Here is a 72,089-nt window from a genome sequence, read left to right as displayed (position 1 = left end):
CAAAATCACAGCAGAGAACATGGCGTTGATGAAAGAGGATCTCCTGGCTTCATTACGCAACTTTAAGACAGAACTACGTGAAGAGCTTATGGGGTATATCAAGGCCAATCTTGAATCATTCAAATTGGAAATTAATACCTGTTTGACCTCCCTCCAATCTGATGTGGAATCGGTGGGGAGCCGCACTCTAGACCTCAAGGTGAAGATCAAGGAGATGGAACACCAAATGCCCCCTATAGAAGGCGGTATTGCCCAGCTACAGACACAACTCCATCTAATGCTCCTCAAGTGTGAGGATTTATAAAACCGCTCATGTAGGAACAACATTTGGCTGAAGGGGCTGGAAAAGGGAAGTAAAGGCCAGGGTCTTGAAGCATTTGTAACAGGTCTCTTTTCCAAAATTCTAGGCAACGAACACCGGGAGGTTCAACTGGAACATGTGCATAGAGTGGGAGTCCGCACTGCTGGTGAAGAGAGGAGACCCAGAGAGGTCCTAGCAAGGGTAATCTCATTTAAGTTGAAGGAGCTGATCCTCCAGAGGGCAAGGAAACAAGACACTTCTCACACTACAATTCAGCCCAAACACAGATGCCTTGAGGGCTAAAAGTGGCAGGTACAGATAGACCTATCCCTTTGGCATAGTCTTTGAGCTCAACAAGAAACAGCACCACTTCACAGATCGTGAGGAGACAGCTGTTCTACTGGGTCTACATGAGGGGGGCACCAATGTAGCTGCCAAGAACACAGACATTCCACAAAGGAGGCGGGAGGCTCGACATCCACAGACACTTGAAAACAGGGAAAAGGATTCACAAGAAACAGAGAGCTGCAGCCAGTGTAACGAATGAGAGCAGAACACATGAGGCATATCTACTTCCATGACTGTCCCCCTAGGAGGTCTCACCTATTCTAGTGCTGGTTTGGGGAACTAGGGGGGATCCTCTGGCGAGTTTTGATGGGGGTCTAGGAGATTCCACTGGATTCTGTTACAGACTGGAGCCATGAGCAACAAGGCATTAACAATCTCATAGATACATCCATAGAAGGTTAATATGCAGTCTCTTTGGGGTACCAGGGTGGATGCATGTCCATTGCCCACCATGATAACCTCAACACGGATTAGATTGAAGTTACAAAGTTTTTGCTTGTTATTAGTTATTGTGTTTTTTAAACTTTCGTGGTTTTTTTCCCATCTTTAGCAAACTTTAGCATAGATGAGACTGTGAGACAGCATGTGGAGAATGGAAAGAAGGACGGGGCGAGATGGGATCACCTCCATCCGCATTAATGGTTACTCACCGAGAGAGGGGAAGCCAACAATAGCACAAACTACCAGAGAGGCAAGGTGCTTGAAATCTTATTGTGGAATGTTAAGGGGTTGAACTCTCCCAGTAAAAGGTCACAAATTTGGAAATACCTTCGGAACCACCACTTTGATATAATTGCCCTGCAGGAAACTCATCTTAGGAGGGAGGATGGACATTGGTTGCACCACAAACACTATCCACATGCATACAGAGCTTCATCGACCACAAAACATTGTGGGGTAGCCCTGATGTTTCACACCTCCACCTATTTTTTGCCGCAGGGCACAAAATAGGACAATGAGGGTAGATATTCAATAGCAATGGTTGTATCAGAGTGAAATTGTGCACTGTAGTTACTTTATGTGCACCCAGCAGTGGACAAACTCAATTCCTTCTATCCTTTTTATCTATATTTGAGGGGTATGCAGAGGGTGACATGCTCCTGCTAGGCAGTTTTAACTTAATATACGATAGCACCCAGGACACAACCTACTCCCAAAAAGCCCAAATGAGCGCCTTTGCGAAGTCTGTCACGGCGGCCCCTTACAGGCTGGGCCTTTTTGATGCATGGAGAATGCTCAACCCCATGGTAAAAGACTTCACTTTCTTCTCGCACTTACATAAGTCGTACTTGAGGACTGATTATGCCTTCCTGAGCCAACCCCTACAACAGGTACTCAGATCGCCGACTATTCGCCCTATCATCATTTCCGACCATACCCTGGAGATTGGACTCGATTGGCCCTCGTTACGCTCCAAGTTTCATAGATGGGTTTTCCCCAATATCTTAACCTGCGACCGCTTATTTCAAGATGAACTGCGGAAAGCAATCAGGGACTATTTTCACCATAACAACACCTCTGACACTTCGCACCTCACAACCTGGGATGCATTCATAGTGGTTCTATTGTGTAAATGCATCTCTTTAGCAGCCACTCTGCACAAACTAAAGACTAAGGAAAGACAAGACTTAGAAAGAGAATTGGTAGCAGCAGAACAAGATCATAAAGACTCCCCCATCTGGGTCTTGCAGAAGAAGGTGACTTCTTTGAAAGGTAAACAGCAATCCATATACGCAAATAGAGCAGAAATCTCACTACTGCACCTGAAGAAAACTTCTTATGAAAAGGGGAACAGAATAGACCCATTTATAGCATGACAGTTGCGTGCCAGACAGGCGAGAGAATACGTAGCCCAAATCTGAGATGAGTCAGGCAACCATAATGAAGAGGAGGAAAAGGCTCAAGTTTTGCTGGAATTCTACACCCAACCACACATGTTGGACCAACCTGATGCCCATGCATAGGAAGCTTACCAAAAGCAAGCAAACCTCCCACAGGTTCCCCAATGGGCCAAGGAAACCTTAACAGCCCCCTTCACAAGGGAGAAGGTACAGGCAGCTATTGACTCTTTCCCTCTACACAAATCTCCGGGTCCGGATGGGTTTAATGCCCAAAACCTTTAGCACGGACCTGACCCCATCTCACTGAGCTTTTTAATCAGGTAATGACGGGCCATACTATGTCCCCTACTTTGGGTGAAGCCCTGCTTACGCTTATTCCTAAAACTGGAAAGGACCCTCTGTCCTGTCCATCATATCGACCTATTGCCCTCCTAAAACTCAACGTGAAGCTGTATTTCAAGATTTTGGCCAAAAGACTAGAAGAGGTAATGCCCAATTTGTTTCCCCGATCATTCGAGATTCATTAAAGGTCGCCAAACACATGACAATCTGCGAAGAGTAGTCCACCTGATGGAGAAGGTGACTAAGAAAACGTTTCCTGCCATATTGTTGGCACTCAGTACACAGCACAACACAGAAAAGGCTTTTGACCGAGTGGAGTGGTCTTTCTTAATGGCAACCTCAAGGCGGTTTGCTTTTAGTCACTAAATTTATAGATATGTTAATGAGCAAATATACCTGTCCTCTCTCACGAATTATGGTCAATGCGGTGGCATCTGATTTCTTTTTGCTGACAAGGGGGACAAGGCAGGGCTGCCCCCTCTCACCTCTGCTTTTTGATCTTCGTGTTGAGCCCTTGGGGGTCAACATTCGTGCTCAACCGAGAATCTAGGGTATTCAGTTCGGCCTCAACAAGCATAAAATTTCACTATTCACAGATGATATCCTACTCTTTGTCACCAAACCCCAAGCTACTCTCCCTGGTATCCAGGAAGAGCTTGCTTTATACAAGCGGGTATCGGGGTTTAAGGTTATTTTGGGTAAATCATACATGTTTAATTTGACAGTTTCCCCAACCGAGATGGGAGAGATAGCTTTGGAAACTACCTTTCTGTGGGGTAAGAATTACTTATTTAGGCATTAATATTACTCTTAAAGTCACTGATCTCTACAAGGCAAACTCCCCCCTTCTTAGAAGCTTGCAAATGGATTTTAAGCAATGGAAACCCCTATTCCTCACCTGGTTGGGAAGTATCAACATTATTAAAATGACGCTGCTTCCCCGTATATTGTATCTGTTCCAAGGCTTGCCTATCGATGTACATAAAGAATTGTTCACAGAATCCCGCTGAAGACTGTCTAACAAACTACTCACACAGCCGAAGGAATCGGGAGGCCTGGCACTCCCAGATCTTTAGCTCTACTGTAGAGCGTCCCAACTTCACATTATCGCCGAATGGTCCCTTCAGACATTGGATAAACTGTGGCTGCATATGGACCGTGCATTAGCGAGCCGAAGAATATGGGATATACTCTGGAAACCTGGAAAGGACCGACCATGAAATGCTTATCTGAGCACTCCCACGGCTACCACGCTCAAAGTCTGGGACACAGTATTGAAAGCTTACAGGGTGACGGCGTTCCCCTCCCCATTCATTACAATGTGGCTTTCACCCCAGCAAAGACACCAGGGCCATTTGATAGATGGTGGGAGGGAGGGTGTTTGAAGAGCTCAGATTTGTGTTGGGACAACATTCTTACGTTTGAGAACTGCTGCAGGGACTTTCATTTGCCCCCATCAGAACTCTTCCACTACATTCAACTAAAGCATTGGGTCACACTCCCACATATGCTCTCAGTGGCTACCAGGAAACTGCTCCCAATTGAACGGTTTGTACGACATGCAGAGGTGATGCATGGAAGTATCTCCACTCTCTATAAGCTACTGATGTCTGCACATTGCATTTACACCCAACAGTGTGGCACATTTTGGAAGCGGGTCCTTGATTCAACAATAGAGGAGAAACAGTGGAATGTAATTTTTTTGAGATATCATCAAATATAACCACTCCATGGGGGTAAGAGAGGCACATTATAAATTACAACTTGTACCTGTATCCAGAAAAACTTAAAACAATCTTCCCAGCACATCCAATAGGTGTTGGAGGGGCTGTGGCATGCTGGTGGAATTTCAAAATATTTGGTGGCACTGCCCAACTATTTGTCCCTACTGGGAGGAAATCTTATCTCAAATCAAGGAGATTTTGGGCTACTCTACCCCCAATACTCTAGCACACGTACTGTTAGGTATATGTGTGCCAGCCCTGAAGCATCAAACAGTGGGAGACCGCTCTATCATGTGGTTAGCACTGGGAGCTGCCAAGATGACCTTGGCATCATTTTGGAAAAGGTCAGAACCTATAGCACTGTGGCACACCAGGTTGTGGCAGTTCCTCTCCACTGAGCAGTTGGCGGACATTTTGGCAGGCTCAAAAAGGGGCTTTGAGTATATTTGGGACCCTCTCGTGCAGTTCCTCTCCAGGGGTCTTCCTCTTATGTCCTGCCACCCGTGTCTTAGGGCATTACATCTCTGCCATATATAAAGGGGCTGCTTGCCAGGGTGAGGGAGTTCCATACAACTGTTCTCATTCCCGATGGGAACCAGTAAGCATTAGCTACCCATGCCACTACTGTCTCACCCATTATTTTACTTTAGTCTCGTTATATTATTTTGGTGTTATGTTCTCATAAATTATTAATGTGGTACTTAATTCAGCAATATGCAATATGAGCTGGGCATGGAAAGATTTAGCACCAAGTTTATATTTTCTTCAGTGTATGCCATTTGTTGATGATGATGAATCCATTTGTAGCTTACAGTTGGATATGGTCACCAATAAGATTTGTTGTTTTCTATCTGTACCACTAAAACATTAATAAAGAAAGGTTAACAAAAAAAAACAGTATTGAGCTTTTTCTCAATTCATCAGTATTAAACTATTCACCTCTGATGAGACAGTTTGTGATCAAACTTTGCTCACATAGAAGGCCCAGTTCAAGCAATGAGGTTACCCTGATCAAGTCTTATCCACAGCTTTAAAAAAAGTAGCCACAATGGATCAGGCAGCATTACTCAACATACCCCAGTGGCCAAACCTCCAAGAGAACTCTTTGTAATGAAGTTTTCTACCAAATCATTTGCAATCAACAATGCATTCCCAAACGTTGGTCTCTATTGCTGACGAAACCTGATTTCAAAGACCTTTTCAGACACAAACCTATTTTTGCACACTTGAGGACCAAAAACTGCAAGGAAATTCTGTATTTCACTAAGGACTTCTATCCCAACAACCACAAGGGCATACAGAAATGCTACAGCTGCATCCATTGCATTAAAGTGATTCCTTGTGACACAGTTTCTCATCCACAAACTAGCAAACCTTTTAAACTTCATCATTCTTCAGATTGTAACTTTCAAAATGTGATATATATGATCAAATGTTCATGCGGTTTTCCATGTGTGGGCAAGCCAGAAAGAAAGTGAAAATCTGCACGACAGACCACAAAAGTATGATTAGTAACAAAATCTGAAATTTGAGACTGGTTGACAATTGGATGGACCTTCATTGTAACATAGCTCAATTGCTATTTAATATTGTGGAGAAAAGCATGAACAATTCACAAACCAATGTGTATAATGTTTTTTCTCAAAGGGAAACTTTTTGGACCAAATTCCTCAACACCCTTTCCCCTCATGTGTTGAATAAAAAGCTAGTTTATTTATATATCATGCTTATAGAGTTAGCCAGTTTCGCAGTTATGAATGTTGACCTGTTGTAACTGAACCGGGTTCACACCTTTATTTATACGATTTCCAAATATTGGCTAATGTGCACACTCTGATTACAGTGTTGATTAAGCCATACCTATGTACTGATAGCTGAACATTCTGCTCATGCAGCTACTCTTGTCATGGCCATGGGTATTTTGAAGTATGAATCTGTTTTGCATGTCTACTTAGGAAACATGACCTGCACTCCAATTATCTTTTTAAGTTGCACATGCCGTGCACCTTGTTTCTATTGTTTTTGCACTGATGGGGCAGAATTTATTATCACGTGGACCGCATATCATTCAGGTAATGTAAAATGCTAATGCACACAGATTTCATTGGTTTACGGCATTTTTAGCTCCTACTTTTCCATATGTTAGGTTGCTCCCAGTTTCCCATGTGGACATAACAGATGAGCTTGAACACATCGGGTCCAATGCAACCCTTAAAGGTATGTGTAGACGGATCACGGGCACAGTTTTTACCGCATGCATGGCTTCCTCCAAGGACTAGCACTTATCGTGCCATATCTGTTACATTTTGTTACCATTTCCTTTGGTTTGTGATCACATGGTATTGGCAACGTGTTGTTGATATACAGACATGCAGCACATGAGGTGTAAGTTTCTTGCTCCCATTGATGGACTTTGGGTGCATGTTTAGGAATATGTTCCCCTTCAACCACTTGCAGTCTTTGAGTTTTAACTGTGTGATATAAGCATGTGGGCACTTTGTTTGAACTGTTTGGTGAATATTCTGTACAATTGGTTCCTTCTCATTTTTGTTGTCTTTTAGGTCATTAGTAATGAATGCAGAGGTACTCCCACCGGTTGCATCCTCTGAGTTTTTGGGGTCACTGTGGTGATGCAATTTTTCATTTGCTCAAAGGAATGGACTGGCAGAGCAGCTATTGCCATTTATTGTACTTCCTGCATTAAGAATATTCAATTGACACACTGACCTAAATGTGTTGATTAGCTTCATCAGTTATGTTCTTTCATGATACTTTGTTCATTTATAAATGCTCTTGATGGAGGGTGAACTCACCCAAAATGCATTTGTGTCACATTGGCAATATTGCCCTAAAAGCAGTAATTTCCCTTGCCACAGACCGTTGGTGCATTAATACATGATTTAGCATCTGTTGGCTGTTATCAGATGAATTGAACCAGTTAGAAAATGCTCATCATCTCATGAATAAACTGTGCATGTGAACAGTTTTCTATTTGTTGGTTCTATAATTTGCATTAATTTTGGAATAACTTTTTGTTTATCCATCATAATTTTAGAAATTTGTGTACAATTGCTGCCTTTGGGCTCTTCTGTAGTGCAAGATGGTTTTAGTCAACCTTTGCGGTTGTCTAGATTGTTTCTCAATTGCACAAAAGCAGGGGCAGGTTTGGATAATAATGGAACTATCTTATTACATTTTATAAGTCTAGTCGTCTAAATGGGAACATCCCTCATCAACATCAGGCTTTATGACAATGCAGCCTTGCAGATCTTCCGAAACTGAGCCATTGCCCGACTGCACAGCGTGTCTTCGATGCCGGACTTTGCATCGCAAGCCTCATGATGCCTTCATCGATGACGATGCAGGCTATTGCATCACAACATCTCAGAACCAAAACATTGCCTCCCTTGCCTGACACATGTTCAACACTGATCCCTACAATGCTCCACATATCAAGATTTATGGTACTTTTTCAGCAGGCCTAACTGGGTCATTGTAGTTGCTCTCGGATTGAACTTGTGACTTTGGGCAGGTCAAGCACAACTAGATAGCCACAGTTGGCACTTTGTGCTTTTTTGCACTATTTTTACCAACATTTCTTCAAATGAATATCCCCCTAACATGATGTGGCATCCTTTTTGTGTTGTGTTTTCACTTTATTACTGTTTGAAGTGTTGCACAAATACTTTACACAGTGCCTCTGAGTTAAGACTGACTCCACTGTGCCAAAGGAGATTGAGAATTGAACACAGGTTAATTTAGGGTTGGCTTGTGCCTCACTCTGACAGGTACTGTGACTGACTGCTGTTTGTGCAGGACTCAAACCCCAATTAACCAACAACCTACTTTCTCCTAAGAGGCTCCCAGAAATTGCTTGTAACCATAGCCATAATAGCTCCAAAGATGGAACTGCCATCGAAATAGACTAAGAGGATGTGGACAAGTTGATTTTCAAAGTTATTCTGAAAGGGGCCCCCACAGTATATCTGGCCCAGGGTCCCTAAAATCCCTAAGATGTCCCTGAAGGCAAATAGGATCTACTGCAAAAGTAGGAAGGTTTGCCTTGGGAAACCTTTTTCTCATTGGTTAAGGAGCGCCCATGAGTTACCCCTACCCACTGGTTAGTAAATCCTAAAAAAGCGGCACCGCAATCTCTGCTCAGTGGAACATTTTCTGGACCTGCAGAAAAACAGATGAGGACTGGATCCGCTGTTTGAGATCTATGTAGAGAACTGAACAGCTGGGCCTCCTCCCACTTATATCCTTAACAAAGAGGTAGACTTCCAGGGTCAGTTGGCTGACTTCCTGGGCAGCTACAGGGACACAACAAGCTTCTAAAGGTCTTTTTCCTGAAGTGCTCCACTGACCAGTAGCAAATGGTCTGAATTGGACCCTGCCGGTGGGATCTGTTCATCTGAGTCCTGGCCCCTAAGTTATGTCAGAGTGGTCCAGGTAGCCATAGAAATGACCAATCGGAGCTGCTCTCAAAACTCTGAAAATTGGGACTTCCAAGACCTCTGAACTTTCAGCAGAAACTCATTGTGAGAGTTGCTGATTTAAAGAGAACTTTACTGAATACAGTTCCAGGTTTACGTGGTGTAGGATTTTGCACTCATAAAAAATACTAAGTCCACAGGTGGAAATCTTGACCTGGTAAAGGCGCAAAAGTATCCTTCCAAAACAAAGGTATTGGGAGCTCCAAAATTTTAATTTTTCCTGCAAAACCAACAACTTGAGCTGGACCTCGTCCAGTAGTTATACAGCAGCATGAGGATTTCGGTGGATGCAACCTGCAATCTTGCCCCACTGGAGGATTTCAAACTGTCAACATCAGGGCAGTGCGCGCTCTACAGGCGACTAGAATGCAAAAACCCAGCACTCTCAAGATAACATAATTTATGAATTGTGCTGATATGCTGTTGTTTAACCTTTTGATTTGCAGAGTTTAATCCTGGAGACTTATGTTCAAGGTGCATATAAATACTGTTCATTTGCAATGTACTGCTGCAGGCTTTCAGAGTGTGTCAGGGTGTGGTCCCTTTCCAGGGCCTTCTAGAAGCTTTCCCTGCAGCATGCCTGGGTGTGGTTTGTGGGCTGGGCAAAGACTCTGTATAAGCGAGCCAGCCCAGCTCCACGTGCTCCCTATTCAGAGGTCCCGGTGCAGAGCAGCAGCAACTTCCTGAGCTCCTGTTCCGGAGGCCTACTTTGATCTTCCAGGCCTTGCCCTTTCACTTTGTCAGTGATTCTTGATCAGGGCGGTAAGACGGAGGTCGGGCTGGGCCCCCGATCCCATTCTCGAAGGTTTTCGAGTTATTGGGCCTAATTAGCATGATAAAACAATTTTGCTCTTGTGCGTGTGAATTTGCGCTTGATGTTTTATGGCATATACATGCTGACACTCGAATCGGCAAGACGCGCAATTCTTTACTCGTGTATAAATCTTGATATTCATTGTGCGCTACCGTTTTATGGCATTCATGAGGTAGCATTTGAATCAGCAAGACTTGCGATTCATTTCCTATGCTTAATTCATGTTATTCATTGGATGCTACTATTTCTTGGCATTCATATGGTGGTATTTGAATCGGCAAGACGCGCAATTAATTTCCTGTGCTTAATTTATGTTATTCATTGTACGCTACCATTTCTTGGCATTCACATGGTGGCCTTTGAATCGGCAAGACGCGCGATCAATTTCTTGTGCTAAGTTCGTGATATTCAGTGTGCGCTACCATTCCTTGGCATTCACATGGTGGCCTTCGAATCGGCAAGACGCGCGATTCATTTCTTGTGTTTAATTCATGATATTCATTGTGTGTTACCATTTCATCGCATTTACGTGGTGACATTCAAATTGGCAGAACGCGCAATTCATTTCTTGTGCTAAACTCATGTTACTCATCGTGCCCTACCATTGCATGGCATTCATTTGGTGGTATTCGAATCAGCAAGACGCGCGATTCGTTTCTTGTGCTTAAATCACAATGTTCATTGGGCGCTACCACTTCATGGCATTTACTTGGTGGCCTTCTAATCGGCAAGACGCACAATTCCTTTCGCGTGTCTAACTCATGTTATTTATTGTGCACAATCATTTCATGGCATGCAATGTGCGCAATTCATGTTCCTGCATTTTAAGAAAACTAAAGTGTCTGAATTCTAGATGTTATATTGTATGTGCATAATAAGTCCCTCAAGTATAATTCAGATGGTGTTATAGAAAATCATTCAGATTATTTCCTGGTCCTCATGCAAAAGACTATGCTTGAATTTGAAAGTGTAATTCTAGAAGGTTCTGATGTTTCTAATCCATGTGTAACATTTAATTGAGTGGTTCATTGGAAAGTTGTATTAATCTTTCTTGATTCCCTCATAGGTATCCAGACATCTTGAGGCCTAGTTATTTAAGTCCATGCTTAAGTTATCCATGTTTCCAGTATGGCAATGCTTAGAGCCATAGCCTAGTAATGATTAATATGATATAATCTTGATATTGTGTGTTTTAATCTTTTTGCTTCCTACTGGTCTCCTTCCCAGCTGTTCCCTATCTAATCCCCTTTTCCCCACTTGGACTCTCTTAGACTCTGTGACATTCAGTATTGGAGCTGTCTGGTGGTGGATATGTTGGGAAAGTGCACAGACCCCGAGGATCTGGTGACTATGACACAAACTAAATTTTAGAGGCATTGGACCTGATTTAGAATTTAGCGGATGGGTTACTCATCACCACAGAAATAGTACATCTGCCTTATGACAAATGCACTATATGCTTTGTCCTTTGCATTAATGCAGACAGGATATCTGTCACATTTGTAAAGAAGTACCCATCTTCCAAATCCTAAATCAAGCGCCAGATTGGAATACAAAGGGCCTCATTATGAGTTTGGTGGGTTGAAAAGTCTGTCTGCGAAACTCTTGACAGGGTGGCCACCCCCTATGCTGCAACCTCCTCACCGGAGTCATTAGGAGTTTCCGGGTGGAAACCTAAGTTTACTTCCGCTGGAACCGCACTGGAAAGTCTACCTCAAGAAACGCGCTCTCCTCAGACACCTCCGAATCCCTGTCAAAACACAGTTGAAGTGTGCGGTGCCTGAGCTGCATGAGCGCATTATTAACTCAATCTCAAAGAATGAAAACACTAGACCTGCAAACTAGTGGTTGGATTGCCTGGTGGCCATCTAGGATTTCTCTCACAGTTCTTTCTTTGTAATGTCTGCAAAACAACTGGAAGAATAATCTGCCGACAAGGACATCGTCTTTTCCACTGCGGATATTTCTTGACCTGTAGGCCTTTTGCTTTTCTATCATACCCCACAGGGGTCAGGGCATAACAACTTTGAGGGTTCTTGACAGTACTCCCCCTCAAAGAACAGTCCAAGTTTGGGTTTGTCTGGATACATCTTGTGGAAATTATTGATTAATCTTGAGGCATGCAAATTGTTATGAGGTTCCCAAGATCTTTCTTCCAGTCTAATAAATAGTATAGTTTGCCCTTTCTTATTTTGGAATCCAATATCTAATGTACCTCAAAGTCATCTGTAGAGATAATCTGAATTGAAGTTGGAGGACTATTTACTTGTAAACCCGGAGGACTGTTCTTTAACAACGAAGCATGAAAACCTGGATGTATTTTCAACTGTGAGGGTGACTGCAATTTAACTGCCACTGGATTGATCATTTTGTCCACTTTGAATGGACCAATGAGTCCAGGCTGAAACTTGCGATTTCCTTTGAGGTGTAAATGACGTGTGGCTAACCAAACCTTGTCACCTTTTGTAAAAATAGGACTCTCTCTTCTTTTTTTATCTGCCTGAGTTTTATATGAAATTTTTGCTTCGGTTATGTTTTTCTGGGCTCTCAATAAGGTGGTCTTTGCACATATTGTCTTATCTGAGTTTTCATTTTAGGCCACCAAAAATTTCTCTGTATCAATTCTTGAGTCTTTTGTACCCCTTTGTGACCAGCCAATTGATCATCGTGACAAGCTTTAAGGACCTGTTCTTGCAGTTCTAAAGTTGGTATGTACAATGCAGCTTTGTAATAAAGCAATCCTTCCTTAATTGATCTTTCTGGTGCTTTGTTGGTCCACTTCAATATCTCCTTTTCAGTTAAAGCTTCTCGGATTGCATGGGCTAAGTCAGCATAATGTACAGTTAATACAAACATCTCCTTTGGAATGATTAATCTCTTTTCTGGAATTTCTTTAGAAGGATTGACTTTTATCTTGGACAAGGCATCTGCCTTCCTATTGGCTGTTACTGGTCGAAACGTGATGACAAAATCAAAGTCTGCAAAATATAGGGACCAATGCAATTGCCTTGCTGTTAAGGTGTGGGCTAATTTCAGACATTGTAAGTTCAGATGGTCAGTATAAACAGTTACCTTATGCTGAGCTCCCAACAAGTATTATCTCCATTCGCAAAAAGTCTCTTTGACTGACAAACGTTCCTTATCTGCAATGGAATAATTTATTTCAGGCAAAGTCATTCTCGGGGAAAGAAGGGTACTAGATGCAATTGTCCTGTATTTTTATGACGCTGAGAAAGAATACCCCCAATGGCTGTTTTTGAAGCATCTGCTTCAACATAACAAGGCTCACTTGGATTTGGGTTTAACAGAATTGGGGTTGTGGTGAAGGAGTCTTTCAGAAAATTAAAAGCTTAACCTCCATCTGTAGATCATTCGAATTTCACTCCTTTTTTTAATAAATGTGTGATGGGGCTGACTGTTTGCGAGAAGTTGGAAATTAATCTTCAATAGAAGTTGGTAAACCCCAAGAAACCTTGTATTTCCTTAACACTGCAAGGAGGGGGCCAATCTTGAACTGCTTTTACCTTCGCTAACCCCTTCAGGTGACAAAATGAATCCAAGGAATTCCACACATTCCACATGAAAAGCACACTCCTCCAATTTTAAGTAGAGTTTGTGTTCTAGTAATCTTGCAAGGATTGATCGAACATGTTCTTTGTGGATTCTCAGAGTAGATTAGGATATCATCAATTTATACCACTGTGAACCGGTCAAGATATTCTTGTAAGATATAATTGACAAAATGTTGAAAAGCCGCGGGGCGTTACAAAATCCATATGGCATCACTTGGTATTTCAATAATCCATATCGAGTTCGGAAGGCTGTTTTCCATTCATTACCAGATGCCATTCATATTAAATGGTATGCTCCTCATAAATCTAATTTGGTGTATATTTTAGCATTCTTTACTTGATCAAGAAGAACTGACAGTAGAGGTAGTAGATATCTGTTCTTGATAGTAACGGGACTGAGTGCTCGATAATCGATTCAAGCCCAAAGAACCCCATCTTTCTTGGGAATGAAAAACAGTGGGGAAGAGACTGGCGATTGAGAGGGGCGGATAAAGCCATTGGCTAAGTATTGATCCAAATATTCTTTCAAATGATGATTCTCAGCTTCCATCAAGGCATATATTCGACTGCATGGTAGTATGGCTCCCGGCTCCAATTAAATTTTACAATCATATGGTCAAAGTGATGGTAGCTTCTCAGCCTCTTTTCTATCAAGGACTGTAGCTAGATCTTCATAGTCTTTCGGAATTTCAATAGTTTCAAGAATGCAAATCTTGGGAAAATGCGATGCTCAACAAGCCACCTGTGATCTTTTGGATGTTTCCATTTGATCATGAAAACAATTCTCCTTAAAGTATGGAGAGTCCATTTCAGTTGTTCTTTTACTGCAGTCAATTCAAGGGTTATGGTCGGTAAGCCAAGGCAAACCTAAAATTAATTGAAACTGCAGTGCATCAATTAAATAAAAAATATCTGTTCCTGATGACCACCAAACCCTTGTAGCTGAATTGGTTCAGTTTCATGAGTGATTGAGGTCGAGGAGAGATTGGTACCATTTACTGCTCTCACAGCTTCCAAGGCAATCTTCTTGACAAATCGAATTCCTATCTTTCATGTGTATTTAATGTCACAAAAATTGCCTGTCACCCCAGAATCAATCATGACAGAAATACCTTGAATTTTGGTATCTCAAAATTCAGCTGAAAAAGATTGTACCAAATGTGGTGCTGCTACTTGCAATGTATTCACTACTTGCTGTACTGATGGAGTTGTCTTGACATCTGCTTTCATCAGGGCAACTCCTACTGGTGAAGCTTGCCTATTCCCGACTGCCCTAGTTTAGGTTTCTTAGGACATTCCTTGACAAAATGTCAGGATGCACCACAATATAAACACAATTGATTTGCTCACCGCTTTTCTTTTTCTTCTTTTGACAATGGTCCTCGTATTGCACCAATCTGCATTGGTTCCTCCACAGCCATACAATCTCCAACCTTAGTATGGTCATTTCTTACTCGATCGAATCTTGGCAGGAGAGGTTGATAATCCCTTTTCTTCTCAGCTCTTCTATCGGATAATCAATGGCAATTTGCAATACTAAATCTATTAATTCCGAAATTTCAATGGATCTATTTGGAATTTGCGCCAATGCGTCCTTCAATTAAACTTTAAGACCTCTATAAAATATGGTAGCTCGTTTTGATTCTGGCCAGTTGGTTTCCACAATCAGTTTATAAAAGTGAGCGAGCTAAGCTATTAAATCCTTGTGTCCTTGTTTCAATTCCAAAAGTTCACTATCCATAGCCTGAGCTGCGGTTTGACGATCAAATATTCGTAAAAAACTCTTCCTTGAAATTCTGAAAATTGTACAAATTTGATCATTTCTGGAAACAATTGGCATTGACCAAACTGCTGCATCACCTGTAAGATAAGAAAATATAAATGCCACCTTGGACTGGTTTTCCGAAACAAATTATTGATCTACACAAAAAAATGCAATGAACACTGTGTTAAAAAAATGTGCGCTCTATTCGGTCCCACCAAAACGCTCGGGCTGTGCCAGGGAAATTATGGGAGAAAAAGCATGAATCACTTGAGTGGGTATACCTGTAGTCTGTGAAGTACTAGGGGTCTCTGATAACACTGGGTCACTGGACTTGGGGGTGGCTTCTAACTCATCCATCCTTTGTTTAATCTGCACTGTCTCTTCTGTTGTGTTGTTTAACTGTTTTTGCAACCCTTCTAGGATGGTAGCTAAAGCCTTTACATCTATCCCCTTGGCCATTCTACTCAGGAGGTAATCTAGCTTCCCTATAAATGCTGGGAGGGCACTTCAAACTGTCACGGTTCTTTGATTTGATTTCCTCAGGAGCAGAAGATAGATCCCCAGTCGCTATTCAGGTTACTGATAATGAACAAAGTTCTCCATTCTGACCACCCTAGACGGGGAAAGGGGAATGAGACAAAGAGAGACTGCCTCAGAGGTCTGCTTCTTCTTCAATTGAGTCAGTCAAACTCTTCCTTCTATTTTTCTAGGAAGCAACACCTGAAAGATTACAATCCCAATTACTAGGGACACTTTTCTATATATAATATTACAGAATTTGATTAGTAATCAATCATATTTACTTCAGAACTCTTTACCTGAATCTTCTGAGGAATTTGCTTCTCTCATATATATAGTAGTTGTTATTTTATATACACTTATACCAAAGGTGTTCTTGGAATTTCAGTTAAGTTAACTAGATATTTTCTTCGTGAACAATTCTGTATCTTTTCAAGTATGTCTCATAAATTGGTTTTTCTTCACTCTTTTCTGATCAAATTTACACTGTGTGTATATATAAGAAGCTGGCTCTGTATATACTATCTCAAAGTGAGAGATAGTGTGCGCAGAGTCCAGGGGTTCCCCTTAGAGGTTGATAGTGGCAATAATAGATAATACTAATGCTCTATTTGTGGTAGTGTGGTCGAGCAGTTAGGCTTCTCAGAGGGTAGTGTTAAGCATTTGTTGTACACACACAGGCAATAAATGAGAACACACACTCAAAGCTTCAGGCCAATAGGTTTTTATATAGAAAAATATTATTTTCTTAATTTATTTTAGAACCACAAGATTCAGAATTCAAGTAAGTACATAAATTGTAAGGTACTTGGCATAGGTAACTATAGAACTTTGAATAAAAACAGTAATATACACAGTTTGGCATAAAATGGCAATAAGCTATTTTAAAAGTGGACACTGCAAAATTCAACAGTTCCTGCCTGTGGGGCATAGGCAGCCCAACGTTGGGGGTTCAAGTTAACCCCAAACACCCAGCACCAGCAAAACAGGGTGGTCAGGTACAGAGGCCAAAGAGGGGCCCAAATATCATAGGTGCCTATGGAGACTAGGGGTGCTCCGGTTCCGGTCTGCTAGCAGGTAAGTACCTGCGTCCTCGGGAAGCAGACCAGGGGGGTTTTGTAAAGCACTGGGGGGGTCCCAAACAGGCACACAAAATACACCCTCAGCGGCACATGGGCGGCCGGGTGCAGTGTGCAAACAAAGCGTTGGGTTTGTGATTGAAATCAATGGAGGGACCCGGGGGTCACTAAGCGATTCAGGCAGGGCAAAGGGGGCTTCTCACCAACTGGGCAAAGATGAGGGCCGCCTGTTGGTCACTCCTGCACTGGTAGTTGGTTCCTCTCAGGCCTGGGGGCTGCTGGTGCAGTGCTTCTTCCAGGCGTCGGGTTCTTTCTCATCGGGCAGTCGCAGTCAGGGGGATCCTCTGGATTCTCTCTGCAGGTGTTATTGTGTGGGTGCAGGGTGGTCGTCTCAGGGTGGACACGTCGTGGGAGTCACCTGGGGGTCCTCTCTGCGGTGTTGGTTTCTCTGGGCACGGGCCGGGGGCGTCAGGTGCAGAGTGTTGGGGACTTACACTTCAGGACTGAGGTGGGAGTCCCTTTAAAGATGGTTTCTTCTTTGTTGCTTTGGACAGAGCCACTGTCCACAGGAGTTTCATGGTCTTTTCGGTTTGCATGGCAGTCCTCTGAATTGGCAGAGACCGCTGGGCCCGCTGGATGCGTCACTGTTGCAGGTTCTCTGAATCTGGAGACAGCCCGGTAGGGCTGGGGCAAAGCAGTTGTCGTCTCCTTCTTCTCTGGGGAGTTTTCAGGTCAGCAGTCCTTCTTCTTGTTAGGTCATCAGGAATCAGATTTCCTGGGTTCAAGGTCGCCCCTAAATACTAGATTTAGGGGTGTGTTTAGGGCTGGAGGGCAGTAGCCAATGTGTTCTTCTCATTAACTCTTCCGGACTTGCCGCCAAAAGTGGGGGCTGTGTCCGGGGGGGCGGGCATCTCCACTAGCTGGAGTGCCCTGGGGCATTATAATACCAGGCTTGAGCCTTTGAGGCTCACTACCAGGTGTTACAGTTTATGCAGGGGGAGGTGTGAAGCACCTCCACCCAAGATAGGCTTTGTTCCTGGTCACAGAGTGCACAAAGGTACCCATGTGGCCAGAAACTAGTCTGTAAGTGGCAGGCTGGCAGAGACCGGTCAGTCTAGCACTAGCAGTTGGGCTGGCATTAGTCTTTTTCTCCACATCAGCACAAGCTGTGAGGCAGTGTGCATGTGCTGAGTGAGGGGTCCCCAGGGTGGCATAATACATGCTGCCGACCTTAGAGACCGTCCCTGGCCACAGGACCTTGGTACCAGGGATACCATTTACAAGGGACTTATCTGTGTGCCAGGGCTGTGACAATTTTGGAGACAAAGGTAAAACAGTGGACCTGCAAACTAGTGGTTGGATTGCCTGGCGGCCATCTTGGATTTCTCTCACAGTTACTTCTTTGTAATGTCTGAAAAACTACTCGAAGAATAATCTGCCAACAAGGACATCATCTTTTCCACTGCGGATATTTCTGGACCTGTAGGCCTTTCGCTTTTCTACCATACCTCACAGGGGTCAGGGCATAACAACTTTGAGGGTTCTTGACAGCCCAGAAATGTAGCGTGGACTCTGAGGGCTAGTTGGCTAGCCTCTAGTTAAACTGCATGGATGCAACAGCTGCATGAACCCCACCTTTCTGTTAAGCCCAGCTGACCAGTTGCAACTGGAGTTGCCCTGAACCCTGGTGGTGGCTTCTCCTGGAGTGAGTCTTGACCCACAAGTGGTGATCCTAAGGTTCTGGTGCCTTTGGATATGTGTCAGAGTGAACTCATTCTGCCTAACTATAAAAGCTGGAACTTAGAAATATTTTCAAGGGTTTTTGCCAAAACAACCAAAGGGTATCACCTGACTGTCACCAAGCTGCAGTCGCCAATGCTGCACTGACGACTGGACGAAACTTGCTGGTTTGGCCTGCTGAAAGGATCATGACTGCCAAAAACATTTCTAAGTACAAATGTAGAAATCTTCAACAGCTGAAGGCAACAAAAGTATCCAGCCAAGGAGGGACCTTCCTTAGGTGAAAAATTCAAATTTCTCCCACTCAGAGCTTTCCTGCCAAAAGTCAACAAGTACACCAGAACTTCAGGTGATGGCTATCTTATCTCAGTCACAAACTGTTGCTTTGCCCCAAAGAAGATTTTCAACTTCCCATCCAGAGCTTCAGTCAGAATGTATAACTTTCCACTGGACTGAACTAGGTTCCAGCGGTAATCTGGCAGTGTGACACTGGGACAAGAGTATGATTTAAGGCTGACCATTATAGAGTGTTTGGCCAGGTCAAAAAGTTACTTTAACACACAGAGACTTTCTGGGGTTCCAAAACCATCAGCGGAGTCAGGCAGTATGCTGGAGTTAGAAGAAGGGGTTTGACATTGACAGATTCCTGCATCTGGTCAGAGTCTCCCTGAATCCTTTTGTTTAAGTGGGAAAAACGTAGGACGAAAAAGTTCATGTTTCTTGCTCATGAAGTCTTCAGCATCTTTCTAGTCTCCTTTGGCGGTGGCACCAGTAAAGCTTCCTGCAATTCACCCTCATCAGGATGACTGAGCAGCTGGCCCTGGTCTCCATAGGGTTCACCTGGAAAAAAGCTAGAAAAAAGTTCCCAAGTCCCATGTTTTCAGGTTACACATGGATGGGTACACTTTGGGTACACTTTGACCACAGTCAAGGGTCTAGGACCATAGGGCTAAGACTTGGGGGGGTCAAGACTTACTCCAGCAGAGGCCAGGAGCAGGTGCAGGGTAGGTACGGTTGGATCTAGTCAGCTTGAAGTGCAGAAAAAAAGCCCCTTGAAACTTGCTGCGTCTTTGTATCTCAAACAAGAGGCCAGCCATATGACACTTGTAGTCACTTCTGGTGTTCTGGATACCTGGAAAGCAGGCCCAATCTTCCCAGGTCTTCAGACAGCAGGACAGTCCTCTTCTAAATCTTCCACAGCAGTATTCTCAGGATTGTACTGTGGGTGTCACATTTATGCCTGGCACCAGTCTGTGGATAGGAGCTTCTCTTGGCCACTCCCTAGACAATGGGATAAAACTTCCCAAAGGTGATCCTGCTCACATTTGCAGTACTTCCTCTGGGTTTTACTTTGTTCCACAGTGTGCCACTCTCCCTAAGTTCAACATGTCAGAACCTTTCTTCCTCTGGCCAGGGTTCTCTGTGCCCACCCAAAGGTGCAGCTGTGGAAATGACTTACTCCTCCCGTCTGGTCACTCTAAATTATTTCAGGGGCAGCTCCCCTAAGCAAAAGGATTGGTGCCAGCCTGACTAGCAGGAAAATGGAGGGATCAGTCTCAGGCTTAGGTGTGTGCTGCATCTACCTGTGACATAGTAGGATTCATTTAAAGTGAAGTGAAGGACAACACCTCCCCACACCCATGGCCCTTTGTTCCTGTTCTGGGAGCAATTAACACCTCACTGCAGTGGTGCCAACAGCTTCTAGGTGACAGTTGGGTTACTTAAGAAAGGCCTTAGAGGCTTTAGTAATAGGTAGATACAATTTGATTTACCATTAAGTTAGACTTTCTCTAACTATTAAAAAGAGTCTGTGATGGATTTATCTAGCTGCTTCCAATCTTAAATTAGCATTACCAGGTGGCAAAATGTAATCCAGAGTTTTTCTATGGAGGCAGCCAGCCTTGCTATAGTGAAAAAAGCGTTTAAGCTAAGGACATGTATAACATTACAATTTTAGATGTCCTGCTTTTAAATACAATGCCCGATGTCTTATGGGTCCTAATGCCTACCTTAGGATGACTTATTAATATTCAAACAGAATGATTAGGCCAGTCAAAGAGGTTTATTTCGACAGGTTGAACTAGCAGCTTTGAACTGACTGCCAGGCTACAATAGAAGGCCTGGATTTGGGATTGCTGTGTCACTGCAGTGGGTGGTACACTTGGTGCTGCAGTCCAGTGCTGACATTTAAATTACAGGACCTGGGTACACTTCATATCATATACTATTGACATATAGGCAAGTGAAATGTGCCAATAAGGTGTATACCAATTACACATGGTGTTCTGTGCAGTGTTTACCAGTCTTGTGTGTGATTACTTTGTTTCCACATCTATAGTGTTTAGGTCATTTGAGATAAATATCTTTGGTGTTAGGTGAAGCAGTAATGATTTTTATGATATAACACCTTGTAGGATTTTATCTATCTGTTACAGTGTAACCTTAGAATTGTGGAGAAACAAAGGATGGATGTATTTGGAAAATGAATCATGTTTCTTTGTTTAAGCAAATTGTCATGCTCATTTGAAAGTATTACCTTCTGTTCTTTAATAGTTATTTATTCTGTGTATATTTCTGTGTTTTATTGTTTGTTTGTTAACTGTTGGGGGAAGAGATCCAGGATTTTGGCTAGCTGTTGCAGTGGAACCTTGGAGTCCTCTTTTTCCACTGCAGGAGCTCTCATATGGTCGTGTTTTCGAACTGTAGGGTAATAAATGTAATCTTTTGAAAAAGTGGCATGTGGGCAGAGATTGGTGGATGAGATGTTTGTATTAAAAGAGATTTTAAACCTAAGTTCAGCTTCTTTACAGAAGGAAAATACAGATTCCACACACCTGCTGAGAGAAAGGGGTATTGGCTCCTGTTTTCCTTATCAGTCCTTAATAATGTCCAAATATACCACTGTAACTTGTCTCAAGCAACAGCCACAATCCCAGTCAAGGTGACAACAAAAGTCACTAAATTAGCCTGTGCTTAATCCTCTGTTAGCTTCGCACAAAAGCAAACAGGCTTAAATTAGAAGCAATAAGTAAAGTTGTGTGCAGCATACAAACAGAAATAAAGTGAAAACACAACACAAACAAAATCCAATACCGATAGAAAAATAGAGTACATTTTCATAAATTATTTGACACAAAAATGACAAAACTCCAAACAGTAGAACTGAAGTTATGAATTTTTAAAGCTCAAGGTAAAAACTAGCACCTAAATGATCAAAGTGGTAATAGCAGGCGTCAAGTTGTGTGTGATTCAGTCAAAGTAAAAAAATTATGGCCAAGTGCAAGGGAGCATGGGTCAGATGCAAAATGTGGATTAGGCTCGGCCAGAGCATAACTTCAGATTTAGAAGGAATTTCAGCAAAAAGTCTCTGATAAAGTAAAAGTACACCAGGGCAAGGCTGCAGGTGATGTCTTAGGAGGATGTGTCATCATTGGGGAGCCACGGGATGAGGCTGTAGAGAAGGTTTCCACAATCTGACTTGTTCTCTTTTTTTCAAAGTCTAAAATCTCCAATGGGATGATGCTGGAGGCTGCAGCCGACGAGAGTTCCATCAGGGCAGATACCCTTTCTAAGAAAGACCAGTGAACAAAAAGAATGTAGAGGGAGCTGCCAATAAGTCATGCAGACCCTAGATACACCCTGAACAGGTTGCTGAGCAGATTGGTCCCATTCTCATCTTGGTTCTCAGAGCAGTTTTTAGTCATAAATGTCCCATGGTTTAAAGATTGGGTATCTCAGCACCTTTAACACTACCACCAGGGTTCCAGAACTGAATGCTGGGTTAGGGCTCACTCAGGCTAGGTCCAGGTGCAGGTTCAAGATGGTTGGAGCCTCTTCTGCCCCGGAGGCTCAAATCATGAGGCCAGCCAACTAGCACTTGGAGAAACTCAGGCAGTTCTGGGCTCAAAAAGTGGAATTGGGTTCAAGCAGCAGGGCAGGCCTCTGAGGGTTCAAGATACGCTTCAGATAGGGATTGCAGATGTACCAGGTGCAGCAAGGCAGTCTTCTGAAGTACAAGCAGGCCACAGCAGCAGACAGTTCTCTGAGAGTCCTTCCACAGATCCAGAAGGTGAACTGAAGAGTGGGTCAGAGGGTCCTATTTTTATACCTGGTGCCTTCTTTAAAGTACGAGAAGTTTCTAGAGAATTCTCTTTGAAGTGCTTGATGTGTCCTGTCTCCCCTGCCCTGGCTCCAGGCTGGCTGCATAGACAATTCAGTGATAAGTCTTTTGTGCGAAACTATTTCCCACAAGAAGAGTAGATAGCCTTACTGTTGCCAAATTGTTGTTGAGGGAGTTCTTTCTAAGATTTGGCCTACCAACATCTATTGAGATTGATTGTGGCATGTGCTTCAAGAATGAAGTGTTACACATAATCTGCCCAGCGTTTGAGATCAAGCAGAGATTTCATTGTAGTCATAGATCACAATCCCCATTGTTTAGTGGAACATACCAATGGAACTCTCAAGAGTAAACTGGTGAAATGTTGTTCTTAAATTGGTTTGATGTGGCCTGATGCTCTTAATTTGAACTAACGTGAACAAAGATTATTTGTGTTTATTGCGTATTGAAGGGTGTGCTTTTATTAGAGAATATAATGAGGAATGAGTAAAATTAGTAATAAATTTATAGGAGCAGAAGATTGCATTGGAAAAAATGAAAGAAGAAGAGAAATGTAGGTTATCAGGGCTGCATCCCAGGTTGAAGGTGAATCAGGAAAAAAGGTGAGGCGTATAGTAAGGCATAGCCCTAGGGAAGAAGGGGAAAGTAGAATTTGTAATTTATTGGGGATCTTTAGTCTGGAAGAAAACCCCTTGTGAGGAGAACTTACTATGTTTGTAGAAAGACCCTCTTATTTTAACTTTCCGAAGAATTTACTGGGCTTTAGTCTTTTTCTAGAATTCATCATATAGATGAGTTAGATTCAGAACATGGCATAAAGAGAGTAAAATGAAGTTTTGGATTAGTGGTTCTATACATATTAGGAGCAATTATTTATCCAATGGGTGTAGCCCTAAATTATGAGAAAATTAGACAATTGTCTACAGTAGTAGATAGACCAGCTGTAGATACATTAGGGTCCTTTGAATTAGTAAATGTAGAAATGGTAACAATAAGACCAATGGTCATGTAGAACCATCTTGCCTTAGATATTCCTTTGGCAAAAAGAGGGCCAAGTTTGTAAGGTAATTAAGGCAAAGAGGTATTGTACTTACATTCCTGATTATCTTGAAGTTATTGCTTCTTTTATCACTAACATAACTAACTTGACTAATGGCATTAGATTACTGACAGAACCAGACTTAAAGGTGAGTATAGGCTACTGGGTAAGGTGTAGGGAAGTACCCTCTTTCTTGTAATAGTTACCCCCATTTTCTGCCTGATGTCAGTGTGCTTGACTGTGTTCAATGAGATCCTGCTAACCAAGACCCCAGTGATTATGCTCTCACTCCCAAAACTCCATATTTGACTCTCAATTAGCATACTAGTGCCCCATATAAGTCCCTAGTATATGGTACCTAGGTACCCAGGGCATTGGGATTCCAGGGGATCCCTATGGGCTGCAGCATATATTTTGCCCCCCTCATAGGGAGCCCGTGCAAAGCACTCTGCAGGACTACCATTGCAGCCTGCATGAAAAGGTGCAAGCACCCTTTCACTGCCATTTACACTGCACCAGGTCACTTATAAATCACCCCTATAGCAGGCCTTCCAGCACTGAGGGCAGGGTGCAAAGTACCTGTGTATGAGGCACCCCTGCTTTAGCAGAGGTACCCCCATGACCTCCAGGGCCATTTTCCCAGACTTTGTGAGTGTGGGGACCCCAATTTATGCGTGTACTGGACATAGGTCACTACCTATGCCCACCTACATAATGGTAACCCAAATATAGGCATGTTTGGTATCAAACATATTGGAATCATACCCAGAGGCTTTTGCAAGCATTGGGTGTATGATTCCATGCACTCTGGGGTCTCCCAAGAGGGTCCCAAGTATTGTCATTTCACCCTTCTGAGGTTTTCCAGGCAGCCCCAGCTGCTGCCACCTCACAGACAGGTCTCTGCCCTCCTGTTGCTTGAAACACTTGAGCCCAGGAAGACAGAACAAAGGATTTCCTGTGGGAGAGGGGTGTTACACCCTCTCCCTTTGGAAATAGGTGTTACAGGTTTGGGAGAGGTAGCCTCCGCCAAGCCACTGGAAATGCTATGAAGGGCACATTTGGTGCCCTCCTTGCATAAACCAGTCTACATCGGTTCAGCAATGCCCAGTCCCTGCTTTGGCATGAAACTGGACAAAAGAAAGGAGAATGACCACTCCCCTGTCTATCACCACCCCAGGGGTGGTGCTCAGTGCTCCTCCAGAGGGTCCCTGAGTTTTGCCATCTTGGATTAAAGGTTGGTAGGGAACTCTGGGAGCATCTGAGTGGCCAGTGCCAGCAGGTGACATCACAGCCTTCCCCTGATGGGTGCTTACCTGGTTAGGTGACCAATCCCCCTTTCAGGGCTATTTAGGGTCTCTCTTTTGGGTGGTTCCTCAGATTCAGATTACAAGACTGCAGCAGGAGTCCTCTGCGTCCTCCACTTCAACTTCTCAATGAAGAAACTGTATCTGGACCCTCCAGGAACTCTGCAAGCTGCAACAATTAAGCAAGACGCCTTTTGCAACATTGTATCTCCGGCTCCTGCCAGCAACTGCAACGTTTCCCGGTCATGCATTCTCTGAGGACAGCTCATCTTCAGCCTGCACCAGAAGAGCAAAGGAATTTCCCTTGGGGTGAAGGTGTCACTCCCGCTTCTGCCGACACCAACTGCAACGATGACCGGGTGCGTGGATCCCCTCTTCTGCTGAGCTGCGTGGATCCTGCATCACGGGTGGTGGACTGAAGTAGTCCTGATGGTCATTTCGTCCAACTGTCCAACTTGAGCTTCCCTCCCCATGCAAGACAGTACCCCATGCACCACGTGTTTTGCTGCTGCCAAGGCATGTTGGCATCCTTCCTCCAAGTCCTTCATGCATCTTGTAGCTCCAGCCTGCAGCACTCTATCCTGTGACGTACAGCTTCCAGAGTGGTTCTCCAGCGGTGTGGGAGCCCTTGTCATAGTGCTGTGTGGGCCTCTTTTGCACCTTCCTTGTCCCCATGCTGTGGGACTCCTGTGTGTGCTGCCTGGGCTCTCTGAGTTGCTGAAAGCCCCCTCTGGCTCCCTCTCCTGGGTAGAGTCCACCTGGTCCTTCCTGGTCCCCGCCAGCACCATTTTCCGCTAACTGCAATCTTTGCATGTGCCAAGGCTTGTTGGCAGACTGGGACAACGCAAACCCAACTGCAATCCTTCTTCCGGCGTTGGACATACCTTGCACCCTCCAGGAACCGACTCTGTCTACTTGGGTGCTGTACTGACTTTCTTTCTTCACCGGTGGTTAGCTTTTTGCACCTTCATCCGGGTTAGCAGGGGCTCCTGTACTTCCTGGACTCTTCTATGCTTCTTGGACCTGGTGTCCCACCTCCACAGGTCTTCTTGTTCTTGTCCAGGAATCCACTGTTGGTGTCTTGCAGTCCCTTCTGGGGTTTGCATAATTCTTATTCTTGTTTCTGTATGTGTTCTAGGAAACCTATTGTGATTTACTCCTGCTTTCCTGGTCACTGGGGACGGGTCTAGTACTTACCTTTGGGGTTTTCTAGTAGTCCCAGCTCCCATCTATACACTACACTTGCCTAGGTGGGAGACTGACTTTTGCATTCCACTTTCTAAGTATATAGTTTGTGCTCCCCCTAAGCCCATTTCTAACTATTGTGATTTTCACTAATTGCACTGTCTTCTAACAGTTTTTATGCCTATATCTGCATACTAGTGTGCATAATTTGTGTATTACTTACCTCCTAAGGGAGTATAGTGTCTATGGTATTTTTGGTATTTGTGTCACCAAAATAAAGTACCTGTATTTTGTAACACTGAGTATTTTCTTTCATGTGTGGGAGTACTGTGTGACTACAGTGGTGTTGCATGATCTTTGCATGTTTCCTAGATAAGGCTTGGCTGCTCATTCACAGTTACCTCTAGAGAGCCTGGCTTCTAGAAACTGCCTACATTTCACTAAGTGATAGCTGGACCTGGTTCAAGGAGTACGTCCCATAGCTACCCAATACACACCAGGCCAGCCTCCTACATAAGGGAAATAGGAACTAGCTTTGGTAAAACAGGGGAAATGGTTGAAAAATATTGGTGGTGGTATTCTTAATTGAGTTACACATATAATAATTGTTAATTTAATTTAATTGTTTTCAGCTTCATGCCTTACAAAGTATACAAGAGAAAACACAATACATACAACAATAAAAACGTCATTACATAATTTTATTGTTCATTCCTTAAAAGCTTAAAACTTAAGAGCAAGGATCAGCTTCATCCACACAAACCTAATCCCTGTGGAGAACACACATACACATGTAAGAGTGGATAATATACAGTTACCACCCCCCCTTGTATTTCTGGGGGATGGAACATTTCCCGGCAATAGCATCCTATGCAAAAGGGCCTCAAGACAATGAAGTGCAAGTGCTTGAAGTGATTACTATTAGCAGCAGTGGTTTTAATACGTTATAATATTAGAAGTATTAAATATTAAAAAGGTAATAAATATACCTCATTTATGTAACAGAGAACTGTGTATCTCACAACAACAACTGTAACCCTATAGTTCTTATGGATCTGCTGCTCCGATTAGCCCTAGTTTGGTTGGTAACTCCCTCAACCGGGGCCAAGCGTCCCATATATATGAAGCTATCAAGTTGTGTTCTTTAATATTAGCCGGTCTTATGCAAAGTGCTAGTGCAATTTTAATACAATTTGCTCCTTTAGACTTGAAAAGAGGGTGAAGCCACCTATACCTCGCTACAAAAACTTTCTCAAAACAGGGTGAAATGGGCCACATTGTCTACCTCCCCAGGAGAGCAATCACAGTACTCAAGTCCTGCCGCCAGCCTACGCGTGTGTACCAGATAATCTCTTAGGGGCAGCACACACAGTCTAAATTTAATATAAAGAGACCGCTTTATTCAGGGTACAACAGATCCAAGTAGTCTGGAGTAGCTAACACGTAAACATTGGCAAAGTAATAGCTTGTGATCGAATCAGGTCTAGTTCCCTGATATGTCCTCCTCTTGTTTAATTCCTGATTTTGTTCTTTTACCTTACCCACAGTATCCTTTTCTGACTGCTCCCGGATTCTCCCAGAGCGCCTCTAGCAGGAGGTTAGCTAGGGTACCTTTGACATGAGTTTTCCATGAGCGCCCTCCCAGTCCACCACTCGCCTTGACCTCTTCAAGGGTTTCTAGATACACTCCTGCCCTCGGATTGCGAACTAACTTCACCAAATATAATATTGGCCTTAAGGCTGCCAGCTCTGATATCGGCACCCAATTTAGCTCTGTAAAGAGGGCCTTCAGGGGAGTACCTGGCCCAAGCCCCAGTAAGGATCTCAAAAAGTTATTTCCGGCTATCTGTAGCACACTAATATCAGCGTATCGCCAGAGTTCTGCTCAATAAAGTGCTGCAACAACTGCTTTCCGGGCATATATTTCCAGGATTATATTAATATTTCTTGTTCCAACTTTGTGCTTAAACTTCAGTATTGCCTCTGCTGCATGCTCAAGGACTATGGCTTCCATTTTAACTTGTCGGACCCAGCTCAAATTCTCTCAAAGAACTGCACACCTAGATAATCAAAGTACTTATGGGCCTCAATTGGTGTGTGGTTGCTGACTAGCTTCCGCCGGAGACTGGGGGAGGGTTGCAGGGTCATCCCCATGGTCTTCACACAATTAATAGTTATTGATTTTTCCTCATATTATTTAACAAAATGGGCGAGTAGTCTATGGGCTGCGTTCTCAGTGCGTGCCATAAGTACTGCGTTGTCCGCAAAGAGTAGTATTGGAACCCTCCTACCAGCAACAATGGGGACATCTAGCTGTTCCCTTAGAAGATAATCAGCTGCATCATTCAAGAAAAGGCTAAAGAGTAGGGGAGCCAGGACGCAGTCCTGCCGTACACTTTTTTGTACCTGAAAGGGGTCTGTGCACTCCCCACCCATCCCATATCTCACTTTGGCCGTATTATCTGTGTGCAGTGTTCTATGGCTTTCACTAGGGAGGCATTGACACCTAGGTCCATCACAAGGACTTCCACAATTTTCCCCTATCTACTGAGTCAAAAGCGGTTTACAGATCTATAAAGACCACATACAGAGAGGACCTCCTGAATACTGTGAATTTATGTGAAATCATGTAGAGGCGGATGATCTGATCAATAGTTCCCACCAGAGGCCGGACACCAGCTTGAACCTCTGTTATCACACCCTGGGTGTCAGCTCACCCCTGTAGGTGGTTAAGTAAAACTTTTCCTAAAACCTTCCCTGCTCCATCTAGTAGGGAGATTGGCCGATAGTTAGCAGGGAAGCCTCTGTCGCCCTTCTTAGAAATCGGGACAATAATAGCAGAGCGCCAGACTGCAGTACTGTATTATCCTCAAGGGCAGCATTGAACACCTTGGTATGTATTTTAGCCAAGAAGTAGGGTGCCTCATGATAAAGATCCACTGAGACTGCATCAGGGCCCAGGACCTTATTCCTCTTCTTTGCACCCAATGCTCTAATCACTTCTGGGATTAAAATTCCTATTTCACTGGAGGTGGTGAAAAAGGCCCCTTGCGTCTGTGTAGAAGCCAAGGGGTCAACCACTTGAGTTCTATACAATGTACTAAAGTGGTGAACCCATGCAGCTGGGTCTATGTGGGCTTCAAAGACATTCACTGTCCCCTTCCTCACTCTAGCTACAAGTTCCCAGAATTTAGTGATGTTGGGGACTATGCTTGCTCTAAATTCAGCCCACATTGCATTTTGATACAGCCGTTTCTTAGTTGCTTCCAAGTACTTATAGTCTCTTCTATATACTTTAAATTTAACTTCGCTAGCCGAGATGTCATGGTGCTGTGTTAGGGCAACCACGACTTCTCATTTTGCCTTTGCACACTCCTTGTCAAACCATCCTTCATATCCTAGCTGCTCTTTTCTAAAAATACCATCTGGCTCAGTCCGTACTGGTTTAGACCACAAGGCCCGCAGCTTCTTTGCCATTTGGTCAACAGCCAGTATGAAAGGACTATCTGTCGAGACGGGGCAATTCACCTGAAAAGCAGGATGTCTGCAGGGGCAATAGTATGTCCCTTGACCTCCTGGAACACCTCTCGGCACTTCCTGATGGACACAGAAACCCTGGCAGGTGTTTCAAAAGGAAAGGGGGAGTGGAAGAGAAAGAGACAAAACACTGCCACGTCTTGCCGGTCCAGCCAGGCACCCTGAATCTTCAAGGGGCAAGTTGTTGTTGACAGAGTGATAGTAGAGTTAGTGCACTCAACTTCCTTGAAACTGAATCTCTCTATCTGATATGGGCACGGGAGTGGTAGAAGAACACCAGGATGCTCCAGCACTTTTCTTACTAATAACAGTTGGCACAATTACTAACACTGCATTACCAAAAACCCAAACTGAGTACCATAACAATAAGTACTGCAACACTAGGGCAGGCTTCACAGAGATTCACTGTAGCACATTACAATTAGAACAGTGGTTGCATTTATCATGCACAAGAAAGACAAACAAGAGCATTAATTATATCACATATAACTTTCCTGCATGCATAAGGTTAAACTAAAAGGAACAAAAACAATCCAAGAAATACAAATGTCCTATCTGGGTTCAACAGTTAGGGTGGCACAGTTTGGTTTGGTTTCACTCTGTGTGTGAAAAACCCTTCAAAAAGCAAATTCCTCAAACCTGAAACACAGGCATGAATGACACAATTTAAATCCAAGAGTTATGCTATTAGAAAAAGAAAAGTCACGCAAATGCTCTTTTAAAATTGCACTGTCACTTTTTGTAGCACTTGAGCTCAAACAGATTTCCTGAAGCACATTTAGGCAAGTAACTACAATAATAATGTAGAATGTTCAAAAATGCATTTGTCTCTTCAAGATAAGCACTCTGCCAAAATACGAGGTATGAAATACACCAGCTGTTCTAGTAAAGCGTGGCGCTCAAAGAACAAACTCCCCGGAGAATACTAGTCACTTAGCTGCAGTCTTTTCCGGAGTGCTGGAGGAATGCCTGGTGTCAGCTGGTACAGGAACGAAGAAAAGAATTGCCTCAAAAGTCCTGAGTATGAGGATGACAGCAGGGGCTGGACTGCCAAATCAGATGCTGAGATCAGGAAGCAAAACAAAGCCAAGCAGGGAGGCATGCTTCACTCTGCTATTTATAGCCAGTAAGGAAAGCAGTTGAGTTTCCACATGTGGATGAGTCACCCCACCAAATTAGAAGCACATGTCTACACCACACCCACTTAGAAGCACAAGTCTACACCTGCTAACATTAGCAAACAAGCATTGGTAAAACAAGCATTGAAAAACAATTGTGTAACACAGCACATTATGCTTACATAGAAACATGAAGGTTTAACCAAGAACAGAGATATGATTTAACCCTAATCCCTAGAGATGCTGACAGATAACGCAGGAGGCACCTTGGGGATTCCTGACACTATCATGGGCCGGGGGTCTATGATAGATTGTCCATAGTTGACTATTATGGGTTCTAGCTGCAAAAGTCCCTGTCGGTACTTCTCCCCATCCCATCGTATTGTTCTTCTACAGTTGGACAGAGCCATCTCCCTCCTGTGCACCCCCGGGGCCAGTCCTGTTGTAATCCCTAGCCCCAGAGTGTCTGCCTTCATAACGTGGAGAAGTGGATTGTGATTATTTTCGACTCTGCTAACCACTGTCATGTCTAGGATAAACAACCATACTTCCATGTTAACAATAACATATCGAGGAAGATTTGTCATTATTAAAAGTTACATTGGCAGCACCATCCAACTTTGAATGCCCATTAACAAAATGGAGACTGTTGTTCCATAAAAGGTCAGTAAAGACCTCAGCTTTTTTTGTAGACTTAAAGCGACTCATAGCTGTCTCCAGGCTCCTCATACTACGATCTTCCAACAAGATCTAATAGCTGTTAAGAGTGTCACAAACTGATGAATTAATGTCACCACAAACCGGCATCACACTCCTAAACAGCCCCGGGTAGCTTTACCATCCACTGTGCTTCTTCTAACCTTTTCGATAGGTATGGATCGCTCTCTCCAGAGTGCCTGGACCGCCGAAGACCACCCTGGCAGAATATATATGTTCAAGATATCAATTACTACCTCTTTATTAAGACCTGACCTAAGTCTCAAATGCTGGTAATTAGTAGAAGCCCTCAGGAGTGATACATCAACTTGCTCTACTTTACACTCTAGCTTGACCCTTCCCTGCCCAACCAGCCAATATATCAAAGCCCAGAAACCCATCAATGCATAATCCTTCAACAGCCCACGTTTCTTGGAAGCAACAAATATAATTCAAATGACATATTGTATCCAGTCATTGTCCTCCAGTTTGCTAGCCAAACCTGCTATTCTCCAGGACAATAATCGCAAGCAGCCCCCTCCAAGTTATTTTGGGCAAACGATGTCGGGGGCATACAGAAGAAGTGACTGGATAAAGAGAAGGTTCCATTGCTAATCAATCCGTTCTTGCTCTAGGGGATACTCCTGCGTCACCAGCAAGTACAGCCGCTACCCATGGCCAGTTCTCACAGTTGGGCCTTTTTTCCATCACGTTATGGCTTGGAATGCAGATTTGTCTACTGTTTTTGTAGGTGGCAATGGCCAGTGGTTCTCGCACTTTACTACCATCGGCTACAAACCTCTTCTTATTTCACCAAGGTGCAACACAGTGTCTATTAGGGCTGCCTTCCTTTAACGTATCTGCGCTGCTCCCACCCCCTCGCACCCCGTGATTTTCTTTTGGTTGATGATAGAACAGGGCAGCACGTCAACACCCATTTTGCAGAAACAGTCCACATGATTGAGGATTTAATCTAGCTATACCTGGTAAAGCAAATTCAACCAAGGCCGAGGGGCAGGAGATAACAGGATCGCCTTGGGATTAGTAGGATGAGTGCCTCTCTTGCCAAAATCAAGCCACTGATGCTTTAATCCCAATTTAACTAATTTCACATCGTTGGAAGAGAGGACTCTTAGCTCAGGAACAGCATAGAAAAGGCTCAATAGTCTAGACCGATTTAAGCATTGGCTTAGATCAATTTCAGGGAAGAGATCAACGAATTCCAGGCTTTGCCCGCCATGTCTTCTCCCTGGTGCGACATTGCTGGATCCATCAATTTTGTTGCAGTGTGGGTCACCCACATCCGGGCTATCTCTGTGACTGAATCCTGAAAGCACCATAAATGGCGAAGCATCCAGGTTCAGTCCCTGGTGTACCCTCAATTCTCCGGGAATGCATAATGCCTCCTGTTCAGGTTGTTTGATTTGGGCTACCACCATCTCGTGGGGGCGAGGCAGGGAGCTGCCAGTCTTAGCTACCTTCCTTGGACCCTTCCTTACTGCCCTTTCTTTCCTTTATAGAGCCTTTCTTTTTATTTCTGTACTTCCTTGCCTTTGCTGGACTTTTTTTGGCAAGCTTCTCCTTCCGCTGCAACACCCCCTCCCCTCCCCCCCCCCACTGTGATTATCCTCGCAAGGCTGAATTTGGGTGAACCATGGTGGTTCCGCTACCCCCTTACAATTGGGGACTGGCCCAGAGGTGTTATCGGGCTGGAGGGCAGCTAGATTTCTGGTGTCCATGTTCTCCTCACTCAGTGTATCCTTATGGCTGGGAGCTCAAACTAACCCCCTGTCTATGCTGTTCTTATTGCTGGAGAATAGCAATTTAAGAGAGTAAACTGTAAATGGTGTAGCCCGCTTCCTCTTTTCTTTGGCACGTCCCTTCTTAATCAAAGTTGCCTCTATATCAACAGGGGCTTCATTCTGGGATCCAGGGGCTCTCCTTTTACATTCCATGGTGCTAGCTGGTGGCTCCTTTGGTTCAGTGGTTGCATCTTTTATGCTTGGACTCGCTTTGTGCTCGTCTGCAGGGAGGCTACCCCTCTCTGTTGCAGTGGGCCTGGCACCGTCTCTGTGCACATGGACGCCTTCACCACTATGGATAGCCATACTTGTGTTAATCTGTAATATACTCCCAGTTTGACCAGGGATGGGATCTGCAGTTTGCATCTGCGTAGTGCTCCTTGTAAGATTTGAGGAATTATGCTGGTTATGACTATCATGCTAGGGGATCTTTGGAGGTGGAGCCTGGATTGCCCCAATTGTTCATTCACCCGGGACTAGGGCCTGTAGTATCAAAGTTAGTAATGATTCAATGTGCTTCGTCCCTCAGAGAAATTTCTCCAATAGTGCAAAGATCGAGACTCGGACATTGTTTAATGCAGTCATAGCCTCGGAGATTATAAAACCTTGTGGGGTCTCCGCAGATGCAGGACTGTTCCTTGAGGACTGGCAAGCAGATAAATAGAATAACTAGAGTAAATAGAGTCAGTCAGACAAAACCCTTCAGTAGGGGTGGAATGTTGATTACAGTTTTGAGGCCAAGCGCAGCCTCCACCGAGGACTCAGGCCCATCTTCAACAGCCGGCAAAACCTTGGATGGCCAGCAAGGTCCGGGTTTAGCTATTGGGCTACAGGTTATATCTTTCAGCATATAATCCAGAAACATCAGGGAGCTATAGTTAAGCTAGTCACTATTCCCCTTTGGGGTACCATTGCCCGGGAACCCTATGTCCCCTAATTTTTATTTGCTGTCAGATGTTCACCACTAGGTCGCACGTGGTGTGAGAGTTCCAGCAGAGGTTCTTGACCCTCCATTCTCCGGTGCCCTCTAAATTCGCTCTCCGCCCTCGGGCTCTCCAATGCACTTTGCTGCCCCTTCAACATATGGCAAGGCTTCCTATAAACTAGCTCGTCCACCAGCACTATCATTGATCACCCACCCAAGTCAGTTTTAACACTCTCAGCAGCCCTTGTCTAGCTGCCTCTCCCTGAGTATCTGCCATAGGGTTCTCCACCAGCATCCTCCATCCTCGGGGCTGCCAGAACTAGCTCCGGCTCCTGATCCTGAGCCAGAGCAGCATCCTGTCTCTCGAGCTGCAACTCTGACTCTGTGTGCTTGTTGGTCTGCTCATTGGTCTGCTCAATGATCTGCTGTAGGGGAGATACCTTGTCCACCTTTTGACCCACCTTGTGGTAAAAGCTAGTTATCAACCTATTGGGAAGACCGGAATCAGCCTCTCTAGGATCGCCAGCTAGCAGGGATGAGGCACAAGCAGAATCAGGTCCTTTAGGCATTGCTCCACAAGGGAGGGCAGTAGTCTTATATTCCTTCCAGTGGAACCCTTTGCTTTAGGTTGTGCCATGATTAGTCTACTATATGCTCTCATTGAGCACCTCAGTACTGTTTGCCTAACACTGGTGCTTCGTCTGTTTTTCAGTGTCATTTCCCTGGTACTTTCTAACCACCACTTGTGTCCAGTATCCAATTATCAATTGGGCCGTCAAGCACAGTCACAGACTAGTAATGAAGCGGCCCAGCAGTGCAATCCGCTTGGTCGAGGTGGCAGGAGAGCACACGGAGTGGAGCAAATTGCACCAGAACCTAGTCTGCCTGCTTCCATGCCTCTCCGGCTCAATCCTAGGGCCCTGGCTCTAATGCCTCAGCCACGCACACCACACCAAGCTGTGCCAGCCACACCAGCCTGTCCTGGCCTACTGCACTGCCCTTCTAAGCTCTCTGCACCTCAGTGCCTTAAGTCACAGAATCGCAATGTCTCTTATAAATCCTTGTTGCACTTGGAGACAGTTACTCCATTTGGTGGAATACCCTCTCGCTGATCTCAGGGCCAGGGGCTAGGTGGTCAGAAAGTCCCAGCGGTTGAGCGGGTCTTACAGGGATACGATAGCCTCTACAGCCTTTTATCCAGCCTCATTTTACCTTAGATCTTTAGACCCTTGTAACCTTTTCACCTTTTCTTTCTTATACTTATGTCCTTATGTCCTATGTCCCCCTTGGCTATCCCCTTGTTGGAGCTCAGGAGTGCAGGGTCGCAAGGGGAACATGCAACAAGCAATGGACAAGATTGTGCGTGGGATCAATGGTGTCAAAGGTAGTAATTAGACGGTTGGTGGCAGGCAAATAGCGGGTTCGAGTGGCTCAGGCAGAAATTTTCCATCTTCCCCTCTCCAGGCCTTCTCCCACCTTTCACCTTCCAACTAATAGCCATTGATGGGGGGGGGGGTGCTGTGACCCTTACTGGGTTAGCACCACACCTCTCCTAGGTGCTCCGGCCTCTCCTGGCAGCTCTAGGTTAGTCAGGCCTCGCAGGTCGGTGGGGGATGGTATTTCTCATCACCCCCTGCTCTACCTGCACCATCCACTCTCACCTGGTTCTCCTGGCTCTCCTAGTTTTCAGAAGCACCCCGCGGCCTGGCCTGTAAACCCTGCTGTGGTGTTGTCGGGCCCGCCAGCTGCTGCTGTCTCGTCCGCACTCCCATGGTCCCTGCTGTACTCGTGCTCACAATGCGTGTCGATGTACTGTCGATGTGCCGAATTCGTTCAGGAATTTGTTCAGCAGCTCAGCCCGGTGCCCGGAGAGTTGCTGACCCCAGAGCGTTACCGAGCCCACAGCTGCGCCGCAAGCGCGCTCCTCACTCGCTTGTCAATGAGTCACTGCGTCTCCTCCTCCACTCAGTGCGTCTCCTCCTCTATAAAGCTCTTTCTTATTGCCAGTCAAGAAGAGGGATCATTGTGGCCTTCTGGTTACCGGATGCAGTACAGGTACTGAAGACGCGTCAAGCTCAACTGGGATTTGCCAGGGGGAACCATTTGCTATTATAATTGTGCAATTACTCTATTTCTTTTGCTAACATTTTTAGAGTGTATAATTAATAGATACAGCAGTAGGACTAAGAGTTATAATAAATCAGGAAAAATCAAAAGATCAATGATGTGGATATGGATGACTACAAGGATCAAACGTATCAACATTTAAAGCAATTTGAGGGGAATGTTTGATTATCTAATGAAATAAAAGTTTCATAGACTTCATAAAAGATTAATAAATGTACTAAAGGAAATATGGTGAGTGGGGAGGTTGTGAAGTTTTTTTAACATGCAATTTTGAGTGACAAATTTTGTATCATTTTGAGCAGTTTCCACTGGAGGTTCCAATGCAGGTGTAAAGAAGAACATATTTCTGTGAACCATTATTAAGAAATGTTTCATATTATGTTGTTCATCTCTGCAATGCAGTTGCTGAGTAAGCAAGCAGAACATTTCTTACCTTAAGAAAAGGATTAGTATTAAGAATCATTTAGAATTACAAAGTTGTTTTTGATTTTTTGCCAATGCACCTAACCATGATCATATTATTCTGAATTTGTAGTATTATTACTATTACACATACATTGTGTATAAAACCCCTCCTTTTGAAGGATTGGGGTTTGACTTTTCATTTTCCTCTCGAGACTCGACCTCATTATTTTGATATTTTCTTTCCTTACTTAGGATGATGTCAGTACTCTTTATGAGTATGGCACTTATACATTACAGAGGCTTCACTACCTAACTGTGGATTTTGTAATGATTTATGGTTCTGTATCTGGCCCTTAATGGCAAAGTATGCATTTACTCTGTAAAGTGTTTATTGACAATTGTGCATTAAACCTCTTAAACTTTATTTTGACCCGGAACTCAGTTCTTGAGTGGTCCCAGTCTTTAAATATGGTTTTACTCTGTTAGGTTTGTGTTGTTGAAAGGGAGAGCTGTCTCTTACTGCTAGGTCAGTGAAAATATTCAGGGAGCTGAACTGCCTAAGGCAAAATTTGGGGGTCATACAACATTGATGTTCAGGAGATTATTGAAGTTCAGCTTCCACACAGGCACAAAAGCAAGATGTGTACTTCATTACTGGAAATGCATGCTGAAAAAAGGACCACCCACCAATATTCATATTGTTCAAAGAGAACACTATCACACACCAATATCCACAGTGCACACAAAAAGTAAGTTCAGATTCATTATTCACAGTAGACACAGAGAAGAGTATCACCCAGCAATATTCACATAGCGCACAAAGAGCAAGATCAGACATCAATATTCAATATGCATACAAATGCCAAGATCAGCAACCATAGCAAAATCATACATTTGAAATTCAAGGAAATAGTGGCATTTACCAACAATCACTACACATGAAGGAAGAACAGATATTAATATTTAAAGTGCATATTTATAACACTAGTATATAAAATGCACGTAGAAAACAGTATCAGACAGCACACACAGATTCAAATGTCAATATCCACAGTGCAGGCATAGAAGAAATTTAGATACGCAACATCTAAAGCACATTAAATGGTGCCCTAATATTGAGTCCCAAATATTATACAAAAAGATTATGGTACAAGTATTGGGACTCCAAAAAGTAGTGGGGAAGGGCTTTATATTGAAAGTAATTTTTTTTTTTTCTACTTGTCAATCATACTTTTGTTCCAGAGTGAGCAAACATTTTGTAGTATTTCATACAGTTCGCAATGATAAAGCAATGTGTATATTTACTATTTTTTGTATATAAAAATATGTCTTGTAATTGTTTCTGTGATTTGCAGCTATATATTTTTGATGGTTGTGGGTTATTTTGGGGGTTTGGTGAGTAATATTTAATTTTTATATTATTATTATTATGTTTATATTCATTTTAAATTATTTGAACAGAATGTTTTTGTATTCAATTTTGTTTAACCAATTGTAGTTTAAATATGCATCCATGTTTTTAATTATTGGATCTATATATTAATTATTTGAAATTTATGAATTATTTGAAGGGTGAAATATTGAATACATAGAATTGGGGTAATTTGCATTTTTAGGGGGCATACGTGTAAATAATGTGTTTGCTGCATTTTGTTTTAAAAACACTATATTTGTGGATTAGGTTTTGGAGGGTGTAATTATTTTAACATAAGTTTGGGTTCCTTCTTTTAAATACCATATGTGAACACTCCCTTCATAAAATTCAAAAAATGTATCAGCATTTATTTAGTAGAATACTTGATACCACATATTCTAGATACTTTAACACTTTGCAGCAACTGATTTAGGATTGGCATCCCCCTATTTATTCTCTGTCACCAAAGTTTGTGAGATTTGAGTTAGAATAGTGCATCTCACACCCCGTGGCATTTTTTTCTTTTTCCTCTATGTTTGTGGGACTTGATATAGAATAATATATTTCTCCCCTCTCTATTCATGTGTTCCACAATGTTTGTGCAACTACAGTTCTAATAATCAACCATATCCTTCATTTTTGTACTTCTCCAATGTGTGTAGGGCAGGAATTGGAACAGTATATTTACACCACCCCACCCCCACTGCCACCAACCTATGTATTCACTTCTTGCAATGTTTAAGGGACTGGAATGAGAATAGTAAATCTACTACTGCCTCACTCCAATTTTGTGCAGCTTTCCCAATGTTTGTACGACTGAAGATAAAATACTATATGTGCCCACTCCTAGTTTCTACACTTTCCCCAATGTTTGCTGGGACAAGAATGAGAATAGAAAATGTAGCTCAGTCCCTTTTTTGAACTTTCCTAAATTTTGTGAAACCTTAGTTAGAAAAGTACATCCTACCTCCTCCCCAAATGTTTTCTCTTCCCCATTGTTTGTGGGACTGGAGTTAGAGTATTTTCTCCCATTTATTATTTTTCCTCAAAGTTTGCAAGATGAGAGTTAGGATATTAAATCAAACTCTCAATAAAGTTTTGCCTTTCCCCAATGTTTGTGAGAGTGGAGCTAGATTTGGTATATTTGGTCTCCCCCCATTATGCAAAATCTCCAATGTTTGTGGGATTGGAGTTAGAATAATATATTCAACTATCTACCCTTTATTTATGCATTTTACCCATGTTTCTTTTTTATGGAGTTAGAATATTGAACATCAGGCCCTCAATTTTATGTACTTTCTACAATGTTTGTGTAACAGGAGCCAGAATAGTGAATCTTTATCACCCCACTGCCAAAAATGTTGCACGTTATGTAATGTTTGTTGTGCTGGACTTAGTACAGTAAACCTTACCCTACTCCAACCCCCCATTTGTTTACCAATTTTTGTGAGATCAGGAATAGAAGAGTAAACACACTAAACTTTGTACTTGTATAGCACACTACTCACCTGTTAGGGTCTCAAGGCACTGTATGCATACCACTGTGGAACCCCTCCTGGCTTTTCCCTGTGAGGCACCCACTCATGGACAGCCCCAGAGTGAAGCCAAGCATCCAAGCACTGTTGTGGAGATTAAGCAAGCTATTGCCCAGAGTTACAGAGTGGGACCCATTAATTAGATTAGGCAATGAGACAAGAATGATCTGGTCCAAGGGAATTGAGCCCAAGACCCGCCCAGGTGGGAATTGAACACTGGTCCCAGACCAGATCTCTGCATCAGGGTCTGCTGCTCTAACCATTGTGCCACACTTTTTTCATTGATGCATGACCAGAGGAACAAAAACAGAACCCCTTATTGGTGCTTCTGGAGTTCAGGGCAATTTTACATTTGAAGTAGTAACTAAAAGATTATTTCTCTTCTGTTGAGTATTTTTATTGACATATGCAAGGCGGTAAATATGAAGTTGCTTAGCTCAAGTGAGAGAGTAGGTCCTCCAAAACTAATTTAATTTTTTTTTTAAAAAGGCAAGAATAATAAACAAGTGTCAAATAGAAGTTTTAACTCCCACTGTTTGCCTACAATAGCAGTCTTGGCTAGTATATGAAGATTTATTACATCACATTTCCTCAAAAATAAATAGCAATGGATCTAATTCAGTGGCTCCATTTGAAGTCTGTGCATCAGAGGAGGAACCCTCACACAATATAAATATTGATGTTGCAATATGGTTCATATAGCATTGTTAAACTTCCTTGTTTGCACAGAGGAACTAAGGCCCATATTTATACTTTTTTAGCGCCGCATTTGCGTCATCATTTTACACAAAAGCGGCGCAAACTTGCAAAATACATTTGTATTTTGTAAGTTTGCGCTGTTTTTGCGTCAAAATGCGGCGTAAATGCGGCGCTAAAAAAGTATAAATATGGGCCTAAGTATCAAAGTTAATTCAAAAACAAATATAAAAAATAAACAAAAGATAATTAACCCCTTCGCTGCCAGGCCTTTTCCCCTCCTGTGGCGAGCCTTTTTTTGGGCTACTTGGGGCAGTTTCGCTTAGGCCCTCATAACTTTTTGTTCACATAAGCTACCCACACCAGATTTGAGTCCTTTTTTCCAACATCCTAGGGATTCTAGAGGTACCCAGACTTTGTGGGTTCCCCTCAAGGAGACCAAGAAATTAGCCAAAATCCATCAAATATTTCATTTTTTTCAAAACAATGGGGGAAAAGGGCTGCAGAAGAAGGCTTGTGATTTTTTCCCTGAAAATGTAATCAACAAAGGGTTTGTGGTGGTAATATCACCATCTTCCCAGCTTTCAGGAACAGGCAGACTTGAATTAGAAAACCCCATTTTCCAACACAATTTTGACATTTTACTGGGACATACCCCATTTTTACAATTTTTTGAGCTTTCAGCCTCTTTCCAGTTAGTGACCAAAATGGGTGAGAAACCAATGCTGGATCCCAGACAGCTAAACATTTCTGAAAGGTAGACAAAATTCTGAATTCAGCAAGGGGTCATTTGTGTAGATCCTAGAAGTGTTTCCTACAGAAAATAACAGCGAAAATAAAAGAATATTGAAATTGAGGTGACAAAAACAGCCATTTTTCTCCACGTTTTACTCTGTAACTTTTTCCTGTGATGTCAGATTTTTTAAAGCAATATACTGTTACATCAGCTGGACTCTTCTGGTTGCCTGGATATATAGGGCTTGTAGGTTCATCAAGAACCCTAGGTACCCAGAGCCAATAAATGAGCTGCACCTTGCAATGGGTTTTCATTCTATACCGGGTATACAGCAATTAATTTGCTGAAATAAAAAAAACAAAAAGTAGGTATCAAGAAAACCTTTGTATTTCCAAAATGGCCACACGATAAGGTGTTGAGAAGCAGCAGTTATTTGCACATCTCTGAATTCTGTGGTGCCCATACTAGCATGTGAATTACAGGGCTTTTCTCAAATAGACGTCTTTTTTACACACTGTCTTACATTTGGAAGGAAAAAATGTAGAGAAAGACAAGGGGCAATAACACTTGTTTTGCTATTCTGAGTTCGCCCAAGTCTTTCGATAAAAATGACACCTCACTTGCGTGGGTAGGCCTAGCGCCCGCACAGGAACTGCCCCAAAATACAACGTGGACAAATTAAATTTTCACAAAGAAAACAGAGCTGTTTTTTGCAAAGTGCCTAGCTGTGGATTTTGGCCTCTAGCTCAGCCGGCACCTAGGGAAACCTAGCAAACCTGCACCGTTTTGAAAACTAGATACCTAGGGGAATCCAAGATGGAGTGACTTGTAGGGCTCTGACCAGGTTCTGTTACCCAGAATCGTTTGCAAACCTCAAAATGTGGCCAAAAAAACACTTTTTCCTCACATTTCGGTGACAGAAAGTTCTGGAATCAGAGAGAAGCCACAAATTTCCTTCCACCCAGCGTTCCCCCAAGTCTCCCGATAAAAATGGTTCCTCACTTGTGGGGGTAGGCCTAGCGCCCGCGACAGGAAAAGCCCCAAAACACAACGTGGACAAATCACATTTTCACAAAGAAAACAGGGCTGTTTTTTGCAAAGTGTCTAGCTGTGGATTTTGGCCTCTAGCTCAGCCGGCACCTAGGAAAACCTAGCAAACCTGAGTAGTTTTGAAAACTAGACACCTAGGGGAATCCAATATGGGGTGACTTGTGGGGCTCTGACCTGGTTCTGTTACCCAGAATCCTTTGCAAACCTTAAAATGTGGCCAAAAAAACACTTTTTCCTCTAATTCCGGCGACAGAATGTCCTGGAATTAGAGAGGAGCCACAAATTTCCTTCCACCCAGCGTTTCCCCAAGTCTCCACATAAAAATGGTACCTCACTTTTGTGGGTAGGCCTACTGCCCGCACAAATGCCCCAAAACACTATCTGGACACATCAAAATCATCAAATACAAAACTACCTGTTTTTGCGGGGGGGCACCTGCATTTTTGGTCCTGGGCTCAGCAGCTTCTAGGGGAACCTACCAAACCCAGACATTTCTGATAACTAGACACCCAAGGGAGTCCATTGAGGTATGACTTGCATGGATCCAAATGTTTTCTTACCCAGAATCAGCAAACCTCAAATTTAGCTAAAAAAATCACATTTTTCCCACACTTCTGTGTGGGATCACCACACTGGGACAAATTTCATACCACCCAATGTTCCCCTCAGTCTCCCGGTAAACATGGTACCTCATTTGTGTAGGTGGGCCAAGTGCTTGTGAAAGGGAAGAGTCAAAAACATGTCGATATTGAGGGGGAACCAAAGGGGGTCCAAAAGGGCAGTTTGCCAAAAAACATTTTTAGGCTGACAAGTGCAGCAGAATTTTTATCGGTATAGATGAGACAATGCTGGGTGGTAGGAATTTTGTGGATTCCTGCAGATTCCGGAAGGTTCCATCACAAAAATGTGGGAAAAATGTTTCAATTTCAAAAATTTCCAGCAAAGTTGGATGTTTGCAGGGGATTGTGGGTACAAAAATGGTGCGGGGTGCATGTGAAACACACCACCCTGGAATGACCCCGATGTTTAGTTTTCAGATGTGTCTAGGTCTTGTGGATTTTTCTACATGGCAGTGACCCAAAGTCCATAAAGTGCAGCCCTCACTATTCCAAGTGGGACGATTTTGAGAGTTAGCCAAGCTCTAATAGCCCAAATGCAAAACCAAAACCCCAAAAATTCAAATGTCTTCTTGCTTGCTGTGGGATAAGATGTTTTAGAGTGTGGGGCTGAGCTGAAAGACTGTTACCCCCTTCAGTTGGGGTGGGGGCATAACCAGGCCAATACTGGTTGTTAGCCACCACTCCAATATTTTTTGTTTTTTTTAAATTCCCTGGCATCTAGTAGACTTTCTGCCCCCCGTCCGCCCACTGGTAGGCAGAACAACTTTGGCCCCATTTATTTGGGGTGGGGGTATGGCCATACCTCCACCCTCTTATTTTGGAGAAAAAAAACTTCCCTGGCCTCTGGTGGGCTTTCTGCCCCACCTTTGGGGCAGATGGACCTTCCAAAAATAGGCTCATCTTCCCCCAAGGGGGGCAGATATGGCCAACAGTAATGTGTCCCTATGGGGATTGACCTTACCCAAGGGGCTGCCCCCTAAAGGAAACATATACATACACACACACCAATCCCTGGTGCTTAAGTGGTTTGTGCCCCCCTTGGGGGCAGATTGGCCTAACAAAAATTGGCCAATCAATGGTCTAAATACAATTTGCCCCCCAGGGGAGTGACCCTTGCCTAAGTGGTCGCTCCCCACCTCTAAAAAACAAGCAAAAAAAAAAAAAATGTATACCTGGCGCCTAGAGGTTTTTGCCCCCCCTGGGGGCAGATTGGCCGAATAACAATAGGCCGATCTGCCCCAGGGGGGGAAGAAATGGGCTAAAATAAATTTGCCCCCCCAGGGAGCAGCTCTTGCCTAAGGGGTCGCTCCCCTTCCGTGAATTTGCCGTAAAAAAAACAAACTCCCTGGTGTCTAGTGGCTTCTGCCCCCCTTGGGGGCAGACTGGCATCATAAAAATAGGCTGATCTGCCCCCAAAGGGGGCAGAAATGGCCTTAATATAATTTTCCCCCTAGGGAGCAACCCTTGCCTAAGGGGTCGCTCCCCAACTCTAACAGATAAAAAAAAAACAGAAAAATAAAATGATCCCTGGCGCCTAGTGGATTCTGCCCCCCCGGGGGCAGATCGGCCTAATAACAATAGGCCGATCTGCCCCTGGGGGGGCAGAAAAGGCCTTGCAAAATATTTGCCCCCTGGGGAGCGACCCTTGCCCAAGGGGTCGCTCCACTTGTGCCAGTTTTGTTTTTATGCAGAGGAGACAGATTCTCTGTACAAAAAGCTGGCCACTGAGCATTCACTGGGGAGGCAAACAGGTTCAGCCAAGGTTCCCAAAACTCCTGGCAGACAAGATGGAGGAGGGGAAGAGACAGATGATATGTCACTGAGGATGGAATGTTACTGCTGAGTCTGTCTGCCCAAAAATTCAACTCCTGCTGAATGCAATCCACAGTCAGATCCAGAACATTCTCCTCTGCCCACAGAAAAACCAGGGTCGCAATCTAATTGAGGGATCTGTACTTCGCACCCCCCTGCCTGTTCAAGTAAGCCCTTACAACTCCATTTTCAATCCTGACATCCATATTTTTGACCCATAAGATGTCCAGAAAAGCCACCAAGGGCCTCCAGATAGCCATCAGTTCTCTCCAATTCAAGGATCACTGAATATCCCTTGGAGACCAAAGGGCACTGCTTGAGATCCAACACCACCCCCACAGCCCCACATGCTGACGCCTCTTGTTAATAGAAAAGTAGTGGGCAGATGGAAAGGAACTCCTTTCAACAGATTGGTCCACACTATCCACCAAGGCAGGCTCTGTTCAATCTGATCCGTTATCAGAATCAATAGATCATAGTTCTGCAAGGCAGGATCCCAATGGTGGACGATGTGGTTCGCCAGTGGTTTTAAATTAAAATGTACCCAGTGGAACACTGCTGTTGAGGCCACCAAGAGACCTTGAACCCATAACCAGCATCTTGCAGAACTGTGTGAATGTGTCAACAAATTCCTTACACCCTACTGGAGGGAAAGCAATCTGCCCTCAGGGAGAAAAAGCACACCAACTTGAGTGTCCAGATGAACACCAATGAATGTTTTTTCCTGAGAAGATGTGAGATGCGACTTGGACACAATCACCAGAAGACAGAAGTCCCGCATGGTGGACAAGACCAGATCCACATCCTGGCTTGCCTTGGACAAAGAAGGAGCAGACAACAACCAATCGTCAAGATAAGGATATAAGACACTATCTCGCAAATGCAGAAAAGCCACAAGTGGTTCTAACACCTTGGCCAACACACAAGGAGATGTGGCCATACCAAACGGCAGAACTTGAAACTGGTAATGAAGACCCTCAACTGCATGCCTCAGGAACTGCTGACTCTCCACATGAAGGAAAACATGAAAATATGCATCTTGTAGATCCAGAGTCCCCTGCTCATGTTCTTTCATGAGCAGGAGAATAATGGCCTGTAGAGACACCATCCGGAAGTGTCCCAGCAGAACAAAGGTGTTCAAATCCTTGAGGTTGAGAATGGGGCAAAACAAAACATCCAGTTTTGAACCAAAAACAGAGTGGAGTAAAACCTCAAACCCTCTTGTCTGACCAAGACTGGAACAATCGCCTACTTCTGAAACAGCGACTGGACCTTCGACCGAATCCATGAAGCTTGACATGGTGTTTTGGAGAAGGAGTAAGTCTGAAACAGGGGTTTGGAATGAGTATTTTGAATGGAATCCAATAACCATGTTTCACTATCGAAAGGAACTAGAAACCCTCCACCTGTTTTTTCCACTGAGGTAGAAGCAGCTGAAGATGACCTTCAACCATCATATAGTCACTTCTGTTGCTGCTGGACCTCTGTTTTACTGGAGGAAGAAGGTTGGGGTTTGCTATAAAAATCAGCATTCTGACCACCACCCATGAAAGGGACGTCTCTCAGCCGACTGAAAAACTGTTTACTTGAACCTAAATTATTTCCTATCCTGAACTTGCTTCTATGGATGCGGGATCTTCTTCCCCTCTGCCAGCTCTCCACCATATCATTCAGCTCAGGACCAAACAACCTAGGACCCAAACAAGGAAGCTTTTGTATCAAGGATCTCTGAGGAGCTTCCAGCTTCCATGATTTCAACCACAAGCACTTACACCCATAAATGGATGCACCTGCAGCTGTTGTTGAGGCCCAAAGACTGTCAGAAACAGAATCAGACAAGAACTGCGACAACAACTCTATATGGGACAGAAGAGCAGTTAGATTGTCCTGTGCCTTAAGACAATCAAAGAGAGTGTGGAAATCCTTAAGGAGTGCCTCTGTGGCATAAACAGCATACATATTCACCCAAATACCATAATTGTATGCAGCTTATGCCCTCAAATTAGACTCAACACTGCTATCCATCAGTTTAGAGAGGACAACATTCTCTGAGACCAAGGACGATGAAGAAGACATGAAGGACAGAATAGTATTCATCTTTGGCACTTGAGGAAACTGATCCTCAAACCATTCTCACAAGTAGCGTTTAGTAAGGAAACAGGGAACTGCAGGTTTATCAATGGCCTTCCATTCCTTCTGCAGCAAGGACTGAATGACATCATGAAGAGGCAAAACATTATTCCACACCATATTATGTTGGGCCAGAATTTCCTCTTCCTTCACATCTGGAGCAGCAAACCCCAAGAGGTCCCTAATATGGTCCAAACTCTTCTTAAGCTGGCCTACTTGAAGATATCTCTCTTTGGCATGCTCAGGTTGTAAGAGGCTGGCCCTCTATGTAGTGTGCAAAGCTAGGCACAATGTGCAGTGGGTCCAGGCAACCACACGTTGGTTTACAGGGGAAAAACTAGATCACCTATTGCTAAAATTTTTAAGGTAGCTGGGCGAGCAGTTAGGCCAACCTTAGAGAAATGCAAAGCATTTGCTGTACTCACAGCATCAATCTTGCAACTCACACACTCAAAGGAATAACTTGAGACCAAATTATAGAAATACTTCAGATTTTTATTTAATTTTTAGGGCCAAGATTATCAAAATTAGTTAAGTACTTTTTGAGATATTAATTTTTGAAGTTTAATAAAAAAGTATTATTTTTGTGCGTAATTAAGCACCAATGGAATGTCACCTTTAAAAATATATAAAAAATCTACAGTTGAGTTACCAAGTTCTTCTTTTGCAGATTAGTCAAGGTCATTGGTGGGCACACTGGGCCAGCTGGAGAAGTTCTGGTAGGGTCTGGAGCTGGTGGAGGACCACTGTGGGTAAAGCACTGTGGGTAAAGCACTGCACAGGTAAGTTTAAAGATGGTTCCTTGGGGTTCCCTTAGAGTGTCGAGGCTGCAAGGGGTAGGGGACCCTTACAGCAGGTACTCCGTTGTAGGGCACTGGGTGGACGGGTGCAGAGATAATCAGTGAGCCAGGAGCTGTGTGCAAGGATGCCTTCAGGAGGAGGAGGTAAGTTGGTTCAAGGTTTGTTTGCAGGACAACGGGCCCACTCTGGTGGATGTCCCTTGACTGGGGCTTCCTCCTGTCCTTTTTCAGCCCCAGGTGGGCTGGTTTTCTTGATGTCCGACACTGGCTGACCAATACCAAGGGTATTGTTCCTATTTGACCACTGGAGGGTGCAGTGCCACCAAACTTGCCACACTTTCAGGGTTTGTGCTTGTGGTCTCTGGTGTTTTGTTTGGTCCAGCTGCTTCTTCCGGTTCGGGAGATATCAGCTGGTCAGTGAAGTGACCCTCACTGGCTTGCTGGTTACTTGCTGTTGTAGAGTGGTACCTCCTCTCTGGAGGGATTCTATGGCATTTTTCAAAGCCTGGAGTACCTCTGGGGCTCTTTAGAGTTTTTCCAGTTGTCCAGCAGCTCCTCAGAGGCGATTGTCAGGTCCTGGGTGCAGCAGGCATGGTTTTGTGTCTTTTCTTTGTTGCAGCAGGTCCACAGTTCTCGTGCCCTGGAGCTTCATGATGCTGGTCTTCTTTTGTGTGTTGAATCTTATCTCCTGGTCTAGGGAAGCCCACTAAATACTGTATTTAGTGGGCATTTTAGGGGAACTTGGTAGTGACCAATAGGTTACCCACTGTTAGGTGGCTACACCCACTAAAGTGACCACTCCCTGTGGGAAGGGACACTTCCCTATACCTGATTGGTGATTTTCCTCCCATCCAAGATGGAGGAAAATTAAATGGAGTGCCCACCTCGCAGGCAACACCTTAGGTTTGGTGCATGCCAGGTGGGGCCACTCCCTCTACTCTTTGTTTGGGTTTCCCGCTGTTGTTCCTGCCAAAAGTGGGGGCTTGCAAGGGGGTTACCATCTGCTGCTAGCAGCAGGCCTGGGGGTCAAGTTTCAAAGGCAGTTAGCCCTTTGAAGCTCACCACCAAGGCAATGCATGTTGCTGAGTGAGGGGGTGTTAGCAGCTCCACCCAGGAAGGGCTTTGTTTTACAAACCATAAAGATGGGTCTCTACCTCAAGGTTTGTAGATTGTGTGTCTGGAGGTGGCAGACTGGAGAGAACCAGTCAGCAACCATGCCACACTAGTTAGCGTTTGCAGGGGGTACCCCTAAGGTGACCCCTGGGTACTTTGTATATTAAATCCAACACTGGCACCAGTGTGGATTTATCATTCTGAGTCGTTTGATACCAAACAACCAAGGGTTCATATGGCTATGAAATGCATACTGGCCTATGTCCAGCACATGTGTTTTAAAGTGGCTGCTCTGTTCACTAACTATGTCCCAGGTTTGGCAAGGACACAATGGGGCATATTGCTCATGCAGCTATGCCCTCACATATACTATGGTGCACCCTTCCCTAGGGATGGAAGGCCTGTCAGAGGGGAGTCTTATCCATAGTGCATGCAGTATAGGGTGGACAGGGCACGCAGGCAGTGTGTCATGTCGAGTTTGTGTTTTAGACTTGCACCAGGACACTCAGCCTGCAATGGTAGTGTTGGGTGCATCTGGATGCATGGCCCTAGAGGGTGGCACAATCAGTGCTGCTGCCCTCAGGACCCTACCCTTAGTACCCATGCCCTGGGTACCTAAGAACCTTTTACTAAGGACTTATAGTGGCAGCTAAATGTGTATCTATTTGTGACAATGTATCACAACAGTTTTAAGGAAAGAGCTATGGCCCAGGGAGGCCAGTTTGCAGGGTCCCTGGGCACTACAATTTCTAGGCTACATCATAGATCAGGCAAAAAGTGGGGGCTAACCACGTCAAAAATATGTTTTTTCTCACACTGCCCTCCCCCAAACAAAAGAGGATGAGTCTACCCTTTCCATAATAAGTCTTCATCATCTAAGTGAAAGAACATGGAAAGACCATCTGCATTGGCATGGACAGTCCCAGGTCTGTGTTCCACTTAAAAATCTATTCCCTGTAGGAAAATGGACCATCTACCCAGTTTGGGTTTTTCACCCTTCATCTGTTGTAGCCGTCTGAGAGGCCAGTGGTCATTCTCAACTATGAAGTGCACAGGTTTGGCCTCAGCTTCGTCAGAGCCCACACCACAGCAAAGGCTTTCCTCTCTATGGCACTCCAATTTTGTTCCTTAGGGAGTAGTTTCTTGCTTCTAAAAGCAACTGGCTGGTCATGTATATCATAATTTTGCTGGGAAAGGACTGCTCCTATCCCCGATTCAGAAGCATCTGTTCATACTATGGATTGCCTGGAGTACTCTGATGTTTGTAGGACTGGAGCAGAGCACATAACTTCCTTCAGAGTGTCAAAGGCCTTTTGACTCACTGTCCAGTTAACCTTTTTGGGCATTTTCTTGGAGGTTAGCTCTGTGAGAGGGACAACTATAGTGCCATAATCCTTCACAAATCCCCTAGAGTACCCAGTCAAGCCAAGGAATGCCCTGACGTGCCTTGGTTGTGGGAGCTTCCCAAGCCACAATAGTCTGAATATTGGGTTGGAGGGGTTGCACTTGGCCTCCACCAACCAGGTGGCCCAAGTAAACAACTTTTCCCTTCCCTATCTGACATGCACTGACCTTGATAGTGAGGCCTGCCTTCTGCAGAGTCTCAAGGGCCTTCCATAGGTGGATCGGGTGATCCTGCCAGGGGAACTATAGACAGCTATACCATACAGGTAAGCTGCACTAAATGTTTCCAGTCTAGTAAGAACTTGGTTCACCAACCTCTGAAAGGTGGCAGGTGCTTTTTTTATTCCAAAGGGCATAACAGCAAATGCTGACCTCTCCTTTGCTTCTGGAGTCAGGCCAATCTGCCAGTACCCAGATGTTAAATAAAAAGTAGAATTGGGTGTACATCCATTTTGCCCCTGTAGTCCACGCAAAACCTCATTTCCCTTTTCTCTCCTTTGAAGTGAGGTTTGGGGATTAAAACTACTGTTCTCCCCTATTACGGTGCCCAAACAAAAGTTCAAATGAAGAGAAAGCTGCTCCCTTTTGTGGCACTTCCTTGTAGGCAAACAGCAGGCAAGGAAGCAGGACATCCCATCTCCTCCTGCGTTTTTCAGGGAGTCCTCCAATCATGCCGTTTGGGGTCTGGTTAAATCTTTCAACCAGCCTGTTTGAGCATGGTATGGGGTAGTGAACTTATATGTCACCCAACATTCCCTTCGCATATGTTTTAAGTATGCAGACATAAAGTTTGAACTTCTGCCTGATACCACCTCCTTAGGGAACCCTACGCTGGTGAAGATGCCCAGGAGGGCTTTGGCAACTGCAGGTGCAGTATTGATCCTAGGGGGTATAGTCTCAGGAGACCTAGTGGCATGATCCACTACCACTCGTATGTATCTGTGTCCTGATGCTGTTTGAGGGCCAAGGGGGACAACAATGCTGACCCCAACCCTCTCAAAGTGTACCCCAACCACAGGTAGTGGCATTAAGGGGGCCTTTAAGTGCCTACCTGCTTTGCTACTGGCCTGGCAGGTGGGGCAGGACTGACATAATTCCCTCATTTATTGGGACGTTCCTGGCCAATAAAAGTGGTTAACTAACCTACTCCACTAGGGGAATGCCATGGGCTACAGAGAGGAGGAATTCTCTGAACTCTTGGTTGCACCAGGTTTGATGTCTCTGCCTCAGTGTACAGGAACCCCTTCTCCCTATGAACCTTTTGGGTACCACTGACATTCCTTAACTCTTCCTGTGCAGCTTGCTGCCTCAGGCCTTCAAGGGTGGGGCAGGCCCTCTGCCCCTGGTACAGACCCAGGCCCAAGAGCTCTGGGTGGTAAGGCCCAGGCTCTTTAGGCTGAGATCCCTCAAGAAGGTTGGCTCCTCTTCCTGGGAAGAGGGATCCTGATTTGGGACCTGTTTTGAAACTGGTCCCCAAGCCTTCTTGCCTTTTTTCTTCTCTCTGCTATTTCAGGATCCAGCTCTCCTTTTTCTTTCTAAAGTGTGCTTTGTGTGCTTGTCTTGACGTATGCCCACTCAGGGATCCCTATCATTGTTGCATGGGTATTCAGTTCTACATGAGCCCAGGGGAAATGTTCCAGGTCCTTTCCAAGCAGGAAATCTACTGGATGGATGAGGACACAACTACTTGTTTTTGCCCTACTACTACCCCCAATCAAAGGTTACCATAGCAATGGAATGGAATTTTGTCTCATTGGCAGCACTGGTGAGAGAATAAGACTTTCCTACCTAGAAATTATTTGAGTGGACCAAATGCTGAGTTACCATGGTATCACTAGCTCCTATGTCCCTCAGTGGTTCCACTTGTTTCCCCTTAATCAAAGGGTGCTGTCTGTAGTTTTGCATACTACTTGGCTAGGCAGCACAGGATAATTCTACCCTACCCTCAGTGACTAATGTTGCCTCTATGGGATCACTGACATGGTCAGGCCTCACCTCTGATCCTATCTGGAGATTAGCATTTGCATTTACTGCAGGTTGACTAGAGGGATTCATTTTGTTTTTACAGCTAGAGTCTCCAGCTTGTTGCCCTTTTGTTCTGCAGTCATGGCACCAAGCCTTGCTGGGATCAAATTGTCTACCTTTAAACCCACCCCTAGACTGTGAGGAGTCTCTGGGCCCACTCTCCTGTGCAGATTTTTTGGGGCCTTGATAAGACTTTATTATTTTTACTTTGGCTCCCATCTTTCCCTTGGGGAGCTTTTTGGCCTCTTTCTTTTCATCTCCCCACCAGTAGTAGTTTTGATCACCCTTGTTGTGACCCAGTGGTCTGCCTTTCTCCACAATTTTTGAAGGGAAAGTGGACCCAGGTCTACCAGATGTTGGTGTAGCCTATCATTGAAAAAATTACTTAGCAGATGCTCTTTCATGAATTGGTTATACAGCCCATCATAATTGTGTACCTTGCTTCCAGCTAACCAACCAACCAGCATTTTTACTGAACTGTCCACAAAGTCTACCCAGGTTTGGCTCTTGGTTTTTTTGAGCCCCTCTGAAGTTTATTCTGTACTCTCAGTTGTAAATCCAAAGCCCTTAATCAGAGTACCCTTCATGAGGTCTTAGGATTTAGAATCTGCCTCATTCAGTGTCAGGAGTCTATCCCTGCACTTTCCCGAGAATGACTCCCACAACAGTGTGCCCCAATGCTTTTTCTCAGTTTCTCACCCAATGCAGGCTTTTTCAAAAGCAGAAAATTATTTAAGTATGTCATCCCCTGCAGTGAAGGGAGGGACAACTCCTTTTGGGAGTTTGATGTTGAAAGATTTCTCCCTCAACACTTGTATGCTGCCATCAGGGATAGGCCCTAAATCCAACTCTCTATGGCCAGTCTCTTGGTTAACCTGGCAATGTCCAGTTCTGTTTCTGTGGGTGCTGTAGAACTTCTGGTAGAAGAGGAACTACCCTCATCCCATTATCCACAGGATTTTCATCCACCACAGATGCATTATCTTCCCCTTCATCTGGGGGATTATCTTTTTCATGCTAGGCCACCAGAAACCTAACTTTCTAGGCACTTACGGTTTACCCAGTACAAATTTGGTACAGCCTGCAGAGTCTCCTTAATTGTTGTAGCTATGTGCCTCATAAGTTTCCCAGTCAAGCTACTGGGTCTTAGGCTCTGCAGCTGCCATTTTTACCTTGCTAATGTTGGGAGCTTTTTAAGAATTTGGAATCCCCTTTTTGGATAGGCCAACTAAAGTAAGGACTTTTAAAATGTTTTGCTAGAGTTGTAGGGGTCTAGCCATGGCCCTGACAATTATTTAAAAAATTTGGGAAAAAATGTTCAGTCAATTAAAAATCAAAAAATTAATAATGAAATACAATTTGGAGAGTTATCCATGTGCTCACAAAATTGACAAAGTGGTATCAGCAAGTCTTTATCCCACCGCTGATCCACTTTATGTAGGAGGCTGGCCATCTAAGTGGTGTGAAAAGCTAGGCACACTGTGCAGGGGGTCCACGCAACCACACGTTATTTTACAGGGGTAAAAACTAGATCACCTAATGCTCTAATTTTTAAGGTAGTTTGGTCAAGCAGCTAGGCCAATCTTAGAGAAGTGCAAAGCATTTGTTGTACTCACAGCATCAATCTTCCAACTCACACACTCAAAGAAATAACTTGAGACCAATTTATAAAAATACTTCAGATCTTTATACAATTTTTAAAACCAAGATTATCAAAATTGGTTTAGTACTTTTTGAGATATGAATTTCTTTTTTAGAATAAAAATAGTCTTTTTGTGTGTGATTACATACCATAGGAATCAATGGAAGGGAACCTTTAAAAATACATATAAAATTGTACAGCTGTGTTACCAAGTTCTTCTTTTGCAGGTTTGTCAACGTCGTTGGGGGGCATACTGTGCCAGCTGGAGAAGTTAGGGAGGCTCCTGGTTTCAGTGGGAGCAGCAATGAAAGGTCTCTGGAACTGATGCAGGGCCACTGCGGGGGACGGCAAAACTGACATGCGCACTTAGTGCACTCCCTTGACATGCGCACTTAGTGCACTCACTTTATTCCTCCTCTCCCACCCCATTGCCCAGCCCCACCCCTCCCTGCACATGCTGGCTGAGCCAGCAGCTGAAAAATGAAATGATAGTAAAATATTGTTTTATTTTTCAGCTGCTGGCTCAGCCATTGGAGTAATGCTCCTTCGCCATTGCGAAGGAGCCGTCCCTGATCCAGAAAGTAAATGGGAGCTGCAATTGGAAACCTGGACTAGATCTAGTGGGCTGTCAGTGCTTAATAATAGGACATATAAAAATGCATTATGGATTTGCATAATTATTATTGACTATTTTATGACTGCTAAACGATTTGCACTGAATGTTGTTATAGAGTTAAAGGTGTGTGATTGGATAGGCAGAGACGACTTTCCTTTCCATGTTTTAATACATATGCATAGTCCTTCTAGTAATAATCCACTTGTTAGAGAGGGTGTAGGGATAGTAGCTCCAAGTAAAAGGATTATCTATTGGGGCCACTGTAGTTGACTTGTTTAGTGTAGAAGAATTGTTTAAAAAAGATATATATTTGTAATGAGGATGGTGCTGTCAAAGAATGTAAATAGGCCATTACTAAGGCTTGGCAAAAGATGTATAATGTAGTTAAAGAAAACAACTGTGAGAGATTTTGAAAATGACTAGTGTTGGATTGTTTGGTGAAGGAACAGGGAAGTATAGAAGAAATTAGTGAGAAATAATGACAGGAATATATTGCCGACTTGTACAGGGCCGCAAAGAGGGATGAGGAAGAATCTACTTTTGTAACGTTAGCAGTAGGAAAAATATCTGATTTAATTAAAACAACAAGCAAGATGGGAGTACCTGATGGCATTCCAAATGTTGTGCTGAAAACAAATCCACTACAATGGGCTCAGATATTATTCTCTCTTGAAACTGATTATGAAACAGAAATAGTTTCAGCATGTTGGAGATGAATCATAATTAAGCTTTTTGTTAAAAAATAAGAGAAAAAAGAAGGAACCCCCTGCATACTATTTGATTGTTTTGCTGGACAGTTAATTGAAAATATATTCTGGCCTAGGTTTGGAAGCTTTAGAGGAATGGCCCCACGGTAATGGTCTGGTACCTGTTTAGCAAGCAGAGTTCATCACCACCTTGGCTGGTTACAACTCCTAGCGGGTCTGTCTAACAGGGTTGTAATGTAGCCGTCAGACTGCCAGCCTCGTAATCTAGCCCTTAATTAGGGCCCAAAGGTATAGTCCAGTAATTTTAAGCATATTGCAATCTGCTATACCCATACTAAAATAGCTTCTACATTTTCAGAGTTAATTTTAAGGGAACAAATTCCTAATGACAATTGTGAGCTCTCTACAGGAAGTAACTTTGGCAAAATATGCAACTGTTTTAATATTTTCACTTTAATATCTCCAAGAAGATTTTAGGTTTAATAATAAGTACAGTAATTACATACAATATTAGCAGACAGTACATTTGTAGGCTCTCATTATGGCCTGTATGCAGTTTTACCCATCCAGTGTAGTAAATCAATTCCAGTACTGTGCAATTACAAGTTACCATAATGGAATGGGGAATTGCCATATAGGACTGATTCTTCTGGTAGTAAAACCACATGGAATTCCATTACAACTAAGTCATGAGCACATAATAAATAATTGAGGCCCTCATTATGAGTTGTACATTTTGGGGGTGGGTGGTAAACCTGCAGAAAATGCACCCCAGTACAGTGAAATTATAAGTTAGACCCCATAGAATGGAGAAACCACATGGAAATTCACTTTTTCCTGCTTTAAGCAGGGGGTAGATGCATGTGGGAGCCACTGGTGGGTGGGGGGAGGAGATGGAGAGTGAGAGGAGTAAGGGAGAAAGGGGATATTGTTTTCTGCAGAGTGGAACATTGTATGCTCTCTCCTGTCAGACTAAAAAGGTAAATGAGGCTTGACTGCTACTGCAGTCAAAGGATCAAGCAGTTTTTCGATGCTGAATTACCGCATGGTAATATCTGATAAGGTACTTGTACATCAAATAAAATCAGGTGTAGGATAAGTGATCCACCTGAAATCATGTGGGACTGAAATTCATGAGGTAACCTTATTCCTCTTAATTCATAATGAAGTCCTAACTTAGTATCCATCTACTTTAGAGGGTACCCACTAGACTTTGAGACTACTGCTGGTTAATCCACCAACAATAGCGTGAACAAAAAAGGGGCTGAGACACAGCCTTGCAATCGGCCATTGGATAGATCAATGCATTGTAACAGGCTTGCCTTTTTGTATAACGGGACCTCTGCTGATGCCTTAATGTGTAAGCATCCGATCATCAGTAGCAATTCATCAGGAATTTCTTTTTTAAGCTTTTCACAAATTAAGCTGCCATTGACACAATTAAAAGCAGCACAGACGTCCACAAATAATGCAAATAAACTGCCATCCTTTGTAGGTTTCTGTGTAAACATTTGATGATTTGTCTTGATTTTTGCTCAAGCTTTCCACCAGCCTTTCCACTGGCAGAAAGTCAATGTAGGGGCCCCCCTGCCCTGCACCACCTGAATGCACACTGTCTGCGGTGCTGAAGTGCTACAATATTGGCCTCAACTCTCTTAAAGGAGCGAGGCCAATATGACAGCATTGTTCCCAGTGGTCAGCCCAGCAGGGATGCGTAATACAATGTTCCTGCCAGTCAGCCCAGCGGGAACATTGTAATATGCTCAGGGAGATGCGATGGCACTGGCGTCCTCCCCACAAGTTTGGTTGTCCTGTGGTGGGACTGCCAAATTCATAATGAAGCCCTAAGTCTGGAAACAATTGGATTTATAAATGAAAGCCTTTTTCAGTAACAAATAGGTGAAACAAAGAGTCATTCATGAATGTTCAGCAGGCAAACTTGAAGTGCAGTGCACTGACCAAAGGAAACTAAAAGTAATTTCAGTGCAATTGTTGTTTGTGAGTGACAATGATAAAGAAAACAAGACATTGGAGCATTTCATTAGGATTAAAAACATGTTAGTACCTTCAAAATATTGCCATATGTTTTGCTCAAGAAAGTTCATAGCTGAATTATGTCCTAGCATAGGCTGATAGAATTGTTTATAAATGTAGCCTTAACCTTTGTAATTAAAAAGTGAATGTTGTACTTTCTTGTTTGCGTTTCATAACTGAGCAAAGGACCCATTTTAAACTTATTGAAATCTGTATGTGAGATACTGTACTTGTCTCTACTTATTGCTATATTAAATCACGGTTTGAGAAAGACAATTTGATCAATGAATTAATCAAAACTTTTTGTCATATTATAGATGTACTTTTAGTATGGAAAATTACTTTCCATTGCATGTTATACGTTATAACCCCTACTCATGCACTTGCACCAGTGTTTGTGAGACTGGAGGTAGAATTCATGCATAGTCTCCAAATATTTATAAATTCCAAATACATTAGTAATGTAACAACGTAAATTAAATACAGATTAAATAATATGATTATGTTTCTCAAAATGGAAGCAATAAAGAAACATAAAATAAGATGTATTTATTATATTTTAATTTGTGACTATTGAAAATGCTTTCATAAAAGCAAACATGTAAACTTATAAATTTAAGCCTACAAAATAAAAATGTACATACAGGATAATTTAAAAACAAATATTTAAAAATATTTAAGAATTATTGAAAATAAAAAAGTAAAAATACACAAAGGTTGTAACATTTTAACTATATTAAAATGACAATAGAGTAACAAAATTAGATGCATTTCCAAGTATATTCTTAAACTAAGTTTTTTCTTGACACACAAATAATAACAGTACTTTTAGAAAAACATTTACGTAATTTCTTTTGAAGAATACCATCCTTGTGTTTGCATTCCCAAGGGAGAAACAAAGTGGCCCATATTCCTTAAAGAACTGGTGCTGCTTGAAAAAAGTTCTTGCTTGGGAATAATTTTGGGAGGGGCATGCACTGTTCCCCTGGATCTCTCCATGTGTCCCCCATGGCACCCACCAGGATTCTCAATGGGGAAGCTGTCTCAAATGGACACCTTCCCCTTTGAGATCAGTTACTACCTCCTTTGGGGTGATAATTACTGAGCAATGGCTTACAACCACAAGCCCAGTCTCAAATCATTGATATGCACTGATGCGACTTGCAATTAGGAAGGCATACTCCTTTCAGACCCCCTCCTAATTGAGATTAAGAATGGATTACAAAACTCAGGCCCTCATTATGACACTGGCGGTCTTTCCGAAGACCACCGTGCTGGCGGCTGCCAAAAGACCGCAGTGGGAGCGGCAATCCGCCTGCCCAATTACGACACACAAAAACAAAATCATCAGAGCACAGCCACAAAACAGACACCGTCAGGCTGAACGACAATGGCAGAGATGGGTGCCACCACCCACACCACAGAACAAGGCAGAACAAGACTGCACTCCCCAATATGATCCACAAACCAGAACAGCGGTCCTAGCGCAGCGGTAATCCATTGGCGGTCGGGACCACGACAGCCAAAATGGAACCTCCACTGCAACACAACACTACATAGGCCAGTTTGAATAGCCCACACCTGAAACACATACACACACCACATCCCCCCTAAAAAACAAACACAACCCACAACCCCTTGCCACAAAAGCAACTGACATGCATTGCACGTCCAAGCTGAAGATCGCACTGCACACAGACATCATTGGTACCTGCACACTTCTCACACATCACACTTCACTTAAATATATTGCACTCACACACTCATCCCACTCACCATGTCCCGACAAAAGAACCCCATTTCACTGATGACGAATTAAGGACCATGGTGGTTGAAATCCTCAGTGTAGAGTCACAGCTGTTCGGGGAACGGGTACAACAAACGACAATGGCAAAGAAGATGGAGTTATGGCGGAGGATCACCGACAAGGTGAACTCAGTGGGAAGCCACCTACATACAAAGGACGATATACGCAAAAGGTGGAACGATCTGAGGCAGAAGATCCACTCCATGGCATCCCCACCAAATCAACCTCATGAAGACTGGCAGTGAGCCCCCACCACCTCCCCTGGAGCTCACATCATGTGAGGAGAAAGTCTTGGCAATTCTGCATCATGAAGGTCTCAGAGGAATCCCGGAGGACTGAAAACTGGTAAGTCACCTATAGTCCCCTTGTATGTAGTATACCTGTAATGCATGCATCCTCATCCCCTGCATTCCCTACCCGCCCTACCCCACTAACACCAGTCCCAAAGTCCACACTCCCAAATGCATCCAATGCATGTACAGCATGAAGCACTACCACTCCCACAATGCATCACCCTGTAGCCACCTAACAATGCACATTCCCCTCGCATAACTACACCTGAGTCCTGAAGCATGACACATAGCAGTCACCTCGCAGCCCCTGTAAAGTACATTAGGCAGATGTGAATAACAATCCCTGTCATCCACAGGTGCCACTGAGAGTATCGTCAGACAACCAGTGCCACTTACAGCCAGTCCCCAACCTGATGAAGGCCCAATTGATGACAGCAACACAGGATGTGTGCAACAGAAAGACATACCTGGACCACCTGGGATCTCTAAGCAGTCCACCTCCACCAGCCTCACCCAGGACACCATGGAGCCCCCCACAACCTCTGCACAACAACACCTGTCATCCAACGCCCCCACACCAGTGTCTCAAGGCCACGTCAATCCACAGTGTGCCCACCTGAGTCAGCACCCACCACACAAGACCATGAAGGTCCTGGTGTAAGTGGAAGTGGGCACATCATTCCGGAGACACAGGTACATGGGGCTAGGGCCAGTGAGAGTGCACCTAGGGGTCACAGGGTGGGGCAACCCAGAGAGCCACCTGCCCACAAGGCTATAGCACAAGTGCTGGGAGCATACAACCAATCCCAGGACAAGATGGGCCAGTTGTTCGACCTTTTGGGGGGAAACCTGAGCCAGCAGAGGGAATACCACCAGGAGGCCATGCAGGTGTGGCATGCCCCCAATGCCACCATGGCCTCCATTAAAAGCTTGATGCAGGAGCTCATCACAGTCCTGCATGATTCCTCCACCCACCACCAGGCCCCTTCCACTAGCCAACCTACCAACGAGCCCTCTACATCTGCTGCAGCTAGTGGGATGATGGTCATGCCTGAGGGCTCACAAGCCACCACTGAGCCACCCCCTGTTGCTGAGGAACCCACACACAAATGTGGTTGCAGATCCAGAAATCCTGCAGGGACAGAAGCCAAGACCAACTCCACCACCAGGAAATTAGCCTGCCAAGAACTGTCTCCCTTGTGTGTCACTGAAACACCTTGTGAACTTCCCACTGCCATAGCCCATTTACAAATGCCACATGGATTGTGGACCTGTGTCACCAGCTGCTGGGCCTGACAGACTGATGGAATCGATCATCATGGTCCCACTGCTGTGCACCCTACCCACCCTTTGGTATACACAATAAATGCCCTTACACACAATTTTTGGTGCTGTGTGTTTACTCATTGTAATAGTGCAACAAATGAGTGACATGTCACAGAACTTGAGTCATTAAGCACAGTGAAGATGTGCATGTATCATGCAGTCATCCGGCTTCCTGCAGCAAGACAGTGTCCACACAAACCTGGGTCCTCAGGGTGCATAATGGGAAGAGTGGTGAAACATCATCCATAGTTCATTTGCAATTGATAGCACAGAATGTTCATCACACATTATTTTCACTGTTGCTAACAGTATGTACCTGCACATCATGATGGTTAAACGATTCACACTGTAGTTCCACACACTGATAGACAATCCAATGCTATTGCACATATGACCACAACCCTGTCCAGGCAAAATGAGACAAATTAATTGTTGCATCTAACTGCAATGGCCTGAGTAATAAACACTCCTTGTAGTTGTACCACACAACTCACACCCTTGGATGCCAAGTATTGAAAGCACTTGAAGTCACAAGAAACAGCAAACTATTCCAATGAAAATGTGATTCCAGAATTGAGAAGTCACAAATGTGTGAAGAAGTAGATATGATGTCAGAACTATATGTAATCCAGACAGATGGACTAGCTAACACAACAGTGGCACTGTAGAGCTACTTGTCAGACCACTCCATTATACACTCATCTGAAACCCAAATGGGGTCAACACCTACTGAAATAAGGGATGGATACTGAAGTACAACCAATCTGTACAGCAACCTGTGACATGTCAAACGTAGAGAAGTACCTACCAGAAGCTTAGCTGAAGTTCTGCTGGATGACATCTGTCCTTGTGCCTCCATCCTCCTCATCCCCATCTTCGTTACTCATGTTTCCTCTCTTCTCCACCACCAGATTGTCCCCTACTCCTACCTCCTCCAGCAATGGGATGTTCCTCCTTAGTGCCAGATTGTGGAGCATGCAGCAGGTCACCACAATCTGGCACACCGTCTGTGGTGAGTACTGCAGGTAACCACCAGAGATGTGCAGATATCTGAACCTTGCCTTCAAGAGACCAACAGTCCTCATTATGACTTCAGCAGTCTTTACTTAAGACCACCAAAGCCACAGGCACTAGAAGACCGCCAGTGCAGTTTTTTTTTGCCCGCCATATAATGGGTACTGCCGGATTTCTGCCACACTGTGGGTGGAAATCTGGCAGTATCCATGCTGCGGTCAGAGGCGTCTGGGTGGTGCTACCATCTGCACCGTCCTGCAAGACGAATTCCGCAAGCTGTCTTAAGACCATTAATATGGCCTGGTGGTATCCTGCTGGCGGGGCGCTAGCAGTGATAGCAGCGCCTCTTCCCGTTCCCTGCTGGACAACCTCCTTGCTGGACCAGGTAAGTCTGGCGTCTTACAGGGGAGGGGGGTGTTGTGTGTGGTGTCTGCCTGTTGGTATGAAGGTGTGTGTGCATGTGTGAATGCACCCGTGAGTGTTGTGGTGTCTGCATGGTTGTATGTGTGAAGGAATGTGTGTATGAATGTTGCAGTGAGTGCGTGTCTGCATGTCAGTGTGTATGTATGTTTGTGTGGGTGCGTGCCTGAATGTGTTTCAGTATGTGTGAGTGAATGCGTGTATGGATGACTGTGAGTGGATACGTGTCTGAAAGAGGAAGTAAATGGGTGTATGCGTGGTGCGTGTGGGTGTGTGTGCATGTATGCAGGGGGGTGAGGGATGGGGGTGCTATCTGTGTAGGTGAGGTGGGGGCACTATCTGTGTAAGGGGAGAGGGGATTTCGCACAGGTGTCAGTAGTCAGGAGAGACTGGGATAACCTGAATCACCTGTAGATAGGGTAAACCAACATTTAGATTCCACAATGTCACATACAGACTGAGCAGTAAGGCTGGGGTAACAGTAATGACATATACACTCATCATACTCACCAATGAGGTAGGTCCTCAGGACACTGCTATTCCTGAGCATGTATGAATCACGGACAGACCCTGAAAACCTTGCAGTCACCTGGGAGATGTACAGGTCAGTTAAGCAGACTGTCTGCACATTCATGGAGTTAAAGCCCTTATGGTTCCTGTACACTTGCTCATCAGCCCTGGGTGGTATTAGTGCAATGTGTGTGCCATCTATGGGCTCAGTTACATGAGGGATATGTCCCAATGCATAGAAATCAGCCTTCACACTGGGCAAATCTAGAGATTTGGGAAATTGAATGTAGCTGCCCATATGTTTGATTAAGGCGGACAAGACATTCCTCAACACATTGCTGAACATAGGTTGAGACATGCCTGTTGCCATTCCCACTATCCCCTGGAATGAGCCATTGGCCAAGAAATGGAGGACGGATACCACCTGCACAGTTGGAGGAATGGCTGTAGGTTGTCGAATGGCTGGCAGCAGATCAGACTCCAACTGGGTACACAGCTCCCTGATTGCAGCATGGTTCAGTCAATAGTGAGAGATGATGTGGCATTCTTTCATCGTTGCCAAGTCAACCAGGAGTCGGTACACAGGTGCATTCCTCACCCTCCACAGTGGTCTGCATCTACATATGGCATACAACACAAGTATGTCAACGATTACCATTCATGTGTCCTACTGCAGGGTGACAAATGGTGAATCAACATCACACATGCTGCCACTTGTTTCATGCAAAGCAGACTTCAATGTGCAGAGGCTTCGTAATTCCCATGTCAGTTGCACATAGATCTGGGATTTTCAATGGATGACAATAGCAAGATGCTTGTCTGTCTCTGCTAATCTAAGGTCACCATCAATATGTAAGTTCATTCCCACAATGTCATGATGTCATTACCAGAATATGTGCACACTTTAAGTTCATGCTGCCTAATTGTACTTTACACTGTCCAGGGCGTAGCTCATCACATGTCCTTGATGGAAATGAGTAGTGATGCTAATAATTAATGTATTCATTACAGTTGTAGTTCAAACTGGCTGCTGCCTGTCCTGCATGCAGGGGACAGATGTCAGTGAGCTCATTCCACCGGCGTATGCCATCATGGCGGTAGGCAGTCTGAGCCGCTGTGCAACTCCACATTGGTTAACAAGGCATACAGGGACCAATGACGATTACCGCCGGCGGTGACGGTGCAGACTGATGAGGCAGTGACCGCCATTTTCTACAGTGTATCTCACTTGACTCCTGACTCTCCAGCTATCAAGACCTCCACTGAGTGTGCTGCTGTGTCATGTTCCTGGGAGCCACAATGACGTGTGTTACACGGGATAGGGCCCAAGCTTTCACCTCAGAAGAACTGGAGAAACTTGTGGATGGGGTCCTACCCCTGTACACAAAGCTGTATGGGGCTCTAGAACAGCAAGTAGGTCGCATTACGGTTATGTATGCTGCTACATGGGTATGTAAGTGTGTAATAGTACATATATGCAGAATGTTACAGTGGAGGGTGTACCTACGGATATGACTGCTAGGAATGTTGTGGAAGTGTGAAGTCGTGTACGATGCTGATTTGTGTAGTGTTGATAGGCCTTTGAATGTCGTAGGTTGTTGGGTCTACATTAACATGCCTTTCCTTCTGTGTCTCCCATGCAGGCCAGCGCCCACCAGAAGAAGGGTTTATGGAAATCCATTGCCAAGAAAGTGTTGATCCTGGAGGTCCATATACGGTGGAGCACCCACTGCAGGAAGCGGTGGGAGGACCTGAGACGCTGGGCCCGAAGACCATAGAGGCCCAGTTTGGGACGGCCTTCCAACAAGAAAGGGGTGCCCGACGGACCCTGACCCCCCTGATGGCCCGCATACTGGCGGTGGCATACCTGGAGTTGGATGGGTGTTTGAGGGCAACACAGCAGCCACAAGGGGGTGGGGACATAGTACATGTCCTGTACAGTTTGCTATGGATTGGATGGGTGTGTTAGCCATGGGATCAAGGATGCCTACTGTAGGTATGATAGTAAATGCAGGTAGGATAAAGTTGTGCTGTGAACAGACGTACCTGTGAAAGGTGAGCACCTGAGCAACAGGTTTTCATTGTATTTTTACAGTGCCTAATTGTTGGATTTCACATGGATATACAGGATCTTCCGTTGCTATCCATACCTATACATACATGTTCAGGTAGGTAGGTATGAAAATGTACAAATGTCACTCATTGACAGGATTCTCACCGTAATGGTCCTGTATACAAGAGCCCTAACAGTGTAGAGTAGTACCTGAATGTAATTGTAGAGGTATCATGATTGTGCATGCACATCAGAGTGTATGCACTGTAGTGACTCCTAGTTTGTTTTAATGGGATAACAGGAGTTAGCTTAGCCTCTGGCTTGCAGACTGTGCCCCCGTCACCTAGTGACTTTTAACCTACTTAGCTTGCTCTGTCTTAGCCATTTAATTATTTAACTCATCTAAGAAGGCTGCCTTGTTTATAGTTAGGCTACTTGTTATGTTTTGCATTATCAGTGCCACCGCACTAAGGCGTCAAGATCAAGCAATAAAGACAAACAAACAGTAGGTGTTCACACTTAGGGATTTTCCCTCTCTATACTTTTGAGGGATTGTTTATAATAATTGCCATCCCAAGCATGTCTGTTATCTATTGTTTGGGAACACACCTACGTCAGGGGTCCTGGTAGATCTGTATAAATACATCGCACTTTAGACAGATAATCAGAGGGATTCCGACCAGAGGGCATCACCACCATCGCTGATATCGATGCTGCAAGTCATCTTGATGCTGACCCAGTCTTCGTGTCCCTGCGGAGTCTGAGATAGAGACCTCATTCCAAGGTAACGAGGGTTGGGGGCTCCTCTCATGGACATGGCATTGGCAGATTAGGTTTAGCAAACCCAGCTCTCCTTTAGGTAGGAGGTTAGGCCTATCACATTAGGGTATTAGGGCATATATATTTCTCGTATGTCTTTTACATGCATTGCAAGATGGTGGGGATCTTTGTAATAATGACCCTCGTCTTCACAATTCTGTTCCTTGCATTGTTCATTATCCTAATCATTGCAGCCCATGCAACTTATTGCAAATTGCAGTTGTGTTAAATAAAAACTATTGAAACTTTACTGCATCTTTGTCATTACCTGTGTTTGTATGAGACATGATATATCTGTGAGAAAGGGGTAATCTCCTTTTCACCACGACAATCCCTGAGAAGTCTTATTTTCGAGTCCATGAGTAAAGGCTGCCACAAATCACCTTTTTACTATTGTGTTTCTGGTGAGGTGCTGCTAGTGAGCCTGTAAGGTTGGGACAACAGTTGCGATTTGTTGTAGGATAGGCATAGTCGCCTACAAACTAAAGTACTGTCATCCTTTAACCATCAGTCTTGCCTAGAGCAAGAGTCCAAAATACGACAGCACACTGGGTGTAGGGAAATCTCCATTGACCTTGTAGCGAGTGCATTCAGGAATGTTCATAGACTCATGTTGTTGAAATGTACATAGTGCAATGGGGATTGGTGTTGACCCTACGCTCCCATCTGTTTCGCCCCCTCCCCTCTTATTTGTACTATCCTGTCTATGTGTGCATAAGCATCAGCAGGCAAAGAGTAGGGGCACCAGCGAGTGGGGAGGCTGCAGCCCACTGACCCAGGAGGCTTGAATTGTGTGTCTTAAACAAAATGCCCCACAGGCACCAGGATCTCCAAACAACGCTTTCAATGTCATAACTTAAACTAAAGATCACCCTGCTGCGAGAGGGTCAAATGAAAGGGGGAGTTCTGACTCTAATTGTTTGTTTTGTGCGTTCAGGATTGCAAAACTTGTTTCAGTATGCTGGAGCACTGCATTCCAATTCTTATATGCTAGGCAGGCTTTGCCAGAATGTTTCATAGCATGATTTACATTGCATTGATATGTGTCCTTGTGGATTGCTGCCAATACGCCTTTCATAAAGAGGATGTAGTGTGCACCTGTGCAGAGCTAGTAACCAACATTTCCTTATCTAATTTTGTTTCTCCCATGAAGGATGTTTATGTATATTACAATATAATTTTCGATCCACTACGATATAGTTTTCTTTCAATTTGAACAGAGCCAAGAATGAACAGCAGATTTAGTTTCTCTGAAGTTTATCTTTTGCAGCATATATATTTGTGAAAACATCATAAGTTTCACACAAACGTGGCATTGCATAAAACATTAAGTGAACATTTGAGAAGACCACTCTGTTGTGATAGAACTTGTGTTTCCTAAATCTCAATATCTTGGTAAAATCATCAAAAAGGTTTGCCCACTTGTCGTATAAACCTTTGATTTTCAACTTGAAGTGAAATAAAGGAGCTAACATCAGAAGTATATTGCAAATATCGTGAAACCAACATGGCCTTACAAGAACGACAGAGAGGATGGTATCCAAACCATAAGTGTTTTATCATCAATATTATTCAGATTGCAGGTTAAATCATTCAGGAGATTACAAGAAAGCATATCATAAGAGAGTACAAACTTAAATGATGATGCATTCTGAACTTATATGTCATAAAAAAGAAAATGCAAAATAGTATCACATAGAGCAAGCAGAATAGCAACAATGTAGTTCAATAAAGGAACTTCTTATCTATTTTAAATAAAGAATTGAAACTGGTAAGGGGAAACTCTAAGAGGAAGGTGTCCTCATTAGATGAACTAGATTTAAGGTTCAATAGAAAAAGTCTAAGGCCCTCATTACAACCCTGGCGGACGTCGGAATAAGGGCGGTAAGACCGCAAACAGGCCGGCAGTCATTACCACCCTATTATGACATTGGCGGTTTGGCGGTAACGACCTCCAGCTGGAGACAACGGTCTCCAGCCCGGTGGCCATCACTAGACCGCCGGCGGTATCAGGAGCCCGCAGACCGCCATGGATTTCGTTGGGTTTCCTACTGCCACAAAATCCATGGCTATATGTACCATCAGTGCAAGGGAATTCGTTCCCTGGCCCTGATTGGGGTCTCCCCCTCCCCTGAGTCCTCCCCCAACACCCAGGACCCCATGCCACCCCCAAAGGTGATAGGACCCCCTCCCTACCCTCACCACCCCACCCCCATGGAAACCCACACACATACCCCCACACCCCTACACGCACGCTCACACCACTCACACACATACACGCGCACATACATGCACACATGCACACATACATACATGTTACCTTACCCATACACACATTACACCCTGCATGCATACATGCACTCACACAACCCCTCTACACACTCACATGCACGCACACAACACCCCCCCCTCCCCTAACGGACGATCACCTTACCTGTTCTGGTGATCCTCCGGGAGGGAACGGGATCTATGGGGGCTGCTCCGCCGCCAGCACCCCGTCACCAGAACACCGCCACGCCGAATACCGGGTCATATTACGGTGGGCCGTGTTCTGATAACGTGGCGGTGACGGTGGAGCAGCCTCCACTTCACCACCGACCGCCAGTATGGCTGCTGGTGGCTCTCTGTCCAAAAAAGGGTGGAGGGTTGCCAGCAGTCAACATATGGTTGGCGGAAGACCGCCTACACTGGTGGTCTTTGGCTCAGCCGAACCTCAGCGGTCTAGTGAAAAGACCGCCGAGGTAGAAATGAGGGCCTAAGCACTCAAGCATGAAGCTTAACACTCTGGGCAAGGGAAATCAGCAAAGTGGAAAAGAAGCCTCCACTCAACAATAGTCAGGGCAGGGTCAGGTCTGCTATTCTACAGAGTACTAAACTAAAGCCTGAAAGAAGGTTCTAGAAAGCTTCTCTTTATCATGTTCCACCAGACATAGCAATCAAAAGGTAGTGTTCTCAGGTAGCAGGTAGATTCCCTAGTTTCCAAGCTTCCAACAAAGTAGCTATCATCTAGACGACCTTGGGTGCAACATCAGTCTGGTATGCCTGGTAGCTGAGGTTTTCTCTCATCTCTCACCATCTCAGTTGCCATGTCCGAGGAAAAACTTTTAACTAAAAAAAGATCAGTCCCCCAATCTAAAATGAACTATAAGTCTATTCTAACTTAACAAGCACATTGATTAGGCATCTGCGGAAGAGAGAAAACAAGACACTTGCAAAACCTTTTCTAAAACGTAGGGCCTGATTTATGCAAAGTTAGTACCGACATTGTGTCATTTTTTTACGCAAAAGCGGTGCAAACTTACAAAATATAATTATTGCATCCAAATATGACGGAAAGCTGGTGCTAACTTTTCATAAATCAGGCCCTTAATGTGTGCACTAAGGCCTTGTTTAAGGTTAGGCCAATATTAGATTGAAAACAGTTTCTAAATGAATACAGTTAGCATGAATAATTACATCAAATGCAAATTAAGAAAAGTATACATTTTCTCTCATAGTAAATACAAACATTTCAGCTAAATATACAGGTTGGTTGGAGTGGAAGAAGGGAGTAAGGAGAAAAGAGCAGGGATTAAAAAGAAAGAACCGTCAGGAGTGAGATAAAGAGACAAGAAGTGTAGGGTAGTGGAAGAAAGAGGCCTGAGGTGGGAAAAAACGAATTAGGATTGCTGTGGTAGTGGGCTTCTAAGAACAACTTTGGGCTTGTTAGCACATCTGACCTTAATAAGTAAACTTACAAGGGGACGCAAATTGGTCAATGAACCTTTTGACTAGCAATAAAGATGTTCTCACCATAACTCCAGTACATGTAAATCAATAATCAATAACCAATATACAATCAGTAATTGTCACGCACCATGACCTTTTAGTCATGAAGGACCACACCTTTTAGTAAAAGTTAGGATATTTATTTCTCTATATTAACAATGCTAAGGAAATGTAGATTAATCTCAATATCAAATGAAACACAGACAGAAACAATACTGGCTGTCCAAAGTGGCTGAAGAAACGTAATCTAATCAAAGCTTGAACTACAACACATTCTATGGTTATTGTGCAAATTAATAACAAAATCAACTGCATCCGAGTGAGTGCATATATTCGAGTTCAGCAGAGAAATTCATCAAGCATTTTCCCTATTAGCAGTATTTCATTAGTGAGGATCTTTAACTAACATCAGATTAGCATCAGCATGTTGATCTTCATGCAAAACAATTTAGTAACACGAATTTGGAAAAACATCTAACTATGACTCTATCAAAACAGTGCGGTTGTTACTTAGAAAGAAAAAGCAAATATGCATGATAATCAACATTCTAATTCATCATACCTATCCTCTATGTGGACCAGCAAGCAGAGTCAGTTCTCATCCTCAGGACATCAATCGATCAGCAAGGGATCAGGATTCAGCATCAAAGTTCAGAAAACGCAAAGTCTTTAAGCAAGAAAGTTAAGCATGTCTCTTGTCAAGATGCAAAATTGGGGGGCGTGGTTTGGCCACCGGAGAGAATGGCCGCCTGAGGGGAAAGCTCCGCGCGACGGGCTGGTTTTGCGTCACAACGGGGGAGTTATTCCCTACCACCAACCTCCCCTACGACCTCTCAGTGCCGCGGAAGAGGTGGGCTAGAGGAATGGCGAGAATCCGTGGCTTAAAACAGCCGCGAACGCAACCACAGAAATTGATCAGGCGCGGCCTGCCAAGACCCACTGAGCCGCGGTCTGGCGCACGCGGCAAGCCCAGGGCTGAGAGCGCAAAAGAAGGAGATAGAGAACGCGGCCCCCAGCGACACTAGTGCCGCGCACTAGGCCACTCAGACCACAAACGAGGGAGCTACTCCCTGCTACCGCCATTTACCAATAACTCCCACCGCGCCCCCTCGGAACCGTAGAGGAGACTGGCCCGGGGAACAGCGGGACGCCGCGGCTCAGAGCAACCACTGTGGCATCACCGGAAATCAGCTCGGAAGCGGCTTGCGGAGGTGGGCCGAGCCACGGTCTGGAGCCCAGGAGTAAGGGCACAAGCAGGGGAGAATGGGGACGCCGCTCCCTCCATGCCAGCACCCGATGCCAGACAAGCGGGACCACAAATAAAGAGGCCACAGGAGTATCCACAAGTAAGAAAACAGAAAAATATACCTTCTGTCGTCCCCCCCTCCTAACGGGCAACACTATAATTGCAAATGCGACTGCCCATTAAGCCTCAAGCCCCAGGTCGGCTATAGAACAACAACAGAGCTGAGTACCCAGAGGCCATTACACCAATAAACCATGAAGGACTCCTATAATTGAAAGAAACCAGGACTTTTGGCTCCTCAATCTTGAAGGGGAAAAGGAGGATGAAAAAGACTTCTTAAGCACACCTCTTGCATTTTAAGAAGGGGGGAGAAAAAAAAAAAGAAGTGAGGGGGGGAAAGAAAAAAAAGTGGGTAACACAACCCCAACCAGAGTCCTCTCCCTGTGGCACCTACCACAGCAGTCCTCACAGAGAACCCCACGTCGGGGTGACGAGACAGACAACCCCCACGAGACAGCCCATAGGGGAGAGACCTTCCATTGGCCTACAGCGGAGCTATGCCCGAAATTGCAGACACCTCCCTCCTCCTTCAGACCCCTTCCAGTGATCGCACCTCTTTTACCACCTGCCTCAACACCTGGTAGACACCAGGAGGCAGATCAAGATATAACACGGAACGCCTTAGATGACACAGGACCTGAGGCCTACGATCATTCAGATTGCCTAGAAGGACAAGTGGGAGTATCACCCGCAGATTACGCAACTCAACGATCAACTCACCCCCGGTGGAGAAAAAAAACCCTCCTCCCCCACCTACACAATCACAACCTACCAAACTTTCTCCCTACTACGGCTATAGTCTCAAAAGCCTGAGTGACTGAACCAAGAAACACGAGCGGCGTGGCCTAGGCCCAACATACATATATCCATTGAATGCACCTCTCGTGAGACTATTATACGTTGGGGAAAATGCCAAACGGAAAAGCTGCAGGCAAACATTCCCGTCAGCTGTTGTTCTCAGAGGCCATTGCACAACCAAAAACCATGACGACACAGACGGCTCCACCCGGCCACACACCCTCCTCAGCTGACTCATCTCCGCTGGAAGCGACAGACCGCATATTGCAAGAGATAGCCTCGGTAGGACGCCGTCTAGAGGTAATGGATCTAAAGATAACAGATCTCACTGTGGCCTCCTCCTCCATCCACGCTGACATATCCAGGACACCCCATAGACGAAGCCCCACAGTTAACCCCCATATCTCTAACCCTTGAGAGTAAATTAATGAGGGCACACCCCTCAACCACTAAGGCAGGCTCCTTGAGTACTAGCTACTCCGGATGGGGCAACAACGACTGCACAGCCCCACACCCCGACTCCAGTGGCTCCGGGACTACGATCCCACTGAACTCCTACTCGGGCAACCATCCAAAACACAGCCCTGTTTGTCGTAATTCCTTACACCCTACACCACTCTGATACACATCATCCACTGGCTACATCCTATGATACATCCCATGACTCATCATTCTTGTCCACCCAAATCTCGGCCCTCTATCCATATCCATAACCTTCAGTGCCCTACCTATTATCATGCATGACTATCCAGCCACAAGGCTCCTAAGCGGACCTACAAGAATATAAGCTAACCACAAACTCCCCCCACTGCATTCTTACACCATACTCATGCCTCCCTGGC

The sequence above is a fragment of the Pleurodeles waltl genome, chromosome 1_2 (genome assembly GCF_031143425.1).
Source record: "Pleurodeles waltl isolate 20211129_DDA chromosome 1_2, aPleWal1.hap1.20221129, whole genome shotgun sequence".
In the NCBI taxonomy this organism is placed as follows: Eukaryota; Metazoa; Chordata; class Amphibia; order Caudata; family Salamandridae; genus Pleurodeles; species Pleurodeles waltl.
The sequence above is the reverse complement of the archived record's forward strand: the minus strand, read 5'-3'. Positions refer to the sequence as shown.